At 31.6% G+C, this 63,248-nt stretch overlaps 3 protein-coding genes across 3 annotated transcripts; 1 reads left to right on the top strand and 2 right to left on the bottom strand.

The window, feature by feature from the left end:
* Positions 1 to 24,692: 24,692 nt before the first annotated feature.
* LOC128992203 (uncharacterized) lies at positions 24,693 to 28,391 on the bottom strand. The gene is made up of 6 exons (XM_054415669.1): positions 28,269 to 28,391; positions 27,342 to 27,639; positions 26,879 to 27,105; positions 25,984 to 26,154; positions 25,548 to 25,842; positions 24,693 to 25,253 (listed from the first exon to the last, which is right to left on the bottom strand). The coding sequence occupies exons 1-6, from the start codon at positions 28,302 to 28,304 to the stop codon at positions 24,772 to 24,774; spliced, it is 1,509 nt and encodes a 502-aa protein (XP_054271644.1). The 5' UTR covers positions 28,305 to 28,391; the 3' UTR covers positions 24,693 to 24,771.
* Positions 28,392 to 39,256: 10,865 nt separating this feature from the next.
* On the top strand, positions 39,257 to 45,393 carry LOC128992239 (uncharacterized). Its single transcript, XM_054415715.1, has 6 exons — positions 39,257 to 39,329; positions 40,854 to 41,151; positions 41,700 to 41,926; positions 42,743 to 42,913; positions 44,265 to 44,559; positions 44,835 to 45,393. The coding sequence occupies exons 1-6, from the start codon at positions 39,294 to 39,296 to the stop codon at positions 45,314 to 45,316; spliced, it is 1,509 nt and encodes a 502-aa protein (XP_054271690.1). The 5' UTR covers positions 39,257 to 39,293; the 3' UTR covers positions 45,317 to 45,393.
* Positions 45,394 to 53,676: 8,283 nt separating this feature from the next.
* LOC128992655 (uncharacterized) lies at positions 53,677 to 59,390 on the bottom strand. Its single transcript, XM_054416344.1, has 3 exons — positions 58,995 to 59,390; positions 55,572 to 55,790; positions 53,677 to 54,226 (listed from the first exon to the last, which is right to left on the bottom strand). The coding sequence occupies exons 1-3, from the start codon at positions 59,296 to 59,298 to the stop codon at positions 53,793 to 53,795; spliced, it is 957 nt and encodes a 318-aa protein (XP_054272319.1). The 5' UTR covers positions 59,299 to 59,390; the 3' UTR covers positions 53,677 to 53,792.
* Positions 59,391 to 63,248: the final 3,858 nt, after the last annotated feature.

Below are 63,248 nucleotides of genomic sequence, written 5' to 3' on the forward strand. Positions count from 1 at the left end.
TAAATGAAAAGAAATAAAACGAAATGAAAGAAAATGCAATTAAATTAAATGAAAAGAAATGGAACGATATTAAACAAAACGAAACGAACGTAACGGACCAGACCGTAATGTAACGGATCCGATCGGATCGGAACGGAACAGAACGGACCGGAACGGATCAGAACGGATCGGAACGGAACGGAACGGATCGGAACGGAACAGAACGGATCGGAACGGAACAGAACGGATCGGATCGGAACGGAGCGGGAATAAATGAAACTAAACGAAACTAAATGATTTTGACATCACGGGTTTTTTTTCCTTTTTGAGACAGCACGAGTTACAAGAGTTTTCATTCCTGACATGTCCTTAGCGTAAATAAGAATGTAATAAATATAACAAGCAGATCCTTCAAGACCCATTTGTATTTTGTTCATTGTTGATTGGAAAAGCGCGCCTGCACTTGTTATTCCATAGGCTGTTCTGCGATATCGGAACAACCCCTTGTGGGTAGTAATTGTCAACAATTCTTGTGATGATTCGTCAACCTTAAGCTGTGAATATTCTGTAGAAAGGTCCAATTTAGAATAAAATCTAATGGTGGAATCATTTTATAATGGTAGTTATTAACATTTTACTTATGAAAATACCAGCCCGAAAATGCCTAAAAAGTATTTTTAATTTATACTAGACTAAGAAGAGTATATTTAATGTGTGTGTGAAAATAGTATCAAAATAATGATGCCAGTGTAGTAGAACTCTTATCACGCACAGGCAGAAGCTCATGTGGTAATTTTTGTATATCATTGTAACGCTGCATAATTACTTGTTGAAATAAAGATTGATTTGAAGATTAACAGATAACGGTAGTCTGTAGTTAGTCATCATAACAGTAGAATACATTTACAATTTTGTTAATTTACATGATGACTAAAGGAGTATTGTGTAGTTCATATAAATTACTTGGATCTACAGTTAATTAGTAGTAATAAGGCGTGAGGACGAGTTTTTCTTTTCAAATTTAGCATAGAACGTAATGCAACGGAACGGATTGGAGCGGATCGAAACGGATCAGAACGGAACGAAACGGACCAGAACGGATCGTAACGGACCAGAACGGATCGGACCGGAACGGAACGGAATGGATTGGATTGGACCGGAACGGAACGGATTGGACCGGAACGGAACGGAACGGACCGGACCGGATGGGAACATAACAAATCGGAACGGATCAGATCAAAACGAAACGGAACAAAATGAAACGGAACAAAACGCAACGAAACAGAAAGAAAACAAACGAAAGGAAGCGAAATGATTTTGACACCACGTGTCATTAACGTATTTAATACAGCCTCAACACGAATTTCATTTCTGACATGTCTCAATATTACAATAGTCTCTGATTTCTACTCTGGAGCCAGTTGATGCTTTGTATTATTTGGTCTAGACACTTTATTTGAAAAAAAGATTCTTGAAAGAGCAAAATAAATTTTCTTAAGAAATTACTAAAAATAACATTAGCATTGCCCGCAAGTAGAATATTCCAAATAACTGAGTTGAGGGCAACTATAAAGTGATATGTTTTATCAAGAGTAATCGGTCGAGTAAAGTTTAAGCAATATAAGGATCTTTATTTTTGGACAGAGGGATAACTCGCAATTTCCCTATTTATTGAACAATTAATTTCCCTATCCTTTAGTACCTGCCTCAGAATGGATAGCCACAGTGGCCTGATTTCAACCAAAGACTGACCGATTGGTTTGTCTGCTAGTTTCATGTATGAGGCTTTAATGAGTTAACGTAAAAAAATGGGGTTCCTTATGAACAATTTTTGCCCCTGCAAAATTCATACGATGATTTTATGACGAGCGATTTATGCTTTTTCCACTTAACTTTTTTTGTTTTCTTTGTGTTATTTTATTCTAGTGTTCAATGGTCTTTTTGTCTCGCCATATTTAGGCCGAGAACAATCCTTACAATTTATTCTGTAAACACAGTTTTTAGTATCCTGACTTTCATTTTTGGGTTTTGTTTCGACGAGAATCTGCCTAGAATCTAAATGTGTTTTGTGCTCTAAACGCTTTTTACTTTAAATTTCCTAGCAACCCTTCCGATTTTCTATGATAACCCTGACACATACGGGATTTACTTGTGGAGATACCTTTCCTTGCGTTTTTGTAAACTATATTGTTTGAACGTACAATTAAATGTAAATAACAGTTTGTCCACAGTAATGATTGTTGCGCGTTTCATATATTATTAAACGAAAATCTATATTAATATACACAATTTATCATAGGTAAAACCATAACGAGTGATTTAAACAATTTAATTATTTAGACTAAAGTATTTACAGTGAATAGCCTGTATATGTGTAGGTACTTTAGATGTAAAATTACTCGTTGTTAGAATTTGTTTGTCAGTTTAGGTGGGATTCAAGAGGAGCACTTCAGTTCTGGCAGTTTGTTAGTTTATATTGGATGTTACTTAGTAAAATTACCCTTGCGGAACATAATTCGAGTTAATGGGTCAGCTTATCTTGCTAACTATCTCATCAAGATTCGCTACTCTTCCTTGCCGACAATGGAGATCAATCAAATTATTTCATCTATTGTATATATTCCAAAATTATAAAAAAAATAATGAGACGGCTGGTAAAAAAAAATATTTTTATGTTTTAATTCTTTAAAGTTATCATACATACATTGCATTTTTTGATTTATAGTTGACATGTTGTTGATGAAAGATGAGATAATTTTTTTTTAGGTGGAAAGTTTTCCAAATCCAAGTTAACGCTTAATTGCTTAGTTACTTTTTTATTTGTTTGCTAAAATATGTAAATAAAATTTTTGAATCCCACGTCCTAGCAAACATTCAATGATTTATTATACTCAGTATTTTCAAAAAATGTTGTAAGTGGAAAGTACAAGTAATGTACATTAAACAAAATATGTCCAATCTTGTATGAATAAAAAAAACATTTAATATTTTTTTAAATACGCTTTATATAATGATCAACATTAATTTTCTAAAGCCGAAATTACTTAAAAACATTTTTGTTCCTAATATTACAGTACTGTCAAAAGTATATTTTAAACTTTGGAATTTTTGGAAAAAGTAATAAAATATATTTCTTTGCAGGAAAAAGAGTAATTTAAATAATCACATTTGAAGAAACAGAAAAAGTGTGGATTGCAATTGATGTAAAATGGCAGAGTGACTAAACGAATAACCTCTTTGACAAATCATTCGAGACTACAAGTTACATTATTGATATAAACTTCCTCCTTGACGTCCATTAAAATTCTCACTTTGTAAATTACTTTAAAAGAAATGGGAAATTGAGTTATACCTCGGAAAACACCTTCAAACATAATATTGGAGAAAAACCTTTTCCAAACATCAGCAGTTTAGTTTTTTTATAAAAAGTAACGTTTTACTCACCAGTCATTAGTTGTTGAGTAAAATTAATCCATACATGCATAAATTGTGTAGACAATATTGAACAATGTTGAAACAATATAAGGATCCAATTACAAATTATTATTGCAATATAATTAAAATACAATATAATGTAAATGTATTCCTACTAACTCTTTTGTTTCATAATTAATTGTTAAAAACTAATTGAATGTGGTTGGTACAGGGCAATGATTTTTATAACTTGGGACAGAGATTTTCCTAATTTGCATTATCTAGGTAGAAATGCCTTTTCCTGATGAATTTGGGTGATATTTAGAATACTAAAACTTAGCAAAAAACCAATTATTACCCATAGTTCTGCTTCCGTGTTTACTGATTGAAATATAAATTCACTAGTAAATATAGGTGCCTAACGGATGATTAATATAACACCAAATGCCATCTGGCAATAGACCTTATTGGGAAGCAGACCTTTAATGATTAACCAGATTATTAATGGATTATGAACTCATTGAAGTGTAGAGATTATTAAATAATAAAAAATAAAATCTGTTCATCTAGACTTTTGATTACCTATTTTTATACTTTAAAACTATTTAACAAATATTTTAATTTTATTTCGGTTTTGTTAGTGATAATAGATATTTCAAAATGTACTGAAATAACATGAAACATGAGCTGAAGACCTAGTATTTGGGTGTGGGGATTCCTTGGTTCGTAGCTTAAGGCATTTTAAAGCTAATGCCTATTAAATTGAAAAAAAGTTCCGTAGAATACAATTTTTATATAAGCCGTCTTAGCTAGTAATATAAATCCAATATGGCAAGACAGTAGGAACAACAAAGAAAATCATTAAATATTTATTTAGTACACACGATCTACCACTATATACAATTTTTAATAGGGGTTTAGTTTGTACGCTTATGACACTAAATATATTATAAAAATCCAAAATTTGATAGAGTCGGAAATAATCATATTTCACTAAATCAATACTCAGATGACAATTGTGTGAAGATGTATTAAATATTTAAGATAATCGTTCAGATAATTATAAATATTGTGTTAATTGTATAAACTACTAGCTGTTACCCGTTGGCTCTGCCCGACGTACTTTTGGGTTTTAATATGAACCGAATGAAGTTGTGACTTCACTACGGGCTAACATCACCTTTTACACAACTTTTCCTTAGTAAAAGCTATTAAGGATTAAATGCATTCCCATATCTTAATAACCTAAGCTAATTAGACAAATGGTACTACCGAACGAAGGGAGAATCATTTGAAAATTTAACTCAAAATTTCAGTAGCTTGTTTTCTGGTAGCCTACTATTACAGTTCAGGATTCTTATAATAAGTTGTAACAAATCTTCACTTAGGCCTATAAAAAAAGGTTATAGGCTATCATATATTTACATACTAAGGCTATATAAAAATGTTCTATATTGCATTGTATTGAACCATATACCTATTGGTATGCATAGACAGTTATTATACATGATATAAAAAAGAGATGGATTGACATATAAATTAAACTAAAAACGCATGATGAAAATTAAGTTATTTTATGTAAAAATATCAGTAAAAATAAACTGAATTGTTACAAAGTATGGGCATAGTTTATTGCAATAAATATTGAATAAGCCATTATGTAACCAATTGTGAAAAATGAATTTAACTTATTCAGCAGGGACCCTCTATAGAACTTTCTTTTTTACCACCTTCAATATTTTTAACAGAATAAGTTCGTATACATCATTCAAATAAAAAGGTCAAATCATGTGTAATATTTGTAGAGTCTCTTTGATCTAAAATTAATTGAAAATGAATAGTAAATTATTCAATTTTTTATTTTTTATTACCAATTTCAGTTATAACTATGTAAGTTAGTTCGTTAAAAATGAGCTTTGAGATATTGTACAAGAAAAAAAAACTCTAGTGACATAATTTGAGACTTTATATAACATTTAGAAAAAAATAGATCTTTTAGGGGATATTTAACCTATCTCTATACAAGTTTTTTAGTTTACATTTCTTAAATTAATATACCTTCTTAAGATAGGTCCACCAAGCCATTTTTTTGTAAGTAACGTCAATTGGAGAATCTAAAATCGTCCATTCAAAGCAGACCGTAAAACCTTTTTCGCAAAATTAGAATAGACTCGTGTAGACATTTTCAAATAAATTTTTACATCTCAAGAATTTGTATGGTAAAATAATTTCTAGGTAAAAATATGTTTACTTTGAAATAAGTTATACTTATGTAAAATATAAGTATATTTCAGATGTCTCTAAATATCTTTATAGAGACATGTTTATATTATTGTTTCACTTTGTAGTAAAACACAGGCCATTTGTTACCCAGAGTGCCTCAGGTTGTTAAACTTTACAAACTACAACCTGACCTGGAGACTTTCCCTGCTGTAATTAGTTACGCTTACACAAACCTAATTATAGCGAGGGATTGTTTAACGTCTAGATTAAAAATGTTATGGCATCACAAGGTATTAAGTGTCGCATTTTTACCAATTTTATAGGGAATTTTTTTAGATTTTTTCAATCACCTTAAACTTAATGGATTTTGTAATACATAATAATCCTTATATACAATACATCATTCTTATAACAAAGAATAGTATATTTCGTACCTAGGGCCGAAAACCATTTTGGTCCGTGGTACGAACGCTATTTTTCACCACACTATACCCTATTACCACTATTCACCACTATAATAAGCAACACAACTACAACTTTTAGGTTATGTGAAGAAATAATTTCAGGACTCAGCAAAAATAAAAATAAATAGTTGCTAGGCAACGGTGACAATAACACATTTCTATTGCAATGCTATGGATTTTGATTGTGTATTTAAAATGCATTCATGTTTTATGTAAGTAAGCGGACAGCTGATTTTGCGGCCCCGGCCTGTAAAAACCTGCTCGGTCCCCAAATTACGATGACAGCTGGCATGGCCAGCAAACTGTAACTTTCAACCACCAATTAACGTATGTAATACAGCCAAAAACATCATAGTGTGGTGAAAAATAGTTTAACGATATCATTGGGGTTTTATAATTCGTGTTGTACGACAAAAATATTTAACACGATACTTAAGCAATACGCATTGAAAGATACAGTATATCAATATGGATTCTCAAAGTGAACCTTATTGTAGATGAAACTATTCCAATGAGTGATTATTACGTTTTTACAACCATTGGATATTTTGGAGAATCACTTCATCGACAATTGACAATTAAACTCGGGGGTCTATCTACTAAACCAACGAAAGTTGTATTGGCTTAGGGGTTATGATAAGGAGACTAGTTTTGATTGAGGATTTACTGATTAGTGATAATCCTGACTGAGATATCTGTTGTATGATGTATAGGGCTCAAATCTATCCTATAGACAGCGTATAAATCAAACAGACATTTGAGATCCTGGAGCAATCCATTACACCAATCAAACAATAAAACAACACTTAGTAACTCGTATATCTAGTTCTGGTATAACACCCTTGTACAATTTGAAGCTGATAAGCTCATTCTGCAACTATATTTCTGAAGAAATCAGGAACTTAGGTAATCGTACATTTATAGTTACATTATAATTAATTGGTAACCATATATTCTTGAATGGTCATACATTTCATAACAACGTAGTCTGTCAAGTAAATTCTCTCCTGTTCATGAGTAGTTTTGGTATTAAATTAATGTTTTGTGTGTAACATGCACTTAAATAAATAGTAAACTGAACTGAACTTACGGAACACAAAACTTTAAGTACCGTTGAACATGGGCATTACAATGCCTGGTAAAAATTAATTAAAACAATGTTTAGCCTAATATGGTAACAAAATTAGTTGGGGTTCTAACTTACAGCATTAGGAATATGTGAGAGCAAATTTACATAATTACAGACCGTTGATTTTCACACTGAACATTGAACAACAATAACAATCATAAAGCCGAGTATACAAAATAAATAAAGTCATATATTTACACTATTATTTTTTAATACACAAAATTTTATATTTCGGCCTAAGTAACAACAAAAAGAAATAAATAGTGTTATTATTATATTATTGTAAATACTATACAGTAAAAACAAATTATGTAAAACCAATTACATTTAATGGACCTAAATAACACGAACAATTAAAAAAATTAAGAATGCTCGGATAAAAGATATTGATGAGTGATTCATAAGAAAATATTTATTGTTTAATTAACCCTCCTCCGAGGGCACGATGCTTAAAGCATTTTATTTCAAATATTAAATGTGCGTCAGTTTGTTGTTGGTTTTTTTTTACTTTTTTATTTTTACTTTTCTTTTGCTATTCAGGTGATAGCAAATACGAAAAACAAGGAGAAGTACATTAATACTAGCAGTAAAATTGAGTTTATTTTTTATCAAAGGTGCACGTGTTTTTCACAGTAGATATAAAGAATAACCGTTTTCTCTTCACTACCACCTACCGTGTTTTGAAGTACGGGAAAAGCAACAGATATAATTTATATTACAAATTTTTGCTAGTTTTTAACTACATCGAATATTATTTTGATCCTGTTTTTGCAGTGTTGTTTTATACCATACGATTTTATTTAAACAGATTTAGCTAACCCTAATAAATTTTAAATTTCAAGAAATTTCAAAATATAAAATGTCTTCTTTTATAACATAAATCTAAAGATACAATACAACTTTTATTGTTTTAGGCTACAATCAATGTCAGATTTGGATGATTTCCTTGAGATAAATATTAGTCTTTAGGATAGACTTTTATTAATATAATTATCATTATGTGTAATTTAGTATCTCCATATCTTACATATTATTATGCATCTAAAATGAGTTTTTCTTTTTAAAGTTTCTAATAATTTAGGCAGACTGTAGCGTATAATTTGTAAGCTGGATGTTATCCTTTGTATACAACTAAGTGAAGTGGTTGAAGTGCCTGATGCTTCTGACACGGGCTTCAGCCTACATGCGAGTGACGTGTTGTATTTTGTGTTTTGACGAAACTAAAACCGTTCTAATTATCCTTCAACTGCTTTTGACGTTTCAATATTTTGTAAATATCGCAAAATTATTTTATTTTGCTTATTATTTTATTTTATCCATGGGTATATCTAATTAAAGGAAGATGCAACAATATCGCATGTAAACGGAAAATGAATGACACATGATCTTTAAGAGCTCAATCACAAGGAAAGGTTCATTTTTTAATTCATATCCAAAGGCATATAGTTTTTTTTTTTTTTTATAATAGCTAATACCAGATAGGTTAACAGAAAAAAACATCAAATATAAGTTAAATTACTAAATACCATTTATGTAATTTTAAATCGAGAACTTACTTTCTTTCAAAATAATAAAACCTTCAATATCATAAGCAGTTAACAACATCTATTAAATTTGTTGGCAGAGGTTCTATCGATATTAAGGTATACCTTAGCTGCAAGTACATTAAGCAAATACAAAATAGTTGTATTAAACCTGAACTTATACACAGCGAAATTCAACCACTCTGCAGGTTGCAATGTACACTACGACTTCATTATTTATTCAAGTCCTAAAAGTAACCAAAACCACTTGGAATCACAAAATTTATAGTTTACACATATGTTAAATTCATCAACGATCTAATAATTAGTTTTTGTGTATGTTTAATTTGAGTTATAGTTATTTTGCTCGATTAATCGTTTAGAATTTGCTGTGAAAAAAATGTTTTCATCATACTGTCCGGAAAGCACCCTTTTTTAGTTATTTGGTTGTCCGCGAAATTTAAGTTGTTAGGGTAGATTCAAACAGGGAACAAAAAAAAAGATATGGTAATTTTTTCTATTGGCTAACCTCAGTTTTTTATCAGGGAATTATGAAAATGATAATCACACGATATTTAAAGTTATGTTTGTAAACAACAAAAATGTAAACATTGATGTTGACTGTGCCTAACCTTCAAATTATTTGGTCTAATTGTGTAATGATTAGAAGGTTATTTCCAAAGTATAATAAAAATGTTGTTCATCTCACGGAGCGAAAGTGTCTTTTTGGTACTTAATCGTATTGCCACGCTTGAAAAACGTGATTGCATACCAAAAAGAGCCACTTTCGCCACTAATGTTAAAACACTACTGTTCATGTAGTTAAAGGCGATCTAATTGTTTTATAGAGATTTTTAATAATAGATTGTTTTAGATCAAACTATTTTTACTAGTCTAGTTATATTGATGGATGAAGAATGTTGGAGTGGCCCTTCCTAACTTGGAAAGATCAAAAATGTGTATCCGTTCCTGGCAATGTTCCTAGTTATATACCTTTTATGGAATATAACCGAAATTGTTAGTTGTTTTTTTGCAATTTTACAAAAGAACCACCCACTGTATTGACATAATTTTTTTAATTAAAATGTAATTGAGTGTTGCAAATTTACTGGTATCAAATAATAATGGATCATGAATCATAATTATAATTATAATTATATATTTTAAAGAGGTTGGCGGCTGTTAACCTTGCATTTGCCCGTCCACATAGACTAATCACCCGTGCGTGGATCGTATACAGCTCCACGATCATTTGTAAATGATCCTAGTGTAAATAAGTATAAGTAAAGTAAGTAAAATTATATGTAAATAAGTATAAGTAAACCATTAGATATAAGCAAATTTGCAATGTTACTTTAAAAGTCGTTTCTGCAAACATTGTATCACAATGTTAAACTTGAAGTGAAAAAGTATTTAGTTGTAATATATTTAGTTTAAACTTTTTTTTCTCATCAATCCATTTTTCACTTTTGAATAGTAAATTGAAAAATCTTAGAGTCAGTAGTTTGATTTAACCATACTAAGAATAGAAGTGAAGACCATTTATATTATAGGTTATATATAAGTGGAATGTTTTTAAAAGCTAAGTAATGTATCTATTTTAGCGCAATTTACAAAAATACTGAATTATATATTATAGATTACGTACAACTATATTTTTGGATAATTTAAAAATTTGTAGTTTCGTAGAACAAAATAATAGTTCAGCTCAATATATATACTTGTGTTTGTGTGTGAAAACAATAAATAAATATGTATATAGCTTTGATGCAATGGAAAATTCTAATGACAAACATAATTTGGTAAAACACTTTAAAATATTTTATAGTATATTATGTGTGTAGAAATTTAAAAAGTACCACAGCCCTATATTAGAAATATGGATCATAGCTGCATAGTTTGCGAGAGGCCAGCCGCAACATATACGATTCTCTTATGAAAGCCAAGATTCTTTACAGCCCAATATCCACCATCGTTCTCTATTTCCAATATCTTGCTCGTGATATTATCATAGCATTCTTCCTTCTGTTATGACCAAATTCTGAAAAAGACATAGAACATCATATTTCATTTGAGTGCAAAAGGGTATTTCGTTTAAATTTTTATTTTTTATCAAAACAATATTAAAATAGTTTGTATGACTGAATTTGTTTAAGAATTGGTAATGGACAAATATTAATTGTTGACCATAATGTTGGTGTACAGGCTGGAAAAATATATTTACAATTGCAATCAAAGTATTCAGTCTATCTCAATATGAAATAAATTTTGTGATGTGTCTGATGATGCCAGCGCCATCATAGCTGGCGAAAGGCCTCATAACAATTAAAAACTCAGAAATATTGGCGAAGTTGTTATTTCAAATTAGTATGAAATAAATTACTCACAAGCTGCACAAAAATGAAAGTAAATTTAACTATGAACTGTTTACAGTCTTCTATCATTCGCTATTGTTGTTGTTGTGTTGTTATTTCCAGATATACGTAGCTTTTAATTGTAAGAAATTAAGTTTCAATATAATTACTATATAATACAAATACAATATAAATCTCAATATAATTTTATTAAAGTAAAGAACTTGAAACGATAGAGAGCTGAAAAACCATTTTGGCCCCTGGTACGAACGCTATTTATCACCACACTATACCCTATTACCACAAAAATAATTCTCACTAACAGTCAACACACTACTTTAAGATTAGGTATGTAAAGTATTTTGAGGAATCGTAAAAAATAACAATAGTTACCAAAGCAGCGATGATAAATAGTTTTTGTTATAGTATGTTATTGTAAGCTGAATGCAAATTTAGTATCTATTAGAACAATGATTCAGTATAATTTAATATTATTATTGGTCTGCTAGTTTTTTGGTGTTAAATGTAATAAAAAAAACAGAACTAATTAATTAATCAGATTTTATTAAAATTACCCAACAAGCGATGACTATGAAACAAGTCGATTGAAATGCACATTGATACTACTTGTGTATTTAATATACAGTACCTGGGGACCGACCATTGTCCGAGGTGTTTCATCTGTTCAAGTGGTAAAAAATAAAACCTACAAGCCTGCAATTTATTTTAAATTTTGGTACGATTAATTAAGTTGAAAAGTCAATTCGTATCTAGTGCTCAGTGTTGGTGGGAAATATATTTACAGAGTGCGTAGCTCTTTTCCAGTGGGTTACAATAACAAGTATAAAATTAGTATTACTCACATAACATATGTGGTGCTCAGTTTTGGAGGGAAATATATTTACAGAGTGAGTAGGTCTTTTCCAGTGGGTTACAATAACAAGTATAAAATGAGTATTACTCCCATAACATATCTGGTGCTCAGTTTTGGAGGGAAAAAGATTTACAGAGTGAGTAGGTCTTTTCCAGTGGGTCACAATAACAAGTATAAAATTAGTATTACTCCCATAACATATCTGGTGCTCAGTTTTGGTGGGAAATAGATTTACAGAGTGCGTAGCTCTTTTCCAGTGGGTCACAATAACAAGTATAAAATTAGTATTACTCCCATAACATATCTGGTGCTCAGTTTTGGTGGGAAATAGATTTACAGAGTGCGTAGCTCTTTTCCAGTGGGTTACAATAACAAGTATAAAATTAGTATTACTCCCATAACATATCTGGTGCTCAGTTTTGGAGGGAGATATATTTACAGAGTGCGTAGCTCTTTTCCAGTGGGTTATGATAAACGGGTGTCACTGACGTACAATTTGTTATCGTTCATTGGTCAGCTCTCCCCAATAACTCATGACCCAACCTCGACCACGAGATATATTTACTGGTCAATTGTTTATCACTTTGAACAAGAGTAACGGGTACAATGCTATGACACATATTAGTGGTGCGGTAATGTGTTTATAGAAATTATTGTACAGAATTGTTTAATATAAAATTTTATCGACGTTATAATATTCGATGACGACGATATTAGTTTTTTGTTGTATCTATAGTTAGGATTTTGCAAGAAAACATATAAATAATTTGACTTTGAAAGTCATTAAGCATTTTAATTTTTACAATATATATCTGAGAAAAATTTTATAAATCATTTGACAATTGGATTTGCTGAACGGAAATTTCCATGTTGTTACTCCTAGAGATAATTATTTTGCTCGTTTTAGTAATAAAAACATTTACAAAGATAATTTGTTGTAAAAATTTTAAATAATGTTCATATTATTGTAAAATATGCATACAGATATGATTACTTTTTCTACAAAAAGTGCCTGGTCATAATTTTTATAATATATATTATGTTCTCTACCTCAATCAAAAACAATGTTATGGCTCCATTAAGAGTCAGGCCTACAATCAACAGTCATTAATAACGGTTATGTCTTTCGACTAAATAAGGAGATTGTTAAGTTTAGATTCAAATCACAAGTAACATTTACATAAAAACAGATAATTGTCGAATCTATTGAAGTTGCTGGGAGAACGTATACCAAACTTATATCCTTCTCTTGAAATAGGTACATTTATTATTTTAATATTCAGCATGACATTTAATTGACATTTTTATAAGTTTTACATTGGGTTTAATAAATTTGACAATTTAACTATAGTATGTTTCCTTATTTGTTACTTTCTTTATGCCAATTGTTATATTGTTTATTAAATATTTGTTTAACCAAGTAATATTTGGGTAGCAACATTTAAGTGAATTTCATCAATGTTAAATTATATTTTGCTATACGTAATAAGAGTCTAAATATAAATTGAACGTAGCACGATTTGTTTTATTGTGTGTTATTATAATAGCTACTAACATGGTAAAGGTATATCGTAGCTATGAATGTTTCAAACCTTATTCAGAATTTATTTATGAGTATATTATCTTTGTAATATTTTATATTATATATTTGTATTATTGGTATCAATATGAATATGGTAGTACAACAGTAAACATCAAATTCACAAAAGCTTGTACACATTAAAATTAACCACTAGTATAAATAGCTATGAAGCAGAGAACCTGCAGACTAAGCGAATTTCAAATTGTATAAACTAAATATTTCGAGACCAAGTCATATTCCAAATTTAAATAACCGTATATTTAACTAGTACCTGGATTTGCTGATACTGGAAAGGAAAGAGGGGTTTTCTTTGAAATTTCATTAGTAAATGATAAAAGAAAAGAAACTTCTAAATTTGGTATAAGATATATCAATACACATGCAAACCACAGCGGTTGCTTTTGTTGCCATTGAATTAAACGGAAATTTTTAATGCATGATTATTCTTTCTTACAATAATGCTTTAGTAAAAGAATTGTTTATTTTTCGAGATATACACGATTGCTGCAGTAAAGGTTGCAATAAAAAATATGAAATAGTTTTCTTTTTTAGCCTTTACAACACTCTGTTTCCATGACCTGATCATACCTTTTCGTTAACTCATTCAAGTTTATACTCATTACAAATTACTTAAAAATCGGATGAAATGTCTGGTTTTATCATGTTTATAGGGATGTTATTGAATTGTCTTTTTAACTTCTAGGGACATCAAAATGGAAAAAATAAATCAGTTCCGGGTCTAGGTCTTTCCGTGCTGTCTACGTTAATAGATTTTTCCCTATTGAGAACATCTATAGAAAGTTGGTTTTACTAACAAGTAATTACAAATTGTATCCATTGTACTATTTGGCCATATGTTTGCTAATATAAAGTTTGACATCTTTAAAAATATATTTGTGTAGTATGCTTTATGGTTCTATATAATTTACGTATTTAATATTGTTAATTATGTTTATATAATTTATCTTGTTACCCAATGTATTTAAATAAAACGTTGGTAAATAATATATTATAAAACGAAAAATGAATGTAAGCTGAATATCATGTATTGTATACAACACTGTTGAGTGGTTTAAGTGCATGATGCAACTGACAAGAGCTCTAGCTTCTCAGTAACGATTTATATGACAGAATACCACTCGACGAAACAAACCGACTTCAATCTACTACCTAGTTTGTTAGATAAATTAGGTTCCTATTTAAATTATGATTGTTTAGTTGTAATTAAAATTAATACACATAATGCTAACATTATATGATGAACACTGGTATGTAAGAGTGTAATTAATTATTTTCGAATTTCATTCAAGCTTCATGGTTCGTTTTCTACTATTTTAAATAATTATTCGGCAAAAAAATCCATAGTGATATTATAAAAACTATAAGTTATAAAGTGTTTAAATGTGTGTGTTTTGCAAAACTGTGTAGATTTGTGAGGCTTTACCTAAGAATTTAAAAAGTTATAGTCAAAATTAAAAATTCTGCGTTTATTTTGATAATACCAGATATCTATTGAGTATTTAAATATCTTCGGTATTTTCCCTTCCGAAAATCCTAATGGGTTTATTTACAAACTTTATCAGCTTCAAGTTTCAACAAATAAAGACAAACCGTATGTATGAGCAAACAACCATGATGATTGAATTTGGAATTTTCCTTGTTTTGTTTAGTTTTTCACCATGGATCTTTTGTGTTTACAAAAGATATCCTATGTGTTTACAAAGGGTGGGGCAAGGAAGTTTCCTTACTAAGGACCTTTTTAAGGATACACTGTGAGTAGCGGGGATATGCTGGAGGATCGAGGTTTGGCTTAAATGACGCTGTTGCTTTGGGATTTTCTAATAATAGTACTGTGAGTAGAAGAAATTACTTAGTCGAGTAAGCTGTGTTTTTTTCAGTCTAGACGTATTTTCCAAATATGAGTTTACCGTTGGCGTGCAGCGTGCACTGCGAACTGGTTATCGGGTTGTCTGCAATATAGCTGGTCCATTTTGGTTATGGTGAATGACTTCCGTATATGTGGTGTTGTATTGCGAAGGAGATTTGGGGTTCAAAAAACCGTCTGAACCACTGGAAATGATTGACCTTGTCAGAAGATTTTGCAGTATCTTCGACGTTCTGCTTGTAAGCATGCATCCGAACTGGTGTTGTCTAATAGTACTAGTACTGTCCCTGTATACTGGAATATGTGCTTTTGGAGTAATGCAAACTATAGAGCAGTTCTTGAAAGAACCCTAGATACCTTGTAGGAAGCAATTCACCGTTAAGTTGGCCGCATTCACAACTAATGTTTCAAAGAGTTATGATGAACTTCAGAACCATATTGCAGAAGTGTATTGACAATGAGGGACACCACTTGCAGGATGTGCAGTATACATCCAAGCCACTACTTTACTACCAGAACTTTTCAATTTCAATATAAAGTTTAATTCTAACAGTGTGGGTTGTGTTTTAGTTTACCTTCAAAATTAGGGATACTTCCCTGCCTCACACTGTAAAAGAGTAATTGAATCCCGCATTCAAAGTAATTATTCGTAATAGGTTATAAATAAAGATAAAATTTGTCGAAACCTATCTCCCAATTAAAGGCCAACACTCTAATCCCCCTTTGTCAACCCACTATACACCCAGCTGTGTTGGTTAATGACGTAAGCTTATGGTTCATGGGGTTATTACAGCATGTTTTCCTAGTAGAGGCCCAATGAGAATATTGTCTACTGCGTTTATTTCATGTGCAAATTACATTAACATGTTTTAGGCTCTGAAATTGTATATATTGTGATACAAAAAGGTTTTAATATACATAGCTTTATTTATTATTTGTTGGTAGAATTAAGTACAGACAATCTCGTATACAAAGGTATTACTAAAAAAACACTGTAAAGCTTTCGTAGTTGGTTTATTAATTTTTAGAGTCAATTTTTGTACAAATGAATATCACTTAAGGTCACTTGTTAGAATTATTTTTACGATAGCTTTAAATATCCTCACCAGAATATCAAAAAATCTATTTATCTGTAAATACAGTTTTAATAAAAAATACCCCCACCGCAGCAAACCTGCCGACTAAGCGAATTTCCATTTGTCTGAATTGATTTTCAGTTAAATATATTTTAATAACATTAGGTTTAACGAGTACCTAGGTTTGCTGCTACAAGAAAACTAATAAAGTGTGTTTTTGAGTAAAATATTGATAGCTTAGTACAAAATAAATAAATTTGCCAAGTTTGATCAAAATATATCCATAAACAAGCAAACTATAACATTTGACAATATTCTCCATAAGAATAACATGGGAATTTTAAATTTACATTTTTTTTAATTTTCTCCGTTACTAATAATCGAACAAATATACTTTTTATATACATAATTATTTGTTTTTTTAAGCTCTTTAAAAAGATCTAAAGAGAAATCTGGAAATTTTGTGTTTTGAGGGTCAAAAGTGAGAAAAACCAATTTTTTCCCCATAAAACCCCCCGTAAAGCCCCGTTCTCATGGTCCGATCGTGCTGGTTCGCGAACTCATTCAAGTTTATCCCGCTTTACACCTTTAAACCAAATTTCATCAAAATCGGACAAAAATTACTCAAGTTATTGCGTTCACGGACGTATATATATATATATACTAGCTGTACCCGCGGGCTTCGCCCCGTTTAACTTCATAAGTATTCGCATGGCTCATTCACGCCCCGGTTGAAGTTCGTTCGCTACGCTCACTCACCTTTAGGTTGGAGCTCGTTCGCTGCGCTCACTTGCCTTCAGGTTAGCTCGTTCGCTACGCTAACTCGCCTCCAGGTTGAAGTTCGTTCGCTACGCTCACTCACCTTTTGGTTGGAAATTAGCTGTTGTCATATATTAAAAAAAATTAATAGTGCTGCACCCTGTTGGTAATCCTTTTAACTTTTATGCTATTGAACATCATAGAACAGAACCAACTTGTTTAATTGAAACAGCTGTTAAGATTCATTAATTCCTTTTAAATATGAAAAATCATAAGATTAACATGGGGAACTACAGAGCCACTGGGGCGGAGCCCTAAAGGGTTTTTGAGATAAGAATATGCTTTAATGTTAATCGGGAATGTGAGCTATCATCATGCCAAATTTCAGCCCAATCCGTCCAGTAGTTTATGCGTGATTGAGCAACACACACACAAACACACACACAAACACACACACAAACATACACACAAACTCACAAACTTTCAGATTTATAATATTAGTAAGATAAGATAAGATAAGATATATATATATATAAGTCTATATATATATATATATATAAAAATTTGAACAAATGGTGTTTTTGGTTTCTGGGGACATCAAAATGAAAAAGTAAATCTCTCCCGGGTCTAGGTCTTACCGTGCCACTTACGGTAATAACTACTTCCCTATAGGAAAATTCGCTAAAAATAAAAATACTACCACAAATTTTGGAGGTGTACAAATGTTAGCAATGTGTTAGACCAGCATGGGCTGTTGACAAATTTTAAATGATCAACTATATATACATTGTTGAAAATGTTAACTCTAACGGACAACTCAATCGAAAATAGTAACCGTTTTAAAATTGATTGAATCTGCCATTTTGGTCTGTGAATGGCCACAATGTTTAACTCAGTTGTTCTTTTGAGCTCAAATTTGCGGCATTGTATCATAATAATAAAACCCTTTAATTTGATAAGCATATCGACCTATGCATACGTTATTTATTTTCTTACGACTTTAAGCACGCGCCCCCCTGAGGAGGTAGCGTTACAATTCATGGTTGCAAATACAATACATCTTTGAACGGCCGCAATTTTTGACTCAGTAGTCCGTTTTTAGTTAAAACTTGTGACAATGTATTCTACTAGTAAATGCCTTTAGTTTGATATGCAACTCAATCTATGCTTACATTTAATTGTCATCCTCCTGAGTAGGTAGTCTACCACTGAATAATGGGATTTCAATGCCTAGTAGTTTTGTACCACTTTTTTAAGCTCTTTATTTAATATTTTTGGAAATATTTCAACGCCCTTGGACTGTTTTCCACTTTGTATATAAAACGCGTTCCTTGATTAAATGAAGGGTGTTATTCGGAGATTAATTCATAAGGTAGTTTCATTATGCTATGCTGTGAAAGTTTTTTATAGTATGTTATTAGGAGTCTGTAAATAAACGATTTTAATTTTTGCCTTTTACAAGAAGTCTGTTTGCTAGGTAATATGTTCTATATGATCATATTTTTAATTAAAGCTAAAATGTTTTTCTATTTTATTTATGTTTTGCATGACATACGTTATATCATAAAGGCAAAACTGTGCGAACCATTGTTAAATATGGACAACTAAATGGCAAGCTTATTGTAACCTTCGTGTCCAGTGGTTAGAGTGTTTGTGTCTGACACATGCTTTAGCATCCATATAAGTGACAACATGAATTTTATCAACTCTAACCTTATTGATATATTTTACAATTACTTTCTTTGATATCATACGCGAAACATATTGTTGGGAAAAACTATATCCGAGCAAAAAAAGTATAATATTTAGATTGTCTACACAGTTAACACTAAACTACGATGCATTAGCTGAAAATATAAATTGTCTGTCGATAAATATATTAGATATATTATTATATCTATAATAATATATATATATAAATAAAATATATATATATATATTATAAATTAAATATAATATATAAATATATTATACAAAATATATTAGAAATCTTTATTTTCTAATATATTTTGTTCTAAAATCCAAGTTTACTCGATTAAGGTACCATTCCTTAAAAATCCATTGATGCGGATGCTGTGAACGAAACAAAGGACAATAATATTTTTGTTCGAAGATGTAATAAAATTCAAATAGATTATGTTTCTCTCAATATTTTTTACACTATCATCTGTCTTATGCCTAGTTCTTATAAATTTTCCCATTTAATATCATTATTAAATACTCAAATTTACTTCTTTTTGTATGGTAAAATGTGGTTTTTGAGTCTCAAAATTGCTTAAGTCTAAAGGAAACTTATTTGTATATGTAATCATAACTAATATACAAATGTCATGTAAATCGTAAATACCAACCGCATTTAAATAAACAGTAATTCACATTGGATTATTGGGTTTCAAATATGATTGCACCAATACAATGGCATTCCAATGGGAGTTTGTTGAGCTGGTTTAAAACGAAAATTATTAATAAGCTTACAATAGGGCTTTAATAATTTATTAATAATAAACCATGTGAGGTTTAACAGTAAATTAAGTGATCAATTCATTTTTTTACACTCGATACTTATATATGTATGATAATGATTGCTTAGGTTTTTAACATCTAATCATATGTAGTTTACTGATGCTTGGGAAAATAAATCTTTATAAATTTAATTTATTTTTTGAAGTGAAATTATTAAGTTATTAACCATGTTATAAATATTTTTTTCATAAATAATTTGATGTGTTAGCTGAATATTTCAGCTTATATATTGATTGTTACATGTAACACAACTATGTTGTTTCAATCTACTATAAATTCAGATTTTTTTTCCAATTATTTTATATTAACAAACCTTTTTTCGTTACAGAGACTTAACTCCAAAATTAGTATTTGAATGATACCGAAGATGACAATAGCTATCATAAATATACGTCATCATTTAAATAAGAAATACGATAAAAACAGCGCATGACTGAATTTTATCTAGTCTAAGCTAGGTTAGATGGGAAAAGCATGCTAGAACTACTTTATTATTTAGTAATTGGTGTTCACATGGACCACATATTGTGCGGTCTTGTAAACGGTAAAACAGTTAACCCGAAGGTGATTTAAAAGCTACTGTTTTGACCACTCTGAACCGATCATTACGTTTTGCTATTTAGTCAATAAAACTTTACGTAGCCTTTTATAGTTTTAAAATAAGCAATGGTTATAAATAAATTTTACTCAAACTATGTTACTTTGCAACTATGCCTTCATTGTAAGGAAACTATCGTGTAGTACACAAGACAGTTCCATTGCTTCGTGGTTGGTAGCTCTTGCTAAAATTACACTTAATAATTTATCCCTCTAATGATTCTGTTAATTGGTGTTTTTGTTATTCAACGTACAACAATCGATTCGTGTTAAATTTAAAGGGTGACTTAGACTAAAACATATTATGTTAACGTTATATATAAAAATTTAAAATACATCAATTCAATAGTTGTCTTTGTATGGTGTGAATTCATAACTTTTAGACCAAACATATCATCTATACCCAGGCGTTAGGATGAAGGATTTATATTGAGCAAAAGTCTATGTCGCCCTGGGTGGATCTGTGTTGTGCACTATTTTTGTTTTGATGTGATACTAGTACGATATTTAGTACTATTTGTACGATGTATATTGCAGTTAATTGTTTTGTATAATTTAATATTTATGATTTAGTAAGTAAAATTCAGTATGAGTATATAGTAGCAGTATTTATCAGTTTTAAATAATCGTCGTCATGTAATCCAGCTACTAGGAGGTTACGAATTGTGGATATTTATAGGAATGCACTGTGGATGCGATACCCCTGATGTGGATTAACGTCCGCACGAGTGAGTACTACGACTATCCGCAGTACTATCCTGATAATTAGACCAATTCGTATATACCAAGGCATAAATGTGGTTCGGATTCCACTATAAACTGTAGGTCCCTTAGTTGCCATTAGATGTATGTTTTATTATTTAACAGCTGTTTCTAAGGAACAAGTCGGCCTTAGTCACTAATAAGACTACAAGATCGCGCCACTCATCCTGCAATCATCTCCATTCATACTTGGCTTAAAATACCTACATTGTGTCGCCATTTCAAAGAACAGTATTACCAGTACAATTATTACCTACATTTTTCTATGAGAGATTTGTCAAAGTGAGATTTAGTGGAAATACATCGTAGTTATGATTAATTTGTTAAACAATTTTAGAAACATTTATGTTATTCTGTAAATGTTTAAATGGCATGAAAAAAGTTTAATGTGCCTTTTCTAGTGTGTCAACAAGGTGTATGTGTTAACGAGTCGCTAAAATAACGTCTAACTGAGTGTTTGCACATTCACTTGCTACGTTGAGTAAACTCTGTGTATACTTAGGTAACTTCTTGGAGGGGTTGTAAACAAATTACATTCAAGTGCTCTGGGAGTGCTTCCGATCAATCGATAAAACGAAAGTAGGATTTATAAACCAGTCGTGTATAACTCTATGCAAGGTATTTTATGATGTAAAATAAGTTACACGAAAAGTATTTACTTAGTATGGTTGCAATTTCATCGAAAAGTATTAAAAGTATTAAAGTATTTACTGATTAGTAATAATCCTCACTGAAATATCTGTTGTATGATGTATAGAGCTCAAATCTGTCCTGGAGTGAAAGCGTATAAATAAAACAGACATTTGAGATCCTGGAGCAATCCATTACACCAATCAAACAATTCCTAGTAACATATGAGCACACTTACACACTCACTTACAAAGATTCATAACGAGAGTGTAGGTCTTGAGTTGGAAAAGCATAACATATTGATATGAGGTATTAAACGTATTTCTAAATGGCTAGGATTTTTTTCATTTTGTGAGTCTAAAAGCCAAAAATAAATTAAATTCCTAACTGTTTAGGAATAGTTGTAAGTAAGCGTTGCAATACAGTTTATTTCTGTATTTTTGAATATCCTCTGTGCACATGTTTTTAAAACAAATTATCTATCCTAGATATGCCATACTATAACGGGAGATAATGAAATATCTAATGTATTTAATAAACGTAATGTTACATGTTGCATTGGTTGGTCTCTACGATATTAGATTTTTACTAAGATATTCCCTTAAAAGTCGCATGTTTATTTGCAAAATATATTAATAACATGAATTATGATGAGTACTTAGGTAAGAAAGTATATGGAAGGACATAAAGTATGTTTTTGAGTAAATTGTCAAAAGAACTAATGAACTCATGAACCTATCAACATGTACCCGGCACAATTAATTCTCAAGTGCTATTGCTGCTCTCAACTCAAAGTATATTAAAATTTTATTAGTGAAACATATAAAAGAGAGAACGATTGAATGTTTGAATATTTATATCTTGGTTTCATGTCATAGTAACTCAGGTGCTCCAATTCATTATCCTCAGATTAACTTTCAGAAGGTTGTACAAAGTTCACTGGTTCACAGTAAATAGTCTCTATATTAATGAGGATAAAACAAAGAGAATGTTGGTGTCCTTAAATAATGAAATGTGTAATGTTGATTGTTCTAATAGTGTAAGTAATTATAGATAGTAAGTTAAAGTGGAAAGACCATATAGGTTTTGTATGTAAAAAGTTGTCTTGAGTAATTTGTTTGTAAAGGACTTTGAAGAGATTTGTGTCTGTTACATAACTTAGGATGGCATACTTTGCTTATTTTGAGTGTATTTTGAGATATGGTCTAATCATTTGGGGAAATGGTATATTCATTAATAGAGTTTTAATTAAGCAGGAAAGAATTATTAGAATATTGGCAAATTAATCAAAGTCAGAACACTGCAGACTTTTGTTTTTACAAACTGGTATTTTAACTGTGATAAATCTGTATATTCTTGAAGTCATTAGAAATTTAAGAAAATATATTGATAGTTTTAGATTTAGATGTGATGTTCATGATTACAATACTAGATTTAGGGACAAATAGATATTAGTAGATGTAGGTTAGCTAAGGCACAAAAATACCATGATTATTTGGCTGTGATTTTATACAATCAATTACCAACTTGCCTAGTCAGTTTAAAGTCTGATAAAATGTTTCTAAACTTTATAAATGGCTACAGGAAAATCCCATATACTCGGTGAAGGAACACTGGTACTATTTACAACAATTACTCAATTAATACTCAATTAACACTCTGAAATGTTTATTAATTGTTTTGTCCTTAAATTATTAATGATTCATGTTTAATAGTCCATAAGCCAATACCACACCGTACCTGACTCTCCATATAATTTCTTATTTTATCTATGTATTTTAAAATTGACAACACCTATTGTATTTTGTAATTACTTAACGGTCAATAAAATGTCTTATTGTCTTATTTCTGTGAAGTGAAACGAGTGTCGGTCCGCGTACAAGAAATACGCAATAGCTGACCAGCAGAGGATAATTCTTATCGTTCCTTATACCCCAATGGTGGCCTCCTTGAGTTAGTCACCTTGTATATACATACACAATTTGAACGAATAGTGTGTTTGGCCTCTGGAGACATTAAAATGAAAACGTATATCGGTCCTAGGTCTTACATGGTCTTACCACCTACGGTAGTAGCTAATTCCCTAAAAGGAAATTCGCTGAAAATCATATTACGTTTATTTTTACAAAGCAATTTTGCTCCGTAGACTTTTATGACATTGCCAAGTATTTATTTATCGAGAAAGATGGGTTACGAATCTTTTAAAAATGAATACCAGGCACTAAATAAATGTTGTTCATAGACCAAACCAATGAAAACCCAAGATTTTATCAGATTATAGAGAGTTAAAACCCCTGCAGGTGTCACATACATTGAATATTCAAGTACCAGGACCTCGTAGGTCCCTTGGGTCCTAAATAATTTATCGGGTAAAGGGTGCAAGGAGCACCATCCATGAATCAATTATTTCTCAATGTCTCATTTTCATTTAATATTTTTTAAATGTGTGTTCGAATTTACTGATTAATTGTAAAGACCTAAAATGTACTCATTTTGTTTTTGACGACAGTATGACTAACCAAAGGGGTTGGTTTACAATAAAAAGCAACTGTTTAGCTTTTTAGCCGAGACAATCATACTGGTTAAGCATCCTTTTTCGTAATTTTTTTCTTTACAGGATTCTTTTAAGTAAACATACAAAAATGTTTTGGATAAAATAAAGTTGAACTATTCTAAGAGCTGTTAAGTAAATACTTTAATTATTTTTGTTGTAGCGTTAATAATTTTGAAAGGTAAAGTATCCTAGTTAGGTTGTAGGTTGTAGGTTGTAAAGTTTAATAGCTTCAGACAAGCTACAACAAAACTGTTGGTGTTCCTAGTACGATAATGCTATTTAAAATTGACGTCTAATGTAAAGTTTCATTTAAGAAAGTAAAACAAAAAACACAGTCGTTGCGGGTAATTAATATACAAACTGGTTTTTTTATACTGGTTTACAAAATAAATTAACTTTATTAATGTACGTTATTATAGTTGTTATGGTCTTACATATTGACATTATGGTGCGAAGGTTACTCCTGGTGGTGGGTATGTCGTATTTGAAGGGGGTAGTTCAGTTGTAGTGCCGTAGCTAGGAGTAGTCACAGAGTACGTAGTTCCAGAGGTGGTGTACAGACAGCGCTGAAGGTTGTAGAGTGTGACGTCTCCCCCGAGCCACAATTTCCTCACTGAGGATCCACCACAGGGGAGATTCGACCCGTTGTAGAAGGAGCTGTATCCCTGCAGAACTCCCACTTTACTATCTATGTCACTGTGTGTATCAGAATGGTACAGGCCAAAGGTATCGTAGACGATGTTGAAGCAGTCTGATATGGTGGAAGGGGCGAAGATGTAACCCTTAGAGAAGCACTCGAGCAGCGCAACGTTTCCAATATAAGGCATACGGAAGTTGAGGTTGACGAAGTCGTTGACGATTTCGTTTATGAGTTCCTTTGTGCTGTTCACTATTGAGATATCGCAAGATAAAGCTTCGTTAGCAGCTGAAAAAAAAAACATATCTTTAATAATGATACAGATTTAATAATGTAAGCTATCTGCACTATTTCTAAAGATGAGATTGAAATATGTAAACCTATGGATTCTGTTTGGAATATGCACTCTTATTATACGTTTCTTTTTCATATTAGGATAGTACTTAGTGTGGTAAATGTAAGTTTGAAATATAATCATTTTTTGGCACCCCAGTGATTTGCACATGAATCACAGTACTGAATCCTATTTTAATTACCAAAGGAATCTTCTATATTTTGGCAAATATACAATGTGAAACTTACTGTTGTTGGCTACCATATCCAACGCTGCCTTGGCTGTGGAAGTGCACTCTAGGTCTCCAGGGTTATCTAGTGCAGTGGCTGTCACTGTGTTGTAGTAGTCACTCAAAAATAGATACGTCATGTTGAGGTAGAAGTTCGACCCACGAGAGTCTATCACATATTGCTCCAATGCCTGCTTCTGTAGCCCGTAGTACTCTTGCATTTCAATCTCCACACCCCAGACCTGGTAGTAATTCTTGTCTTGTGCGGTGCTGATTTGACTTTGTAGAGTGTCATTGTAGCCTTGCCATTGGTTCTGTAAGAAGAATTTGATTAATACCTTTTTGTAATACTAACCTTCATCTCTGGAAAAGATAAATATTTGTTCTAATATGCTAACAACAATTTTTAGAAACTTTTCATTAGGTAGAAAAATATATTTATTCAAGATATTTACCAGTTCAGCAGCATAAGCATCGGGGTCTATAGTTGTCGTAAGCTTTGAACACTCGACCAGCATTTCAAGGAACTTCCACCCTTTGGCAGCTACGTTAGTAGCAACAGTAGTGGCACACTGAACCGCCGTCTGTTGGAAGTACGTCATCGAGGGGCTCGGGAACATGGCGTTCTAAATATATGAAATAAAGGTTTAGTCTAAATTCAGTAGCAAATTACAATTTGTGTAATATTTTAAAAAGTTTAAAAGTCTAAATTCTATTCTGTCAATACCCACAAAAGGTTCTGGAAAGAGGGGTAACAGATTATTACATACATTTAGTGGCAATTAAAATATTTTGAGCAAGATTTTTTTTAAGAAAATTACAGCTATCTCACGCTCCTTTTTACTGAAATAAAAACCTAAATTTTACATCACATTATAAAACACAAGGAGTTAAATAATTGAAATATTATTAGAAGTAGCTTAAAATCTACAAGGATGTTTTCTAAGTTGTTTGTAAATTTAATCACAACTTGAAGATAAGCTTAACAACTTGAAGATAAGCTTAAACACTCAAATCTTATCTTATGAAGAAAGATTCATTAGAAATTAATTATTCACCAGAAAGAAATTAGGATAGTCGATTATCTTTACCAGAATTCCTTACAGAAAAAAATTATAAAAAGTTGTATTAATTTAAAATGAAATTTACATACAATTACACAGTAATTCAACATTATTATTATGGCATTTTTAAATTTTTTGTTGGTTATGTGTATAGGCCTAGTATTTGAAGTCATCTTAGGTAAAAGAAGTCTAAAAGATTAAGGGTGATCAAATTCAGTGAGCTAACAATATTAAGTGGAAAATATGTATGGAGATGGTTTAGTAATATATTTTAAGATATTCAAACCTGGGTGTTGTTGGCAACGGTGCGGTAGTTGCTGTACATAGACTCAATACAAGACTTAAGGCGGCTGATAGAGTCCTTGTTGGGGTAGGTTCTGACACAAGCGTCTATACCCTTGAAAGTTCTTATGTATTGAGCAAAATAAGTTGCATTGGTCTTTCTCCATGATGTAAGCAGTCGATTTAGCTTGGATTGAGCATCGGCAGTGCAGTCAATGTAAGCGTCAACCTCTGTAAATATTTACATTATTTACCATTGGCTTTACAAATTTACTATCTAATGAAATACTAGTACTAAAAATTAAATTATTATAATGTATTATAAATGGTGAAATGTTTGCTTTAGTCACTTTTTAGCCACGATGTTCTGTCTCATCAGTATATAGACTCGTCTGTGTCAGGCTACTGTCCAACATTAATTTACTGCCACTACCTAATTAATATACAAATTGTTTAATTTCACTGACCTGTTGCTATTGCGTCCTCCATGTAGTCAGAGATGCCATTAACACAGCCCTGCGCTTCCGTGTTTTCCATCAGCAGCTGAGCTGTAGCCAGCTCCTGTGCTTGGAAGGCCACCACTTTGCTGAGGCTGTCGTTAAGTCCTGATGCCAAGTCTCTGAACGCATCCTGAGCCGCTTCTAGTGTGAGTAGTTCTTCTTGGAGAGCTCTGCTGGGGAAGAACTGGTGCCAAGCTGAGATGTCTGATTTCTGCCAGTAGATGTAGTCGGTGACATACTCATCGGCAAAGGTTGATTGGAGGACCTAAAATTATGTAATTTTTTTACAATGTTAATAAAATTTAATAAGTTTAATGAGTTTATAACAAGTTTTTGATTTGCGGTTATATATCCTAGCATTTTATCTGTTATGAATACAAATGATAAAAAGTAAATATATATTAACTTAAGGTAGGAAATGATAGATCAGCTTAAACTAGAGCAATAGGCCTATTGCTTACAAAATTAAATATCAGTGTGCAAACATGGTTGCTTTCAAAAAAATATAATTTGCCATCATCTTTTGTAAAATTACTTTGGAATATATGATAATATGGATAATAAACCGAGTTCTTCCTTCGTTTTTTTCAAAAAGAAAAGTAAACTTCCAGTTCAACCATAAAATAGTGGTGCGAAGTCATCATCGGTTCAGACCACTTAAGTAAACTGAGTTAAAGTTTATTTATCTTTTAGGAATGTGGCTCTAAGACAACTATTTGAGTCATAAGGTTTTCATACTGACCCTTTTGGTATAACAAATTATAATTTATATTATTTTGATTTTGGAAATGTGTGATTTTAATACTTTGCATCATATAAAGGAACTTTTGTATGTTTTTAATATTTTAAAATAATAAAAATTTATTAAAAATTATTCAAACGAACATTACTTACCACAGCAGTGAAGACAAGACCAATAAGCTTCGCCATAGTGATGTATGTTCAATGCAGACGACAAATGGATTGTACCATCATTATCTTATTCGGATCAATATATATTTTCAAAGTGGGTTTTATCAGTTATCTTGACGACAATTAGTCTAGAGTAGCATTGAACCACTTCAAACTTTATCTAATCACAATGAAAACCCTTTCCTAAGAATCGCTTGAATGTATACGTGACAAATCACAATTTTAAAGTGGGCTGATGTTTACCACCAAACGATTATACAGATTTTCCTTATTATTTATACTTTTCCTTGTATTACACTTAAAATTACAAACAAACTTAATGAAATCGATTGTAAATTGATTGCCTTAAAGATTTTTGGAAACCCCTTGAACAGAATATAATGTTCCTAGTTCATCTTAACATTCAAATAATAAATAGTATCAACAAACTTTAACTTAGTCAACTTCCTAAATTCAAGATATGCTGAGAAACCCATAGTTATCCGTTAGTGTTTTACCTATTGATATTTTGGGAATAACTTCTCTTTTATTGCATTTATTCTAGTGTTGTGGTAGCTGATAGGTTCGAAGTTTAGTCAAAATGCTTAAATTTATTTCCTGATAAATTTTAGATTCGGTAACATGCTTAAGTTTAATATAGGACAATTGAAGATTCGGTTGAAAATTCGGGTTTTGTGGCCGTTAAAGAACCCAACTATATTTGAAGCTGGATAATTTAACTTTTTTCTATTTGATTTTTTATTTAGAACGAGCTGTTGGTCCGTCCTACGTACGGGAATCGAGTAGTCCATTAAAACTGTATATAGTGTGCCTATTAGTAATTCAAGCATAGTTCAAGCAGTTCAAAATTTATAGTAAAGAAAAAGCTTCTAAGATGAATCAAAACATGTGATCATGATATTGTTATTTTCCCAACCTTTCCTCAAAAAGTCGAGTAGTAAAATCATTTTCATAAGCTCTCTTTGAAGATTCGTGAGCTTCGATTCGTTTACAGCAATGTTTATAGAATCTTACCTTTTTCCTATAATCTATGACAAAATAACATAGTAAATAAACTAACCTCGTAGTTCTATAGAAGTTGTATTAATCAACCAGCTGCTAATTAAAACAAATTATATTTCACTAAAACTAAATAAATATTTTAAAGACTGTTCAAAAAATTAATAAGAACATCTAGTATTTTACTCTGTATATTTAAATAAACTCTCGTCCTCTTACCAAATAAATGAACGTATCAATGAGTATAGCACCACATATAGTATAAATAAGTCAATTTAATGTATGTCATTTTATTTTCATCCAAAAGCTGAATTTGTGTCAAAAACGCTGAATGTTTACAGCTGTTACGTTAATCAAATTGTATTTATACCAAAAGCTAGAGTAGAATGTAATCGTCGGCTGCTAGACTTTTTAAAATTTACAACTTAATTTCTAAAAAATTGAAACCCTAAACTCAAATTATGGCTTCGAAATTCCCTAGATCTCAAAATAATCTTTCTTTTAACACAAAAATCATGAAAATCCTTCAAGAGATTCAGATTCGTGAAATTAAAAAACCCTGTCACGTTTTAATATACATGATTGCCTTTGGCTCTTACCATCCCAGTTTCTGATCAAATCTGGCAACTTGGCCCAAGCCTGTTATTATTAGTACATACCTTGTTAACGGACATTTTAATAACAATAACTAATATTTGCCTACAACTGAACTGCACCGTTGGACCGCCTAACCTATAGACTCATAACTTGCTCAAATTTATTTATCAGGATTTTGTTATAGTTATAACTAACTAGAGGACCCATGCTGTTCCGCAGCGTTAAAATAAATATAATAACCGTGAAATAATAGAATTTATGGTTTTTCATTTAGTCATCTTAATCACTTAAATAAAAGCCGATATTTCACTGAAAGTTCTTAGACCAAAATATATAGGACTGTATAACAATTATGACTGGTGAAATACTTCTTAAGTTGATGTAAAAATTCGAAAATTAATCAAATTGTTTTTAGTCAAGTAATACAGTAGGTAAGTATTCACCGATGCTTGATGTGAAATTTTTGCGTGCATGACTTCCATTTGAGACATTAATCATGAAAATCGGTCGGGTAGAAGAGCCAATCGAACTCGGCAAAGAAAAACCAAATATAGCTCCCATAAGAAATACATGGGGAGCGAATTTCGTGTACGTAGAAGCAGAGTAGGATTATACATAAATATATGCCAATGCTTAATGGCAAATCTGTGCGTGCATACCTTCAATTTGAGACCTCAATTATGAAAATGAGTCGGGTAGAAGAGCCAAACGAACTCGGAAAATAAAAACAATTTTTTTATATATAAGAAGATTTATCAGATGATTGTCCCCATTTAAAGTTGTTACATAAATGTATGAATAAATTATCTTTACGTTAAGGAACGGCCTTATGCAATTGTCTCCAGCAAGTTGTACCAGGTTTCATCCTTTCTTTTACTAAAAATTAATTACCTTTTTAAGAAAGCAAAACTGACCTTGTAATCATTTAATTATTTACTTATCTTTTGTGGGTTTGTGGCATAAGATGTAAAGTTTGTTACTTTAAATTTAACTCACTAAATATATAATAATAAATATTATCCGTGCGAAAAAATTGATTATTTAACGAATATATGTTTACAATATGAATACTATATTTTATTCCTACCTCTATACATTAAACATTTTTTATATATTAACGTTACATGTATTTTATATAAAAGTACACCGATCCTGTTTGTGCCTTTGGTATTGAATATTCAAGTGGTTGGCCACAAAGGTCTCACCAATACTGAATTATTTATAGGCTGATAGCCGGATGAAGAATAGAAAATATTCACTTGCCTAGATTTATAGGGCTTGCAGAGCGTTTGGTTTTGCATTTCGTATTAAACGTTATAATATATTCCCTACTAATGTTTACTCATTTAAGTGATAATTAACTTTTATATTAATAGTAAACTTATGTCCATAACCTCTCTATTTCAATTTAATAATTTATTGCAGATGATAATTGTATTTCATTACGCAGGGTTAATAAAAAGTCTGGAGACCCCTCGCCATTTTTTTTTATGGTTCACAATAAAAGAATAAACTCTGCTATGTTATGAAGTACCTTTTGGGCATAACCGCCACTTCGTGTACAAAATAGGGAATTTTTGGGGAAACTCAAAATTTTTAACTGGTAACTGTAACTGGACTCATCTATTGACCTCATTTTGAAGGTCCTGATAATGGAAAACCAACAAACCAGGGGTCTCTATCTCAACCTAGTAAAAAATAGCAGCCAATTGAAATTCTAAGAAGATAACTTTAACTTATAGCTTTTCACGTCTGGGGACCCAATGTAGAATTTGTAATGGCTTACACTAAAAAAACAGTATACTCTGCACACCTTTATAGCATGTTGTGAAGTACATTTTGAGCCTAATTGCTACTTGGTTCGCAAACCAAAAATGGGGGATTTTAGGTGAAACTCAAAATTTGAAAGTTAAGCCTAACCGAGTGACCCCTCATTTTGAAGGTAAAATATTGGCTCATCTTGACCCAGTAAAATATGGCTGTCTAAATTATTAAATACATGACAATTTCTAAAGTTTTCAATTAAAATGCCTCTAGTTTGCATTGTTAAGTTTCTTTTAACGCGACCTTCAAAATAAGGGGTCACTCGATGGGGCTTAACTTGCAAACTGTCGAGTATCCCCCAAAATCCCCCATTTTCGGTTTGCGAACTAAGCAACAACTAGGCTCAAAATGTACTTCATAACTTGCCATAAAGGTGTGCAGAGTTTAGTTTTTCTAATTTGAGCTGTTACAAAATTTACAGGGGGTCTCCAGACTTGGAAACCTGTAAGTAAAAATTCACTTTTGAGAATTTCAATTGACTGCCATTTTTTACTGGATTCAGATAGAGACCCCTAGTTTGCGTAGTTGGTTTAATTTTATCAGGATTTTATCACTCGATGGGTCTTATTATTTTAAAATTTTTAGTTTCCCCCAAAATTCGCCATTTTGGGGATGTACACAAAGTGGCGGTTATGCCCAAAAAGTTAATAACATGCCATAGATGTGTGCAGAGTTTAGTTTTTCTAGTATGGGCCGTTAAAAAAATTATATGGGTCTTCAGACTTTTTATTAACCCTGTATATGAAGAAATATATATATAGAATACAAATTGTTAAATATGGTGTTATGTATGAAAGAGGATGTTGTTTAAACATTTTTACCACCGAGACTGATGTACGACGTTGTTTACCTGCACTATAGTGTTATATACATTATTATTATTTTTTTATGGCCAGCATTGGACCACTTAAGTCAATATAATGGTCAGGTTCTTTTTAAAATCTGTTTCTTCTTCTTCTCCGCCCAATACTTCTTCATTCTTTCCTACCGTTGTTTTCTATCTTCTTCCGAAACCACTCTTTCTTGTCTCTGATCGTTCGCTCCTATTGGCAGGATGATATTTTTGTCTTTAAGTACTGCAAGCGCCTCTGACTTATTTTCCAAATCTTCTAATGATATTTTCAACCTTCTCATGTCCTCCTTAATCTCTGTAATCCACCTAAAGTCACTCTTGCTATTCCACAACTTGTCAATTATTTTCTTGCTTATTCTATTTTCCGGGGTCCTTAAAAGATGTCCAATGAATGAAATTCTTTTCTTTTTAATTATACTTATCAATGGCTCTATTTCCTTATATACAGTTTTATTTGAGGCCAGTCTCCAAACTCTAACTTTTTGATATTTTTTGTTTATACATGTTCTGATGATTCTTCTTTCTATTTTCAGTATTTTATCTATTGCTACAGTGTTGGTTGTTTTAAATATAGTGTTATACATTATACGACTAAATCTTTGGAAAATGTAGTGAGCGTGCTAGTCTACTGACAGATTGGGACTTTGACGCCCTATCATTTGGTGATATCACTCAAGTATCAAACAAGGAAAATACCAAGTAAATATTAAGGAAATGTGTACATAATATGAAAATACGAAAGTAATCAGAACACCTTAATACGAGAGGGTTTCACATCAAGATTTGTGAGATGTACATTGAAGTGATTATTGGAAATCAGTTGAACGATTTTTTACAAAAGTTTAAAGGCAGATACGTTACAAAAAATGCTTTACAACTATCCCTGTTGTTTCTTGTTTAAGTACTCGTTTAATTTATTGTAAATTAGTTAATAGATTTAGCGAATAAACGTGAAGGTTTTAAAGAAATATTTTAGCGAGAATTCACTTAGGCTAATTCATGATTTTCGCAGGTTTTTCACGGCGGCAGGGGTTATTTTTAGGCTAGAATAGATGTAGTAAATTAACCAAAACCATGTCTTTTACAAAAAAAATAGCTTAAGACTGAGATTTATTATTGTTTACTCTGGCACACCATATTGTTTTTGATAGAAATATATTTATTTGTTAACCGACTTCCCCACTACCAACAAAAGGAGGAGGTTCTCAATTTGTTTTTGACAATTTTTTTTTATTAAATGAATGTGACTGTACATGTTTACATAACACACACACACACACAAGTTTCCATGACTATTTAAAGTATAATTTATAATTTTTTTCGTAAAAAAATAGCATGTTGCTTTACGAAAAAAAATCCAAATAAATAAATAGTCCAGTATGTAATGCGGTAAGAAATACTGGTTTATATGTGTACTAAAAGCTAACTTTAACTTTAATGATTCTAAAATGTTATTAAATGTTATTCTATTTATTTCCATGTTTTGAGTGTAATAAATGGTTTATTTATTTAAGGTAAGCTCTTTCCTCATACGACAATCGTTCTGCTAGTAATTCACTAATTATGTTTATGACACTAACTAGGTTACAAGAAGAGCAATTACTTGATATTTCATGTATTTATGTAAGAAGTTAAAGGAAACTGTTTGCTCAGAGAAACTTTCAGAAAGTAAATAGATGCCACTCAAATACGTGTATAGCTAAATGATTTTTTGGATCTTATATACAAAGAAATTGTAACACGCATTAACAATTTACTTATCAACATACTTATGTATCATTGTAACAACTCATAAACAGTGGAAATAATTAAACAGCAATCATGAATATAAACACATTCAAAAATATCATATTGGCTTGCATGTAAATAAGCTTATAATTTATAATGTAGCCTCATTGTATATTTGAAAAATTAATTAAATGTTTACACCACTATTATTATGAAATAAAGCAAATGTAAGTCAATATTATTTAATTTATTTAATAAGAAAGTTCTTTCCTTATAAAATAGAAAAAATATATACTCATGATGTCCATTGTCCATTCCCAGTATATGGCAGATAATTTGACAACACACAACAGTTTGATGCAATGTGATGTAATTAAACCTTTTTTTAAATTTATTTGTTGATAAAGCATATTTTAAGTGTATGTGCAAATTAAAACATAAAATATATGTTTGAAATAACAGTGTAAGAGTGGCAGGTGAGATACTCTATCCCACTTAGCTCTTCTCCTGCTGATAGATGTATGTAATCAATTATTAAATGCCATTGTAATATTATGTGTTAATATTATACTCGTAGTTGTTTAACGTGTTAAATCAGTATTTTATGCCTAAATTCTATTGGTTACCACCAAGAAGGATTACAGATAATCAGGTTTGTCATCAAAAATGAGTTTCTATTAATTTAATGAATAATACTGGGACAAATTTGTAGGTATTGGAGAATGTAATATGTTTTTTCACAAAAGTGTAAACATGTTGTTCTTATTATAAACATATAAATCATTTGTTTATTGGATCAGTTGCTAAGTCAACTAAATTGACTACTAATTCTAAGGGTTACTTTTTATCGAACATGCTTTATAAAGTTACCAAATCCTCTGTAGGTTTTTTTTATTTTAGTTGGTTTCTTCATAATTTTTTGATAATTGAAAGAATATATTTTAACAAGTAAAGTGTAACCTGTTTGAATTCAAAACATTAATGATACAATAATTAAAACAACTAAACGTTAGTATTTCATTCGACTCTCAATTACTACTACTGTTCTTGAGAGTCTGTATGGTTTTTTAAGCTGACTAGTTTTGATTGAGTATTTCCTGATTAGTGATAATCCTCACTGAGATATCTGTTGTATGATGTATAAAGCTCAAATCTGTCCTAGAGTGACAGCGTATAAATCAAACAGACATTTGAGATCCTGGAGCAATCCATTACACCAATCAAACAATTCCTAGCAACATATAAACACACTTGAAGTCTTACTTACTTACACAGTGTGGTTTATACTAAAACTATTGCAGGCCATAAAAAAGTTATAGGTGGTATTTGTCAAATGACCAATCACAATAATACTGCTTTCTTCTTTTGTGATTTTACATTCTAAGAGCAAGTCGAGGAAGAAGATTATCATTTAAAAAGAAAATTTGAAAAGTTACCGCTGCATTAACTGACTAAGGCTCACAAAACAGTTAGTAAAGCAAAGAAAAGTTATTTAATAGAGGTAAAAATGTTCGGGAAAATAATCCGTAAAAAATACCTTCGTTTTAGCAAACCTGCTGACTTAGTGAATTTCTATTTGCCTTATTCGTCTTTCATTTAAATCTTGAAATTGGAGTTTTATTTTTAGATTTAAATTAGGTTACCTTAAATTTGCATAATGTTAATAATAGTTGACTTATTGGGTACTGGAACCTTAATTCCAAATATTTTTTCGCATAAGACCAATAATAAGTCAATATGTAAAGTATGGGGTCAAATTAACAATAACTTGCAATATCAAAGTCAAAAAGTAAATAAAATTAGTTTATTTTAATGCAATCAAATTTCTTTCTATAAATAACTATATAACTAAATAAACTAAGCGTGTGCACATGAAATCATGGACTAAGACATCCCATCTATATGAATCAGTTGTTGCAAATTTTTTACTAAAAAAGAATGTAGTTGTGTGAATCAGTCACAAATTGCGCTAGTGTCTAAAACTCTATTTTGTGCCTTATTTTTCGTTACTGACATAATTGCTGGGTCACAACAGTTGCTATAGCTCATAATAAGTCCATCCATCAGTTTGACTTGGTAAAAACCATAATGTAATTGGCAGAAATCAGTAATTTAGATCAGTGCAATCTGTAGGTGGCTCACATCAACTAAGACAAATTTGATCAAAAACCTAGCTACAAATTTAACATGTGGATGGAATGTCTAAGAATTACCACTAAAGTAAGTATTTATGGACGCTGTAGAATGATATATCTAATAATATAGACTTTACACCCGTTCTAAGCTTTTAAGAATATCGTTCGGCCTTCAGCCGAGGTGGAAGACTCTATTGCATGAGTTTTAAATATGAAATACAAAACTAAAAGCTTTACAATGCCCATAAATACAAGCAAGTGAATATATCTTCTTGAATAAATCAGCCTATAAATACTTCAGTACGGGTGGGGCCTCTCTGGTCAAACCACGTGAATATTCAATTCAAGAGCCACCAACAGGACCTGTTTACTTTTATATAAAATGTGTTACAACGTTAGTTAAATGAGTTGTAATGTGTAAGTAAAGGAATAAAGTATAATTTTTATTGTACAAATATGTTCGCTTATAGAAATAAATCTGAGGTTTTCGCACAAATTTCTTTTTTTATCCATACCAGTTAAATAAAAACTCAATAAACTACGAAGTCGTTTTGCCTCTTAAAATGGTCTTAAAATGGTCTTAAAATGGTCTTAAAATGGTTAAAATGGTATAATATTTAGTCAAATCAAGAATGAAATCAGTAAAAATTTTGGGATGGACACCATAGTCTATTTCTTACTATAATATATTGCAATTGATTTTTTTTTACTAAGAACGTAGCATAATCAAAACTTTAAAGGGAGTGAGCTATTTACGTTATAACTAGAACGTTGTACTGACGAATAAAACAAAATTTAGTAATTTGGTATTCTGGGAAAGTATTCTGACAAACAACCCTTATCTCTAGTACTTAGGTGACCGATGCAAGCTGATCATTAGGTGAAAATATGTTTGGCAATAGTATAGTTAAGCTTTGGCTGTTATTTTTTCTCTGTTGAGAAATTTATTTCTGTTAAAATTAAAATGATAAACTTCTTTACTGCATATATATTTTTATTTTAAAGTTGTGAACTTAACAATTTTTAAAGGCTTCGATTGTTTTGTGTTGGATTTTAAAATAATACTGTAGATTAAGCTTTACTTAAAACATTATTTACTTAAATAGTTAGCATATTGATGTGATTATCCCCGTAACCGTTGGGCATACAACAACGCTTCAATATACAAATAAATTATTTATTTGTTTAAGCTCTACAAAATGGTTTGGAGATAAATTATGAAATGTTATGCTTTTTGGGTCAAAAATGGGAAAACGCCCAAGGTCGACTGACAACTGGGAAAGGGGTAAGAGTATACAAAACCGATTCTGCAAATGCTTAAAAAATAAATAATTTATTTGTACATCGAAGCTTTGTTGTATGCCCAACAGTTACGCGGATATTAAACAAAATTGTAAATTTAAATTCCCATGTTATTCTTATGGAGAATAAATAAAATGTTGTAGTTTGCTTGTTTATGGACATATTTATACCAAATTTGAAAACTTTGTTTGTTTAATTACGCTACTAAGCTATCGACATTGCAATAAAAAACACATCTCAATATCTTCCCTGTAGCAGCAAACCTAAGTAGTCACTAAAATTAATGTTAATTAAATAGGAAATAAATCTGACAATTTTTAGGGAATATTTTAATATAAATCCAGCCAGGTAAATGAAAAATCACATCAGTCTGCAGGTTTGCTGCGGCGAGGGTATTTGTATTTCATATTAATTACTTTGTAAATAATAATGTACTTGGAAACCATTTTCTAGAAGAAATATAAATCAATTTTAAATATGCAATGTTCAATAATTTCTTAATAAAATAACTTTATTTAAATTACTATAAATAACTTAATATCGGTTCGATTTTCATCACCAGATACTCAATGGTTGCGGAATTTTATACTCTACAATTCCTTTATTCAGTGTTTTTCTGTAGGCTGGACGGTTCTTTGACGTTTTAGTAAAAAGTAAAAAAATAACCCTAAATTTCAAGGTTTTTGTGGTCCCAGGTCAGAAGCTCACCTGGAAAATGGGACAACCTACAAGTCCTTTTACTTCTATACAAAAAAAAAGGATTAAAACGATTTCCAGCTTTCCGAGAATTATTTCCAGGCTAAACCCTATTTTTACTGGCCTAAGATTCAATTGTATGAGAACTTTTTACCAAGTGACACTTTAAACAAATATTCAACTGAAGCATATGTACTAAATATTAGTAGACTAGCTACATTTATGCCTTTTGATAGCTTTTAAAGACCAACTTTTCAAAACTGCAAAACCTCTAAAAAATGTAACAAATGAAAAAATACAAACAAATTAAAAGATAAATCAATATATGATATTAAGACAATATCTTTCAAAGATATCGATCATATATATTATATATTATCATATATATATATCATAATATATCATATTATATATCATATATATTCATAGAAAATGTCGTCTTTCGACTACAAAAAAGTTAATTTTTAAACGTTTAAAAGTAAAGATGACAAGGAGGTTTATGTGTTTAGAATTCTTTAACATTCTAAAAACTCTCAGTTTACAATTAATCGCATTACGTTTACTGTCATATCATTGAAGTATTTGTACAAGGGGCGTTATAAATAACAAGGAAAATCTGTATACTATTATTAAATAAGCATCAATCTACCTTATAAGTGTTCTTCACACTGACATTTTCGAGTGGTACATTTAAGTGATTCATAGAAAAGGATTTTTTCATTATGACAAGATTAAGTTTGAAGTGGTTTAATACTACTCTAGACTAACAGTCATCGATGATAACAGAGAAATCCCACTTTGAGTGTATAAATTGATCTGCATGTGATGCTTATGGTACAATTCATAAGTCGTCTTCATTGAACATACATCACAATGGCGAAGCTTATTGGTCTTGTCTTCACTGCTCTGGTAAGTAAACCTCTTTTAATTAGTTTAAACATATAGGGTTATTTTAATATTTAAAAACGCAAAAAATACCAAAGTTTCTTCAAACTGTATTAATCCCTAAAAATTGAACGTCATATCCACAGGGGCAATACCAAACCAGTAAGGTTGTTAAGGCAAGCCTAGTGTAGCTATCCAGTTGTTTTCATAAAGCCGGTTTCTCGAAACAAAATTTAACTTAAACTTGGTTAGTTTCAAACCGTAGTCAAAACCTAAGATTGCTTCAAGTATATGTTACAAATAAGCCAAAGTTTAACCTGGTTTTATTAATCAACTGTGTTTGAATGCTGATAAATAATTTCGTCATAAATATAGGATATACTTAGACGTCATAGCTATCACATTTTTGATCGATATTTAATTGGTTTTCATCGTTTTCATTTATTGACAACATGAATGAAAAACACAATTGTAGGCTTTTATTAATTTATAAACTACTTGTTTTGCCTTATATGTTGTACCTTGTGTAAGTCTTCCATTCATGGGAAATAAAACATTAGAAAACAAAACAAAAAAGACGAAAACTTTAAGAAATTTGGGTAAATATTTTGTAAAGCACTATTTTGCTACTGATGCTATTTGTATTAGGTTAGTTGTTAAGTAGTAATTTCACTTAGCTCACTGGAGCTATCAGAAAATGTTCTTTAGTGACAAAAATTCAAATATGTAAGCACTAAGTGACTTGGTAAGGTATTACTGCTCAACTCTTCAATGTTTTTTTTTTTATATTTTAATTTGAGCTAAGTATATCCCTGTAGTATAACTATATTAGGGTATCTGTTATGCACTAGAAATCTGTAGAATATTTATTTTATTTTACTTTATTTGCTGTTAAAAGATTTAAGTACTTATCTTTGGACTACAATTAGACTTTTATTCAAAAACAAATTCCATTGCAAAAAATGACAAAGTATCCGCATACACATTGATTAGTGTAAACCTAAAATAACGTAGATAAAACAAATATATTGTTTGCAAAATTTAATTTGGGGTAAAACTATAGTTTAAACTATTTATCTTATTCAAGCATCCACATATGCTTTTATTAATGATTAGCAAAACAGGTATTTCCTTTAAATAAATCAAATTCATTTTTTAAATCTGTGAAACTACGAAAAGCGTTTTTTAAGCAATTAAACAAATAATTATACTACATAGTTTTACTTATATTAACTTTAGTATTATCATTCAAAAGTATGATATTCTATAGTTTGCATAATTATTTATGTAATACAAAATTATATACATTCAATAACTTAAAACGTATAATTCACATATTTTAATTTGTTCCAAGAAGGCCATACATAATAACAAACTGAAAATATCACAAATTAGAGTCATAAACATAAATAAGACCAAGCTTTTGTCAAATAAAATAAATATAACATGCTCAAAAAGATTATTTAGTGTTTTTATGTTCATGTTTGTTACAAAAACAATATGATTATTAAATTTTATTAACATTGTAAAAATACCACATAATTGTAGGTCCTCCAATCAACCGTTGCCGATGAGTATGTCACCGACTACATCTACTGGCAGAAATCAGACATCTCAGCTTGGCACCAGTTCTTCCCCAGCAGAGCTCTCCAAGAAGAACTACTCACACTAGAAGCGGCTCAGGATGCGTTCAGAGACTTGGCATCAGGACTTAACGACAGCCTCAGCAAAGTGGTGGCCTTCCAAGCACAGGAGCTGGCTACAGCTCAGCTGCTGATGGAAGAAACGGACGCGCAGGGCTGTGTTAATGGCATCTCTGACTACATGGAGGACGCAATAGCAACAGGTCAGTGAAATGAAACAATTTGTTAAGTGAACTGGCCGTCACACTCAGTAAATTCAAGAGATTTTTTTTATACAAAATTACAAATAAATGAAAACAGGTCTGCACTGTTTCGTTCATATTGGCTAGTCTCGTGAGTGTTTCATTACCTTTATAAATATTACCTTTATGGGGGTACATCTACTATTTATAACTACCTATATAGTTATCTAACTGCAATCATTGTAACCGTTAAGGTAACGAGGAGTCCAAATATTATATACGTATAGGTGTAGCTTTGTACTCAAAGCTGTAAATAATACAGTGGGTAACAATATAGGGAGGAAAGACTATATAAACTTTGAACCAACTCACATTGGTACTGACAAAATTGACTTTTTAGTGCCAGATCTAGTGTAGCCATTATACACCGATGAAACTGGATATCAATGCTGACAAGAAATTACAAAAAACTTGTCAATAGTGGAATGGAATTACATTATATTTAGTATAAATATTTCATCAGTTAGTACATTTTTAAAGCCCATAGGAAATAATGTAAATATTTACAGAGGTTGACGCTTACATTGACTGCACTGCCGATGCTCAATCTAAGCTAACTCGGCTGCTTACATCATGGAGAAAGACCAATGCAACTTACTTTGCTCAATACATAAGAACTTTCAAGGGTATAGACGCTTGCGTCAGAACCTACCCCAACAAGGACTCTATCACTCGCCTTAAGTCTTGTATTGAATCTATGTACAGCAACTACCGGACTGTTGCCAACAACACCCAGGTTTGATTTACTTCAAATATTATTATCAATCTCCAAACATATTTTACACTTTATATTGTCACTAACTGAATTTGACTACCCTTAATTTATTCAGACATTTTACCCAAGACGACTTCAAACGCATAAACAACTACATAATTTTAAATTCTATACTATAATAATAATGTTGAATTGTATGTTCCTTTCTTTTTTAGTTATAATTACTAATACAGTACTAGTTTTTCTATTAGGAATTCTGATACAGATTAGTTACTATTCTAAATACTTTCAGATTTAATTTTCACGTTTGTCACGACCTTTACTTAAGTTCATATACCTCGATTGCGTAATATAAGATATGAGTATTCAAGCTTATCTTCAAGGTGTGATAAAAATATCAAACGACAGAGAAAACACCATTGTACATTTCAGCCAGTTCCAATATTATTACGAATGATTGAATTATTGTGTTTTATAATGGCATGTTAACTTAAGGTTTTGTTACAATAAAAAGCGGTGTGATATAGCAGTAATTTCAATCGAAAAAATCAATCTTTAGGGAAAAAGTCAAGCAAATAATAAACCAATTAGTTTTCATTTTAGGTATTTATTGTTAATATTTTCAGATTTCCAGGCCAGAGTCTGGTGTTCTAGGATGTAATTGTGAAACATAAAAATTAAATCACTAAATAATCCACACTGATCTTTTATCACATCTCACTGACCCCAATCAACTGTGGGCATTGACAATGAAATGTTGTCTTGTCAACATTTTAAAATATTAAATTTTTTTTATACCACCAATAATTATGACTAAATTTAATTTCATATATTTAGAACGCCATGTTCCCGAGCCCCTCGATGACGTACTTCCAACAGACGGCGGTTCAGTGTGCCACTACTGCTGCAACTAACGTAGCTGCCAAAGGGTGGAAGTTCCTTGAAATGCTGGTCGAGTGTTCAAAGCTTACAACAACTATTGACTCTGATGCTTATGCCGCAGAACTGGTAAAATTACCTTAAAAATAAACTTTTGTAGTAAGTTAAAAGTGTTCTGAAAATATGTTCAAGCCTATACAATTGCAAACTTATATATATACAGGGTGAGTTTTAATTGTCCCCCCCCCATACTTTTTTCTACATTTTTTCAAATATCAATCCCAGACCACTTTCAAACATTGTTGGGTAGTAAGTACTTCATTTTGACAAGGTGGTCATTTCCGGCCGCCATCTTGTATCCGCCATGTTGGATGCAAAATATTTTTTTCAGATGTAAAGGTGGGGTTGTGACCCATTATTCCGAACTAGATTTTTATTCTGATTACAATGCCACAAACCGTTTTTAAAAATCTTGATTCATTCTAAAGTTATGAGGGCTTTTTAAAACTTTATTTTTAGCCCATTTTAACATTGTGCATCTAAAAACTAAGGCCATAATCTCAAAATAGTGCTAGATAAAGATAAGTATACACTACCAGTCATTGTTGACCTACTTTCACTTGGTTATGGATGATGTATTTTTTTCGGCCGCCATCTTGGATCCGCCATTTTGAAATGTGATAAATTATTTTAAATATGAAGGGGGTGTTGTGACCCATTATTTCGAACTACTTTTTTAAGCTGAACTCAATGCCGCAATTCATTTTTTGTTAACAAGCTTTATTTATGAAATATTGCAATTTTTTTCTTAAAAATGTCAATATTTCAAAATCAAAATATGAAAATGAAAAACAGATCATGGAATTGAGTTTAGCTTAAAAAAGTAGTTCGAAATGATGGGTCACAACACCCCCTTCATATTTAAAATAATTTATCACATTTCAAAATGGCGGATCCAAGATGGCGGCCGAAAAAAATACATCAGCCATAACCAAGTGAAAATAGGTCAACAATGACTGGCAGTGTATACTTATCTTTATCTAGCACTATTTTGAGATTATGGCCTTAGTTTGTAGATGCACAATGTTAAAATGGGCTAAAAATAAAGTTTTAAAAAGCCCTCATAACTTTGGAATGAATCAAGATTTTTAAAAACGGTTTGTGGCACTGTAATCAGAGTAGAAATCTAGTTCGGAATAATGGGTCACAACCCCACCTCTACATTTGAAAAAAATATTTTGCATCCAATATGGCGGATCCAAGATGGCGGCCGGAAATGACCACCTTGTCAAAATGAAGTACTTACCACCCAACAATGTTTGGAAGTGGTCTGGGATTGATATTTGAAAAAATGTAGAAAAAAGTATGGGGGGGGACAATTAAAACTCACCCTGTATATATATATATATATATATATCTCATTTTATTGATGCAAATTAGTAGCCCAAATATGTTATAATCTAAAAATGCATTTTTACAGAACCAATGGCAAGGCTACAATGACACTCTGCAAAGTCAAATAAGCACCGCACAAGACAAGAACTACTACCAGGTCTGGGGTGTGGAGGTTGAAATGCAAGAGTACTACGGGCTACAGAAGCAGGCATTGGAGCAATATGTGATAGGTTCTCGTGGGTTGGACTTTTACCTCAACATGACGTATTTATTTTTGAGCGACTACTACAACACAGTGACAGCCACTGCCTTAGATAACCCTGGAGACCTAGAGTGCACGTCCACAGCCAAGGCAGAGTTAGATACTGTAGCCAACATCAGTAAGTATCAAACTGTCAATTCTCCTATTGTAGAAGATTCCTTTGGAAATTTAAATGATTGATGTCCTTTCCAATGCTATGAAGGATGTGCGTTTCACAAGGATGATGTTGCATTTAAAATTTGTTTCTTTGATATGGTAGAGAAAGTGATGCCGTATTCTGAAAAAGTAAAGCAAAAATATACTATTCACTAACTAAATTTATATATTGACACATGTAGTTAAAATGTCTAAGAAAGTGTGGGAATATCATTCATATATTTGGATATATTTCAGGTGCAAATGAAGCGTTATCTTGCGATATCTCCATAGTCATAAATACGAATGAACTCATTAGCGAAATCGTCGACGACTTCTTCAATCTCAACTACCGTATGCCTTATATTGGAAACGTTGCACTGCTCGAGTGCTTCTCTAAGGGATACATATTCGCCCCTTCCACCATATCCGACTGTTTCAACATCGTCTACGATACCTTTGGCCTGTACCACTCTGATACACGCAGCGACATAAATAGTAAAGTGGGAGTTCTGCAGGGATACAGCTCCTTCTACAACGGGTCAAATCTCCCCTGTGGTGGATCCTCAGTGAGGAAATTGTGGCTCGGGGGAGACGTCACACTCTACAACCTTCATCGCTGTCTGTACACCACCTCTGGAACTACGTACTCTGTGACTACTCCTAGCTACGGCACTACAACTGAACTACCCCCTTCGAATACGACATACCCACCACCAGGTGTAATCTTTGAACCATAAAGTCAATATGTAAGACCTTGATTATGTATTTCATGACACAGTTTTCTTTTTTTATTATATAAACATGTGTTATTGCAGTATGTTATATATTATTTACCACCAACAACCTTGTTTGTGTTTTTTTATTATTTTTAAATAGAGCTTCATATTTGACATTGACTTTAAATAGCACTTTAGTACCATAACCTTAGACTGTTCTGTTGTAGTGTGTCTCAATATGATAAGCCTAGAACCTAACTAGCTTCCGTACTCATCATGTGTACGACAGGTCTGTTTTTCGTTTTTTATATTTTAAATGTTTGTTACCGTGTTACATGTGTATATCAAGTTTGACGACGCCAAATCCGATGGATGTATGTATCTGAGGATGGTATTTTTATGTCGAACCGCTAGTAATATATACGGAAAATACGGAGGTATGACGAGGTAATTGTACAATTATATTATAGTCATCAATTCAGCTCATAGGCTAAATCATGTCTATTGATAAAAATAATCTTTAGAATACTCTAATATGACATTCAACCCGTGTACTAAAAATACACCTGTTGTGCATAATAATATGACTTATTACAAAAATTACAATAAACGCAATATAACAAAAAATCCATCTATCTCATTATCCATTAAAACCATATTTAACAAATTCGATCTAGACTGATCACAAATAGAGTGATTGTGTTTCATGGTAAATTGACTGCATCTTGCTATACAGGGTCAATTATAATTGTCCCCCCCCCCAACTTTTTTCCACATTTTTTCAAATATCAATCCCAGACCACTTCCAAACATTGTTGGGTAGTAAGTACTTAATTTTGACAAGGTGGTCATTACCGGCCGCCATCTTGGATCCGCCATATTGGATGCAAAATATTTTTTTCAAATGTAAAGGTGGGACTGCGACCCATTATTTCGAACAACATTTCTACCCTAATTACAATGCCACAAACCGTTTTTAAAAATCTTGATTCATTCCAAATTATGAGGGGTTTTAAAAACTTTATTTTTAGCCCATTTTAACATTGTGCATTAACAAACTAAGACCATAATCTCAAAATAGTGCTAGATAAAGATTAGTATACACTACCAGTCATTGTCGACCTATTTTCACTTGGTTATGACGGATGTATTTTTTTGGCCGCCTTCTTGGATCCGCCATTTTGAAATGTGATAATTTATTTTAAATATGAAGGGTGTGTTGTGACCCATCATTTCGAACTACTTTTTTAAGCTAAACTCAATGCCGCAATCCACTTTTTGTTATCAAGTTTTATTTATGATATATTGCAAGTTTTTTTTGTTAAAAATGTCAATATTTCAAAATCAAAATATAAAAATGAAAAACGGATCATGGAATTGAGTTCAGCTTAAAAAAGTAATCTGTAATGATGGGTCACAACACCCCCTTCATATTTAAAATAATTTATCAAATTCCAAAATGGCGGATCCAAGATGGCGGCCGAATAAAATACATCTGTCATAACCAAGTGAAAATAGGTCTACAATGACTGGTAGTGTTTACTTATCTTTATCTAGCACTATTTTGAGATTATGGTTTTAGTTTGTAAATACACAATGTTAAAATGGGCTAAAAATAAAGTTTTAAAAAACCCTCATAACTTTGGAATGAATCAAGATTTTTTTAAACGGTTTGCGGCATTGTAATCAGGGTAGAAATGTAAATTGAAATAATGGGTCACAACCCCACGTTTACTTTTGAAAGAAATATGTTGCATCCAATATGGCGGATCCAAGATGGCGGCCGGAAATGGCCACCTTGTCAAAATTAAGTACTTACTACCCAACAATGTTTAGAAGTGGTCTGGGATTGATATTTGAAAAAATGTGGAAAAACGTTGGGGGGGGGACAATTAAAACTCACCCTGTATATAAACTCTATTGTTAATCAATAACTTGGTTGGTATTTGAAAAAAATGCCATCATCCCTAACCCAAACATTCAATCAATTAAAATTAAAACACAGAATGAAAAAGAAAATGAATCGTAGGCAGGCTATGTGAAATAATTAATTAATGTATGTTTGGTTTCCTTTGCACTCTTTACCCGATAAATAATTTAGGACCGAAGGGACTTACGTGGTTCTGACACTTGAATATTCAATGTATGTGACACCTGCAGGGGTTGTAAATCCCTACAAACTGATAAAATCTTGGGTTTGCTATAGTGTTGTCTGAGAATTACATTTACAGATTAAAACAATCAATAAATACTGTCTATAATGTTTGCAATCAATCGAAGATTCCAACTGTTTACAAACTACCTAGGAAATGAATGAACAACCGTTGTTTTTGCCGCAGTATGAAAAAAGCACATTCCCGTCCTTTCCGGTATAAAATAAAAATATTAGTTAAACTAACGTTATAGGGAAAATATTACCTTTTTATGGATATATTTTAGTGAAAACCCAATCAGGCAAACGGGAATTTTTTTAGTCTGCAGGTTTGCTGCAGCCAGAGTATTTTGTATATACGATTACACCCCAAATACATTTAGTTATGAATTACGATGGGGATGTTAAATGGTTATTACTATATTCCAAGCACGTCCGTGACTTCAGGCACTGAATTATTAATAGTCCCGTGAATATAACGTAGTTAATGCGTATTTGCTTCAATACATATTGAGAATCGACATACATTACTTGTTCTTGCATCGGGAGACAGAACAAGTGGGAAAGATCATATGGTTGACAAAAGTTCAGAATGTTGCTTTATTGAGCGGAGCGAGCGAAGCGAGCGTAGCTCTTTGGGATCAACTTCAATGCAACAAATAGAGAAACATCACTCAATAACGACTGAACGCATTTCAGCCAAACTTAACAAAATTACTTAGACTAATAGTGAGATGGTTTTTAAACAAGCAAATTTCAATTAGATAATACTAATGCAATTTAAAACGAACTTAAAATTTCAAATTTTTAACATTAGGCTTATGGGACTAAAGTAGCCATATGACAGTTTTTTGTTTACAAGAAAAATGTAAACAAGAGAATCATAAGGTATTTCTTAACTTTCTAGACTTTTCTTTTAAACGTTTTTAAACCATTCCTATGATTTTAATAAACAAGAAAATGCCGTTAAAACATTTTTTCAAGGCGCGGAATTCACTGAAAATTGAGAAAATATACGGAACTACTTTGTCAATGCGCGGAGCATAAACAAGGAGCGGAGGGATACGGACCGCGGTGGCTACTTTCTTGGGAACCTATTTGTGTTGCCAGCTGATTAGAATTTAGAAACAGCCAATGTTAGAAATCATAATCTAATAAGCGATATATCGAACCGCATCGAAATCGATATTTAATCCGATAATACCTCACAGGTTATACTATGTTGAATTACATCTACGGTGCAGTAAGTTATTACACTTATTAATAAAACGCAGATTGAACACTGATCTAATTTCGGCATGTGGGGAAGGTAGGTCGGGGTTTATGAGTATTCGTGGTTTATGAGTATTAGTGTTTTGAAGTAAGGTTAGATTAGGAAGGTAAAGTGTAGGTTATAGGTAGGTGATCGGGTTGTTTATTTGTGTTGCACCATATAATTTTTATCTTTTGGAATAGTTGGTTAAACGGGGAAACGATTACAAAAATGCTCGCCTTATGGTATTAACAAGCCATCTACAGTATTCTAGCATTGACTTTATATAAAGTCAATGATTCTAGAAAATTACTACATAAAAACCAAATGAAAAGAACATTTGGATTTGGACCTTTGACCATAGCAAAACTAACATGTAATTTATGAAATGTGAAAAGTTGTATATCATTAAATACTATTCTGTAATATTCATAATTGTTCGGCAAATCTTCATTTTAATGGCTCGGCTGAAAATGGAATCTGCATTTTGTGAAACAGTAATTTGGTAACGATTCAGTAATTTCAAATGTTTATAACAGTAGCCTATCCTGTATAAATACTGTTATTTGATTGCCAAGCCACGGGCTATACATACGTCCAGTTACAACGGTAATAATAAGTAAATAAATTAATTACCTAGGCTTATAGAAGTCCACTTTTAACCACGGTATGGATAATTGTCAAGGCTTGTCCAGAAGTATAGGCTACTAATTTCTAATTATATTATCTACATTGTATATTTAAGGCATGTCTTCCCTTCTTATTATTATTCTGTTTTCACTTAAATCAGCTGAATGCGATGTTTACTTATTACTTATGTTTAGGCCTACATTTCAGCCATTTTATGTTGCATGGTTGAATTTAAATGTCAAATTTCCCCTCCTGTTGTTATACTTTAATACTCGTTTTTTTATAGTTACTGTTTTTTTATACTTAAATACTTTAACCGATTGTAAGGGTGAAAAATGTAGCCCAATGTTTTGTTGTTGTAGGCTACAGTTGCATTTGAATGTTAGATTACCTTTCTCTTTTTTATACTTTACTTTTTGGATGTTAATATCAGATTCCAACTACTGTAATATATATTTTCATGGTCAAAACTACCATAATGCACTTCTGGAAGAGGTATCTGAATAACAAGATGTAGTAAAAACAAATTTGAATTATTATAATTTTAATCAATAAAACCAGAATTAGTACATCTATTGACCTTTTTACATTTAATTACTTATACAAATATCAAATCACGTTTGTTCCGCTCAACTGGCTTTCACCTCTCTGAAAGCAACCCTAGTATAAGTGTAGATATAGTATAGGTATAAGATAATAATAATAGTATAGGTAGTTTACTTAACCATTGTAACGGTGACAACTACATTGTTATTGCAACAATCTACTGTACGTTCTGAGTAATTGCAATAATGACCCAAATAAATGTGAAATTGTGTTTGGTTTATCTCTTAAATCAACTCATGAAATCGTATGCTTTGTATTATAATGTAAATAAAACAAAGATTTTGATTAATTTTTGAAAATTCTATTATAAAAATATTGGAATTCTTTCAAGTAAATATCTACTTTTGCTATTTCGCCAACATCAATCATCCTAACTTCACAACTTTATTCTTCTATTTCTTCATTCTTAACTTCTTCGATTCTCTTTTTTATTTAAGCTGTTTCAGTTAAAAACTTATCACTAACACGTTCAAAATTTGTTTACAGATGTATATCAAATATATATTTTCCTCTGTGACGGTTAGGAAGTTATTGACCGTATTTTTTGTGTGTTATTATGGCTAAAAGCCCAAAGCCAAGTTTTGGCTATTGCCGTTAATATTGGCAATCGTGTCGCAACTCTGCTAGCCAGCATCGTTTTGTTGGTTTTGTTGAGTGTCACAAAGTATTGAGTACATCGATTGCTACATCACGTTCGGTTGTTTGGATCGTGGCATGGAATGCATGGCCTGATTGTTTTGCTGACATGAGGTGTCATCATTCTGTGTGACGTGTAGGACCGCCGAACCTGGGGTAGTCAGTCAGAGTCGAGCTCGAGGTGTCGGCGAGCCGCAGTTATTACCTTACCTTTCCCTTCCCTGCGGGTGGGAATATCAGTTTACTTTAATACTTTAAGTTCTCCAACCATTTTCAATGTTAAATAGTTTTATCTAAATTGTCTGAATTTCCAATTGTCAGTAACTTATTAAGAAAGTCATTTTGTTCATTAACACACCGTAATAAATTAAGTATTGAATTCTCTTCTGAAATCGTTCATTGAGTTTCTACCCTTCCCGTGCGTGGTTGCAATACCTCGTCTACAATTAGGATTTGTCAAAATCTGAAAACCAAAGTTAATATTTGAATAGTTTTGTAATATTTCAATTGTGTTTGTCCATCCTTATATTACTTTATAAAGTTACTTTAAGAAGATTGCTCAATAGGCCTAGGTATGAAACTGGTTGATGTTCTTAAAACAACAATTATTTTGTGTCCTACACTGTATATATTTGTTAAACCTAAAATAGACTGTAAAAATTAATTAATTATATCATAAAATAATAACTCAATTAATTTAAGCCCTTTGATTTGTCGTAACTAGATTCAGAAACAAACCCTATTGAAATTAATACGATCATATGTCAAATGTACGTTACACATCAGTTTCCTCGTATAAATTCTAAGTATATAGCAATATCTTGTTGTATTATTTATTTGTGCAATTAAGAGTCATAAAAATTGACCATAATTGATGATTTTGTCGTCATAAGTAATCTTTATTTTTAGTAATTATATATAATTGTATAATTTTAATTATTTATTATTTGTAATAAGTCATAAAATAAAAATGTAATCTTATCAATATTTAAAATGTTTTGAGGTTATTTAAATGTGTAAATGAAAAATATTTATGATACTGTACTGTACTGACATTTTAGCATCATGCTTGAAACTTAAAAAATGTACTTTAATTTTCTTTGATTTATAACGCAAAAAAGGAAAAAAAAACATGAACAAGAGTGTCGGAAAATTTAATTACACGGATCTCCTCTTTGTGTTAATGCTATTAGCGTTACTTTAATCTTTTTCAGAGAAAGTATCGATGTGAACCCAATTAATTAAATCACGAACGGCCGGTTAGATTTTGTCCGTATGAAAATAGATTTATAAGGAAAGCAATTTGTTTTTAATTTTAATTTATTCGGTTTTTGTAAAACCCCATAACTGTTTGTCATTTTAGACTACTAATCAGTACGGTAATCCAATGTCAAAAGAGTATAACAGTATTGTTCAAGTGTGTACAAAGTTTTTTTTGTTCAACAATGGTATAAGCTGATATAGGATGATAACGACTCTAATATATGTGTAATATAATATGATCATCCTATTTTCTTCGTAACATGCATTATAAAAATGCATTACGGCTTATATTCAGAGGAATTACTACGGAACATTACACTGCTTTTATCCAGAAGAAAGAATCGTATTTCACATTTCAGAATACACAATCTTAATAACATCGGAGTTAGATGGAAAGAGAGTAGATGTAAAGGTGTTATACGATTCCTTATTTCGTTTTTTATAATGGATTTTCGCTAATAATTTGTTAATGGAATTCTTACAAAGAAATTCACAAAAGAGGTATTTTCTTATGGTACCAAAAGGTGTAAAATATGATCTTTGACAAGCTATTTGAGATTTGAAACACCATGATGAGTTTTATTCAAAGTAAATTTCAAGGAATACCCTCAATCAAACAAAATATTTTGTACAGATTTTCCTTAAATGTATGTTGTCTTGTATGTAATTTATTTTCATTCATATTGTTTGCGAATAAAATGTTCACTCGATTTTAAAGTTAATTGTAGTTTGATTCCAGTGATTAAACTAACAGATTAAATATTTGGTAAACCATACTGTGCTTATATAAAATTTATGTTCTCACTATAAAATACTGCACAGAGCCAAATCGTTTATCAAACTTTTTATGAAAAAAAAAAAAATATTTTCTTTGAAAATTATCGCTTTGCAAATTTATTTTCCATTCAAAACCATATAAATGTATCTCATTATTTAATGATTAGTTTTAATTAAAGCTTTAGTATTGGTTTAAGTAGTTTGTATGGATAAATCTAAAGGAAATGTATTCATCGAAAGTAGCTTAAGCAAGCATACTGTATTAACTATAAGGATTTTACGTACATAGAGTCCCGCACGAGTTTAATATGTTTCGAACGATAACAAATAAAACAATATGATTTGGTACATAAAACCAACACCTAAAAATCTACTTTCTGAACGAACTGTCAGTTTTCGGTCATATCATAGGGACGTCGTGGAAGGAATCAGAAGGAAATCTTAAACGGAAGCATAGGTCGATATGCACGTTAAATTAAAAGTCTTGAATAGTAAAATACAATACCGCAAATTTGAGCTCGGAAGAACTACCGAGTAAAATGGCAACCATTTGAACATTTTTTAATCTGCAATTTTGAGTTTTTGAACAACTGTAATTTTTACTAAGTTTTCCATTTGGATTTGGGTTTGCGTCATTGTATTTTACTACAGACAAATAGAATAAGATTTTACTAACACAGACTTCTAATTTCATCTGCATATCAACCTATGCTTGTATTTGAGATTTCCATCTGACTCCTTGCGGAGCGACCTAATGATATGTCAGAAAACTGATAGTTAATTCAAAATATTTTTTCTATATATTTTTATAGGTGTTGTGTTGATGTACGAAATCTTATTGATCCATCCGTTATCGTTCAGAACATATTAAACCTATGCGGGACTTAATAAACTCCCTGTATAGTTTAACAATGCTGTTCATAATTCAGCGAATGGCTAATGAATTATTAAACATTCTACTATATCGAACCAATTCAGCGGACACTTACCTTAACTCTTTCGAAGATGAGGGCCCTAGACCACATTAATAAAAGACCTTTGTAAAAACATATAAAAAGACACATCTTAGGTGTTTTTATTTATTTACATACGTCATAAACCTCTTACTAAAAAACTTAAACTATCAATATATAACGAGTTAATTTTGTAGAGTGTGTATCAGTGAAAGGGGGCTGAGCTGTTTAGAGGATACTGGCGATGCCAGTGTGCAGGGGAGGGTGGGATACACCGTGGACGCCGTTGTGTATGTGTCCCAGGGTGCCGGTGACGATCTGGGGGGCGGAGGCGACTTGTTCAATCAGTAGAGGGGTGGGCTGTGGGGCTGGCTGGGGACAATCCACCTCGGGCACGGGGTCCACACAGAACTCAGCGAACACTCGAGCAGGGGCGGCCGTGGCCTCGGAGATGTAGAAGGGCGCTACTGTGACCACAGCGCCGATGGACGGCAATCTTCTCCGCCTCAGCTGGAGTTGGGTGACCGTGTATTTGCCGTGGGATGCGAGCACACGCTGCGACGGTGACGTGGTCAGCTCGTTGTTTCGGCCACAGTCGACGTCCGGAGCGTCCGTCCCCACCGCGTACACGTTACAGTGCCTGCCGAGATAATCAGCCAGCTCTGAGACATAAGACAACTACGTCACTATCGCCTCTGGAAGGCGATCAGTATTGTAACATACTATGTGGGTGCCTAACCTAACCTAACCTAACCTAACCTAACCTAACCTAACCTAACCCGACCTAACCTAACCTAACATAACCTAACCTAATTGGTGGTTATCATTTTTGTTACATCTTGTTTTGAATAATGATTCGTTAAACCTTACAACACTCTTCACCCCCCTTTCCTTATAACAGAGCCTGTCTAATCTTTTGATAAATAAATAGCATTTTTTTTGTTTTATTCCAAATCTGTGCCCAATAAAAAACATAATTTCATTGAGTAATCCAAGAGACAAACAGTTGGCTAAACGCTTTAGTTTGATCCCATTATAATAGAATATCAGATTCTCTAGAATAACGTACACATAAATTGTATTTTACCAAGTGTTACCATCAATTAATTAATTTATGAATTTTTTTGCATAACGTTTTAGTAATAAAATAATCAAATTAAGCCATTCTCTAAGATAACACTACTGTAATTGTTCTACTCCAATCCAATCTAAAATGCAATCTGCCTAAAATAATATACCTTCAATTTATTATTTGTTAATACAATAACAACATATGTTCCCTTGTAGAATTAGTGTAATAATTTGGAAATTTAGTAGGCCTGTTATATACGGTTATAAATTTAAATCCTAAAATGTTATTTATAAATCCAGAATTGGCGTTATTAATAAAAATCCTTTAGGTCTTGAAACATAAATAAACTATCCCTTGAGGAACGTTAAGACTGCTTCAAATAATTGTCTGGAAAATTGGCTTTTTTAGTAAACACATCAACAACATGTAAAGGATTTAGTTAATAAATTATATTCAGGTAGTTCAAATCAAAACAATAAACAATGATTGAGTAATAAGCTGATTAAATTAACCATAAACCTGATGATTTATCATTTAGAGCATTTTTTATTGAATTTAGTTAATAAAGTAGACACATTTTTGTATTGTCCTGAGCGTATTTTCTTACTGGTGTTAACCAATAAAATTCAATTGACATTGATGTTCTCAATACAAACTTTTTGTAATCAATTCAATGTAGATTTTTTTCATGTAACAATCAGGATTTTTTCATTTAACGTAAAATAAGCTGTATTGAATGTGATTGGCAACAACAGATCATTACAACTACTATGAAGACAGCCCTAATAAAGTGTTTATTTGTTTCCCTAAATGTGTGAAAAAGCGAGATCAGAGTGTATCCAATTTAAATAAATTTTCGTCACATAAGATGTATATCTGTGATTGCGAAAATGTTAGTTTTTTCATCAAAGGCTTATCGTTCTTGTAAATCATACCTGGGCAAATTCCAGGATGGTTGAGCTGGGTTCCCAGCTTTCCTCGGCGGCCAAAGAATCGGTCGACGTCGGGATACCTCGGGGACCAGCCGAAGTCGAAGATGACGATGGACCTGGGAGGGAATGCACCGAAGATGGCCTGCCACTCTTCAACGTCTTGGATGGAGGCTTGATAGTTGTCGTCCATGGCGGACTTCTCAGACAGGTCAATGACACAGGCTGCAGCAAGCAAAGGCTGAATACCATTTGATCGTTACAACCGGTATTGGACATGACAAACATATATACAAAGTTAAATACATGTTAGGTTGAAATAGACCTTATTTTCCACCACACTATGATGTTTTTAGCTGTTTTACATACGTTAATTGGTGGCTGAAAGTTACGTTTTGCTGGCCATGCCAGTTGTCATTGCCATTTGGGGACCGAGCAGGGTTTTACATACCTAACGCCGCAAAATCAGCTGCCCACTTATTTTCTTAAAACATTAATTCACATACACAATCAGTATCCATAGCATTGCAATAGCATTTTTTTATTGTCACTGCTGCCTAGCAATTATTTATTATTATTTTTGCTAATTCCTCAAATTATTTCTTCACATAACCTTAAAATTTTACTTGTGTTGACTATCAGTGTGCATTATTACTGGGATGAATAGTGGTAATAGGGTATACCATGGTGAAAAAAGCGTTCGGACCACGGACCGAAACGGTTTCGCAGGTCTCGATCGTTTTAATTTTGAGACGATGAGCCGGTAAAACCTCATTTCGGCCCTGGGTACGAAATATACTATTTCGTATCCAATGTATGTGTTTTGATCATCTTTGTTACTGAATTTGATCAGCTCTTACTTCAGCTAAGGCCGTTAGAAGTTTCGAAGTATTAACATAACTCATTTAATCAATTTTCTGAGTTTTAAAGCGGTAACCATCAAGATAGTATGCTGGCACTATGACTAACCAATACCCAGCTACTTGTATCATTGGTACCTTCCAAACCAATAATGGATAATGATTTATTATTATTGTTTAGCTATTATTAATACAGGGGCATATAATTCCATCTCATGGAGTTTTTCTCGGATTGCAAACTAACAAATTATTATTTAAGTGGTGATCAAAATGATATAAATGACGAGGATTAGATAAAACATTTGTATTAAGTGTATTTTTAGAAATGCCGAATAGTCTTCATTGGTCCCTAGCTATTTGCGTATTTATTTACGTATTATATAGCGTATGTTATTTATGTAGGCCTTCAACAACAGATGGTAAAGATTATTATTTTAGCACTAAGACAATGCAATTGTTGCTTTTTAATGTAACACAATATTTTATTCAATAACTTAAGATCTGTGGACGATAGTTTTCATTACTTGTTTTACTGTTTGGTACAGGTACATTCTCAATTGGTTGAAAATACATTGCTAACTTCACTGATGTGGGCAAATGATTGACCAATAAAAGATTATTGAACATTCATTAAAATTTAAATTAGCAAATAGTTTTTCCAATTTAGATTCATTCTTTTGAAAATAAAATTAGAGTATTTAATTAAAATAAACTGTATTTATTTTAACTTGTTTAAAACTGGTTTAATGAAATAATAATTTTTATTTTATTGATGGTATTCAACTTATTTTACCTGAGTGTAGAACTCCATTTTAAATTTACATGCAGAAATAATGCAGACTAATATCCAAAATATTAGGTTGAAACCGTTATTAGTATAATGAATAACTATCATTTACAATTATAATGTATTTGAGTCGATCATAATTTTATAAGTATTATTTTAATCGTAATTTACTTTCGGAACTATTTAATTAAAATGTATGTATTGCACTGACCACTTCAAAGGAGCCAGAATTGTTTTGACGTGTAGTATTTTCCTTATCATGCTAAACATGTTATGTTTACCACAAAATGAGGGAACGTCAAACATGTCACGTTTCAATAATTAGAATTTGTCAAAGCAATTAATCAGTTGTGTCGTCAACATAATAATCCACTGGAATTTACTTTATTCTCTTAATAATTAATTAAAAACAACATGAATATTATTTCAGGTGTTTGACGGTTTTGACGCTGACCAATATTAAGATAACTTTTATTTAAAACTAACAATTTAGAACTATGTGCACAATGAAAATATGTACAATTTTTAAATAACGCACACTGTGATGTATAAGAATCCATCGCACCGTTCACATTTAATTCCTAAACAGTATTTATGATGCAAAATTAATGTTTATGGGTACCTGTGACTTAATATTTTCATTTCCATCGTAAATTTGGTAATAATTCATCCGATTAAAACCTAATGTACAGTGTCCCTTCGATATTGGTGTAGCAGGACAAAAAACTGTATGTCATGTAGTGTGATCTAAGTTAACCCAGTCATTTGTTTACAATTTGTATTTCTAACATTTTCATAAAATTGCTGGTACTTTTAAGAAAATATTTTATTGCCTTTAAATTGAAATATAATTAGAAACAATAGAGTACTAGTATTATGAACCGTATGAGCAAGCTGGTCTAGTTGTAGAGGACATGAGTCCGGAGCCCGTGGTCCCGGGTACAAGTCCCGCCAATCACCAATGGATTTAATATATGTGATAGGTAAAATTGTTTCGCACTAGAATTTTGCGCCCTATGATGTGATTTCTAAGAAAACAAACCTGTTATAAACCGAAGATTATAATAATAACCGAATATACGCTAACATTTCGTATTGATCTATTTAAAGAGTTAATGACACGATAGCGCTTTCTTTATGTTAGTATCAATAACAATTATTTATGTCCGTTATGCAAGCTCATTTATGTTAAAAGTTGCACATTTCATAATCATGCAATGATTCTAGAAACAGAACGCACCAGCACAAATATGAAAACTAAATGTTGTAGATACATTAACTAAAAAGCTTTAGGCTGTGATGGCTCAAGATAATATTTAATTTAAAGCTGTATTCTATTTTACTTGGTGACAAGAAAATTTATAAAATAACAAAAATTCACAAAATAAAATAAAATAATAATAAATGGATTATATTAAATAATAATCTTGATAAAATAAAATATAAAAAATAATTCATAAAATACAATTAAACAATATTGCTGAGAAAACCCCAATAGTCTATCTATATTTATTATCTTTGGTAACCTTTGAACATATAACAATTTTTTTAATCGAATGTGTATTTTTTTCTAATTTGCAACACCGTTGCAGGAGGATCCGTAATCCTCTTACACGGAGTTGCATTTTTTCATAAGAATGGTCTACACCCAAAAAGTTTTTTATCAAACTTTGTTGACCTTTCTTTTAGATAATTCTAAATAAAAAACTGTTTTACAAATTCACATTAAGGAACACTGCACACTGCTTATTTGGGTTATCCTAAGTATCAAACACATCCTACCTGGCATGAACATCAGCTGATCCTTGCATAGTTCGCCTACTTTGTATCCGTTGTCACAAAACCTTCCAGGAACCTCGACCTTGGTGCCGCCTTCGTCACCCGCGATGTATTTGGCTTCATTGAAGAGGATGTCGGTGATGACGTTCACCAACTCGATGGTGATCTCGAAGGGTAGAAAGTTGGGGTAGTAGTTGGTGCTGAAGGGGCTGAGCCTGTAGGATAGGTCGACCGCGGTGTAGTAACAGTCGTCAGCAGCTGACGCCAGTCCCACTGTTGTTGCTATCAGCAACAGGAACACATGCATGGTTACTTCAACTGACAAACACCGAGTACCGCTATCGATACTTTGCTATATAAATTTTCTTATCGTTCAATTTATAGTGCAGTAAAAAGCTTTAACTATCGCTCTCTTCGGTTTATATAGGAGACTTTATCGCGAAAAGCAAACACTAGCACGTAACGATGGCTACTGACGACTTTGGTTCTGTCGCTGGATGGGAACTGGTAAAAAAACTCTTCCTCGAAAATCGTTATAAGTTTGGATTCTTGTTTATAGCAGAACAACACTGGATATGCTACATTTTCAACAATGTTGACGGAAGGATGTTTCAATGTAGACTGAAAGGAATCTATAACGGAATAATGTTTACATGGAATCATAATTATATCTATAGTGGAGGGGGGTTGATAAGGAAAACTGTAACTGATAATTAATTTGGGATTTTTAGATCAACATACGAGTAATTAAACACGTGATTGGTTTGAAAATAGTTAGTAATAATTGATTAGTTGTAATGCATTGTTGACATATATCCAAATATTATTCCAAATATTTATCTCGCCAAGAAATATTTATGTTTTTTTTTTTTGTTGTTTAGGAATATTGGAAGCTCACAGCCTGGTAGATGGGGTATTGGAAAACTGTTCGATAAAAAAATTAAAATTATGTTTACGTTTCTCAGCTAAATTTCTTTTCTTAGTCCTTAGTTTTTTAGGGTGTCCCGTAACTCTCTGGACACTTGTGTATAGCGTTATTTCTTAGGTCAAGACAAACACATTTCACCATAGGAACATGGGTCTGTGGTGTCTAGTTTACCGACTGTCAGTATTTATGTGTTTTTTACAAAAAAACTAATAACTCCTAAACGGTTTGAGATACAGCTTTAAAATTTTGCTAAAATGTTACTCTTATTAAGACCTATTAACGTTAAAAATTATACTAAAAACCGTTTCAAAATGGTGGCCATTTAAAATATTTGATGCCAAATTTCACGAAAACCGTTAACTTTACAAAAGAATTGCAATGAACATAACAATTTGTACGTTTTATGTTGTTTTCAATGATACCTCATTTGTTAAGATTGGATAAATAATAACAGAGAAACGTGTTGTTTTCTAAACGCATTACCACTTTTCTCTATTTAAACAATGCTAAACAACGTAAAAGGAGTATTTATATTTATGTATATTTATATTTTGTTTGTTCTATAAATTTATTAGTTATAAGAATGCGTTAGGAAAAGCCTATTTACTCTTAAATATTTAGGTAAGGATAAGCTAGTAAAGGATATTTTCGCCAATGTAATTAAACAAATAACGTTGTTGGTACATTGAAAAAGTCAAGTTAAACCTAAGAGGTATATAAATACTTCCTATAATTCGCATTAATATACAGTATTTGACCTTGACGAGCCAGGTTCGGCGGCTGTCGTCACCTAGTTGAGAAACTCAGTCAAACTTGTATTGGTCGTATCTTGTATAACACACAACAAAACTTACAATTTCCTTTGGACCTATGAATTTTGAAGAAACTCAATGTTATTATTGACGATAATTTTAATGGTGGTTTTGACATTTTAGCTTGTTTATAATAAGATTTCTTTAACACCTACAAACAAATTCATCATTTCCCAAGATTAAAATATTGTTATATTAAATATTTATTGTCAAGTATGTATTCATAATGAAACAATTGCCCTGCTTTTTAGGTACAAAAATATTGTTATATTTCATTGCAAAGTTTTCATACAGAGACAGACTCAATTAGGTTAAGTCCAATAGTGCTAAATGCTTTGTTATTGATATTTGGCATTATAGTCACTTTGATCCTTAATAGTTGGCTTGTTTTAGTTGAGAGGAAATTACTGTTGTGTCGAGGAAAATCTAAATGTATGAATTAGGAAAGTAAATCATACTAATTATATAATAAATGTGGAAGTGTGTATTAGTTTGTTTGTTTGAAGTTAAATTACTATAACTTGACTCATTAAGTACTGGTTGGATTGGACTGAAATGTTGATCATTGAAATTATGATAGCATAAATTCCCGATTGAAATACAAGCCTATTCTAATATCAAAAACCCTTTCAGGCTGCACCTTAGTGGCCCTGGAATTTTCCATGTAAACATTATAAGTATTCACACTTACAACTTTGACTAAAAGTGATTACCGAATTTTGTAAGCAGTTTCAACTTTGGTTCTATGGTATTGGATACAACAGCATTAAAATTGGGTCTACCAACAGCGTGCAGCACTATTATACATTTATATTATTTTATTACAACTGCTAATTTGAACTAAGCAGCAACAAAAGACAGTCATACACAATGAGAACTGTCCAAATAGGTTGTTTACAGTTATGTTTATGTCTTAATTCGATGACAATTAAATTTGATGACAATTTTATGACAATTAATAATATAAATTATGGTATTTCTCTAAAAATGATGCAATGGAATACGATGCAACACTACACTATATACAACACAAATGATTTAAAATAAATAGAATAGGCAGAGAGAGTATACAGGGCAGAGAACTAAAATGTAAAGATGAGCTTGCTGGAATGAGTCGTTCTTTCTTTACTCGTATTATAAGCGCCCATACTGCTATGAAAGAACTATACCTTAAAGAAACTGAAGAGTCGCGGCATTTTCAGTTTTAAGATTGTATGTTGTAATATTTTTTTAGCTGCTCATGAAACATATTGTTGTGTGTTGTATAGTTTTCATTTAGTTTTTGATTGTAATTTTATTTCTTTTTAAACTGTGCGTGACGCAAATGATAACTTATTTTCATAAAATAAAACTAGAAAACTTCAAGCATCCAGTTGTGTTACCTGTCTTGATTTAGATTGTAATACTCAATTTCTTATGCTGTATTATGGTTATATCTACGCAGGCGAAGCCGTCGGTACAGGCTAGTAACTCCGTAATGACCAACCCAGTTTAAGAACGGTTGGATATTAACTCATGCAGGCGTTCACTGAAATCAGTACCAAAAAATGATGTTATTACGTAACCCTTTCTTACTCCTACACCGTGAGATTGTAATAAACTAAGGCTGAGCTATTGCATAAACCGAACCTAAATTTAGTCTTTTAATTTAGTCTAAACATGAATGTCAGTCTTTGACGTAAAGAGGATAAATTAAATCCGAGAGGCCCACACGACTTAAAAGGCTGCTAGCTCTCCCCTTGGAACTCAATAGATTGACTTTCGCAGAAAAGGGCTCTATACTCGACATAAAGAAAATTGTATTTTCAAGGAATTCCTATCTTGTCACTATAAGTGTAGGTAGGCTGATCCGTGTATTTTTAGTCATCCTGACTTTAGAATACTGCGTCTTCCAAATATGTATTGTTGACTCAATAAGTAATTGTGCCTAAAATACGTAATGTTGTTTCGAACCTCTTTTTCAGTGAATTTCGTCGTACTTACCAACACAAATATTACATAGAGTTTAGTAGGAGAAATAATTAAATCAAATCCGAATTTCAAATAACATAACATAAAGTACTTGCATATATTTTTTTTTAAATTGTTATAAAAATCATCGGTAGGTATTGTTGGTGAAATTACTAGTATTAATCTTCTGATCAACAATGGCATGTACAAATGCTCAAAAGATGTTTTTCTCCACACTACGACGTTTTTTGTAGTTTTACAAACGTATTGGACGCCAAAAGTTACGTATTGCTGTCCATCGTCATCGTCATTTGAGGAACGAGGAGGTTCTTATATCCCTAGGGCCGAAAACCAGCTTTTGCTTATTTACTTAAAACATTAATGTATATTAAATACACAATCAGTATATGCATTGCAATAGACTTAGTTTATTGTCACCACTATCTAGGCAACTATTTATTGTTATTGTTGCTGATTCCTCAAATGATTCCTTCACATCCTATCCTACTAATATTATAAATAAAAAAGTTTGAATGTATGTATGGATGTATGTTTGTGACAAGTGAA

Source organism: Macrosteles quadrilineatus, unplaced genomic scaffold (assembly GCF_028750875.1).
Source record: "Macrosteles quadrilineatus isolate MER2022 unplaced genomic scaffold, UCM_ALF_1.0 Scaffold_4__1_contigs__length_99947679, whole genome shotgun sequence".
In the NCBI taxonomy this organism is placed as follows: Eukaryota; Metazoa; Arthropoda; class Insecta; order Hemiptera; family Cicadellidae; genus Macrosteles; species Macrosteles quadrilineatus.

Excerpts from the sequence above, each read along its gene's own strand:
- LOC128992203 (XM_054415669.1), bottom strand. The coding sequence starts at position 28,304 with ATGGCGAAGCTTATTGGTCTTGTCTTCACTGCTGTG. Across the intron at positions 27,106-27,341 it reads GGAGGACGCAATAGCAACAG|AGGTTGACGCTTACATTGAC; the intron begins GTCAGTGAAATT and ends AAATATTTACAG. Across the intron at positions 26,155-26,878 it reads CCGTTGCCAACAACACCCAG|AACGCCATGTTCCCGAGCCC; the intron begins GTTTGAATATCT and ends TCATATATTTAG.
- LOC128992239 (XM_054415715.1), top strand. The coding sequence starts at position 39,294 with ATGGCGAAGCTTATTGGTCTTGTCTTCACTGCTCTG. Across the intron at positions 41,927-42,742 it reads CTGTTGCCAACAACACCCAG|AACGCCATGTTCCCGAGCCC; the intron begins GTTTGATTTACT and ends TCATATATTTAG. Across the intron at positions 44,560-44,834 it reads AGATACTGTAGCCAACATCA|GTGCAAATGAAGCGTTATCT; the intron begins GTAAGTATCAAA and ends GATATATTTCAG.
- LOC128992655 (XM_054416344.1), bottom strand. The coding sequence starts at position 59,298 with ATGCATGTGTTCCTGTTGCTGATAGCAACAACAGTGGGACTGGCGTCA. Across the intron at positions 55,791-58,994 it reads TCAGCTGATGTTCATGCCAG|CCTGTGTCATTGACCTGTCT; the intron begins GTAGGATGTGTT and ends TGCTTGCTGCAG. Across the intron at positions 54,227-55,571 it reads CCATCCTGGAATTTGCCCAG|AGCTGGCTGATTATCTCGGC; the intron begins GTATGATTTACA and ends CTTATGTCTCAG.